This window comes from Pseudoliparis swirei, chromosome 17, assembly GCF_029220125.1.
Source record: "Pseudoliparis swirei isolate HS2019 ecotype Mariana Trench chromosome 17, NWPU_hadal_v1, whole genome shotgun sequence".
Taxonomy (NCBI): domain Eukaryota; kingdom Metazoa; phylum Chordata; class Actinopteri; order Perciformes; family Liparidae; genus Pseudoliparis; species Pseudoliparis swirei.
The window spans coordinates 16,601,170-16,654,067 of NC_079404.1; the positions used below are offsets into that span (position 1 = coordinate 16,601,170).

The 52,898-nt window shown below is 42.6% G+C and overlaps 1 protein-coding gene and 1 long non-coding RNA gene across 11 annotated transcripts; one reads left to right on the top strand and one right to left on the bottom strand.

Moving 5' to 3' along the window:
- Positions 1-398: 398 nt before the first annotated feature.
- Positions 399-15,448, bottom strand: LOC130206771 (uncharacterized). Its single transcript, XR_008834176.1, has 3 exons — positions 15,411-15,448; positions 1,958-2,120; positions 399-680 (listed from the first exon to the last, which is right to left on the bottom strand). It is a non-coding gene; the product is annotated as an uncharacterized LOC130206771 (long non-coding RNA).
- On the top strand, positions 3,251-50,562 carry camk2g2 (calcium/calmodulin-dependent protein kinase (CaM kinase) II gamma 2). 10 transcript variants are annotated; one of them, XM_056434876.1, is made up of 21 exons: positions 3,252-3,447; positions 5,268-5,362; positions 21,646-21,705; positions 23,734-23,788; positions 24,321-24,386; positions 26,946-27,018; positions 30,452-30,554; positions 31,172-31,255; positions 31,386-31,480; positions 33,116-33,238; positions 36,498-36,581; positions 36,669-36,711; positions 37,766-37,825; positions 39,493-39,533; positions 42,905-42,985; positions 45,729-45,773; positions 46,671-46,725; positions 47,824-47,899; positions 48,160-48,254; positions 48,671-48,938; positions 49,843-50,562. In XM_056434876.1, the coding sequence occupies exons 1-20, from the start codon at positions 3,383-3,385 to the stop codon at positions 48,901-48,903; spliced, it is 1,632 nt and encodes a 543-aa protein (XP_056290851.1). In that variant the 5' UTR covers positions 3,252-3,382; the 3' UTR covers positions 48,904-48,938; positions 49,843-50,562. The 10 variants fall into 10 exon arrangements, with proteins under 10 accessions (XP_056290859.1, XP_056290851.1, XP_056290852.1 ...); XM_056434877.1 differs by having other exon boundaries at positions 46,671-46,716; XM_056434884.1 differs by lacking the exon at positions 42,905-42,985 and having other exon boundaries at positions 3,251-3,447; positions 46,671-46,716.
- The last annotated feature ends 2,336 nt before the right edge of the window (positions 50,563-52,898 follow it).

The following is a 52,898-nucleotide window of genomic DNA, read 5'->3' on the forward strand; positions in this document are numbered from 1 at the left end:
TACCTCACCGGACTGTGTGCAGCGGTAATCATCCACAAACACACACACTAAAACATGGTGCCAAGAGGATATATTACAGTTTTTGCCTATTGCTTACACACGTTTTGCTAAATTTGGCTCATCGTGTCAAAACTCTACACACAAGCAAAGAAGACACCACACTGGGAAATAAACCATTCACATCTATGTCAAATTGAAACTCTGCTTTCAAAACCTAACAATCCTTTGTCAAAATGTCACTCTGATGACAAAATGATGCCCACTTGCATCATATGAATACACATTCAGATCAGCAGCAACACACTAGTCTACTTTATATCAAAAACTGCAGTCTTTTGTTTTCAATGTTTTTATTCAGTTCCATAGAGGGCATATTTTCACAACAACCAAAAAAATGAAATACTGAATTCAAAATCATTACATTAGTATATTTTACAGTACAGTACATTTTGTTAAATCAAAAATAAAACAAACAATACACTACTGTAAACACAGAAAAACACAATTGTGCGCAAGTGGGCTTATGGATCCTGCCGTCTGTTGGGGTCTGGCCACAGGATCTCATCAACATCACAAGCAATGTCTTCTCTCACTTAGCATCGGCGGAAATATCCCCTTGTGTGGCGAATCCATCCCTGGATTGACCTCACCTCGATGTCTCCGCAGGTCTGTTCCATTGCCTGCAGAAGAGGCATACGGGCATGTGGTTGGCGGTCATATACGCGCCATCTCCAAACGGAAAATAATTCCTCTATAGGATTTAGAAATGGCGAGTAAGGGGGCAAGTACAGAACTTCAAATTGATCATGGTTGGTGAACCAGTTCTGGACCAGAGCAGCCCGATGGAAACTAACATTATCCCAGACAACAACAAACCTGGGCTGCTCTGGTCCATCCTGTACAACTGCATCATGAAGTGCATCTAAATGTGATTATGTGTTGCGCATTGTAGGGACCCAGTTTGGCATGATGGTGCAGTAGCCCTCGAAGACTCATGGCAGCACACAATGTGATGTTTCCCCCGCGCTGCCGCGGGACGTGCAAAATTGCCCTTTGGCCAATTATATTACATCCCCGTTGTCTGTTTTTGCTAAGGTTGAATCCAGCCTCATCAATGTAAATACATTCATGCGGCTGGGCAGCTCCATCCATGTCCAAGATTCTCTGTAACAAAATGTTTTGTAGCTGGCTGATTGGTGTTCAGTTTTGTAAGTAAGTGTTTTCAGGTGTGTGTCTATGTCTTTTCAATTTACCAATGTGTGTTGTATTTTGAAGAGAGGTGTTTTCCCAATGGTACCTTGAGATTTCATTTTTGAACTAAGTGTCTTATGTATGAAAGAGTGTGTAGTGTCTAGGAGCAAGTGTGTTGCAGAAAGGAGCAAGTGTGTTACATAATTGCAACTAAAGTGCAAAGCAGCGCTTTTGTTTAAGGTATGGTTACACTTTGTTTCAGGTATAGTAAGAACAACTTCAAGTTATGTTACTTTGGTTTAAGCATGTGTCTATAGTGTTCAAGCAACGGACAAAAACTGTAATAACCTTCATGAGATATTCATGAAAGCTCAGACAAACCTTTACAGTGCAGCAGGCCATTACGTAACGCCTATAATTCCCTGTCCCTTATACAATGATGCTCCAGTTTACAGTTTAAATCCCTAAAACTGCGTTTGAGTCTGATCGAAGCCTCGACTATAGATCTCTACTGGCTGCTCTAGCTTATAAACTGAGGTAATCAGAGACCTTTAAACACTGATTTATGTCTCTCTTTTGGATACATTTTAGGTGTATACATTTCTTTCTTGGTAAAATTATGTTTTTTGTATATTACTTTGGGAAAGATGCACTGGTCCTGATTAAATTAGGGCGGAAATTATTAAAATATTGCGGCATCACATCTCTACATGGCTTGGTCTTCGAAGGATGCTGCTCTTTCCAGCCGCTCTGGCGTCAGCTTTACCTTTGCGCAGATAGGTCGAAGATGGGAAGGGAGAGACGGTGAAACTGAACTTGGATCTGTTGCTCCTGGTACACCAGCAAAGATCTCGCGTGGCTTACATCCCACCTCTCCTGCTGTTGCCAGATAGGAGAAGGCAGAGAGAGGTCTCACTCTGCCTTTGTTTCTGGTTTCGGGAAGACAAGGCAAGTGAGCACAAGAAGTTAGGTTTAAAAACAGCCTCAAAATTCACCTACAAAAAAAATAATATTTTATAAAATATAAAATATATATATAAAAATATATATATTTGTTTACAAGTGATTGTATTTGGATAATGAATACAGCAGCAAACAAGCTATTGGCTATGTGATGACATTGGGGGTACATGTTTACTTTGGCAGATAATGAAGTTGCTCTTGTCTGTACGAGTTGTAATCCACCTTCTCTGCTTTGTTTACATAGCAGCTCAGCCTTTTAGTGCACGCCATCATTCAGCTTATGGACACCATTCAGCACTGCACTCGGGGTGACAATGCCGTCCCGACTATCATTGTTGTGTATATATACTATATAGCAAACACCATCCTTAGGTAAACACTGTAAGAACTGGTGCTTTCATTTGCACTGATAGCTGCAAGCAGCCGGCTCCACTGTCGCCATGTTGAGAGCCATCTGGAGGCAACACATGCTCAGAATTTGGAATTTATCACGTTATCAACTATGCCATTTTTAGGTTCTTTTAGAAATAAGGACACAATTCAAGCCACATCTCTTTGTTCAGTTACCTAATTAATAAGACTTCATCTCAGCATGGCTGATAGGAGACTCTTTTATCTAGTGGCGAGGGTCTAGGGATGCAGACGTTGGTCGGTCCATTACGTCCAGACATTCATGTTCCCTTTAGGATGAAATGTAAATACCCATGGGGATCCCTTCACTCCCTCTTGTGTCCCCATGGTCAACATTTATATTTGTCCAATACTTACTGGTTTACGACCAAATACCCTTCAAGGGCCCTGAAGGGTTTTTTCTAGTGTTGACTCCAGAAAACACGTTTGTTGATTTAGTAACTTTAAAAAAACAAAACCCTTTTCAAGGAAAAAAATAAACAAAGGATTACATTGAAAATTTTAGAACCACAAAATATTACATTAGGTCAAGCATAGTATTAGATAGCTAACGCCTACTTTTACAAACCAAATCCATTTCCATTTCTTTTCTCTTTTTTAAACAGAGTGGCTCATGATCCTAATCGAGGATCTTTGTTTCTACTGCTTGTCTGCTCTCTCTCTCTCCTCTCTCCCCTCCCACTCCCTGCTCCTCTCTCAGAGCTCGAGTCTCTCTTCCCCCTTTCTGCCTTCACGAGTTCTCCTCTCGAAACCTGCGCGAGGCGGCCACTGAAGCGCGAGGCTGTCTCCCCCCCTCTCCCCCTACCCTTCAGTCAACATGGCTACTATTGTAATCTCGACCAGATTCACAGACGAATATCAGCTGTACGAGGAACTCGGAAAGTAAGCGACCACCGCCGCCGCTGCTCTTGTTGCATTCATTGTGTGTGTGTGTGTGTGTGTGTGCACGTTTTTCTCTGCTGCTGCCATTGTGCGCGTTTACTTCAGTGTTGACAAGGCAGGAGCGGGGCTGTCAAAAAACATGGAAGGGTCGGAGAACCACCTCCGCAACCACGCGCTGTACGCCGTGTGTACACGACACAGGCTCGTGGACGTGTGAACGAGGCGTATCGCAGCCCCGCGGCTCCTCCTGTACCCCAAAAAGGTGTTCAAGCATCGGCGTAGAGGACCAACTTGTTTGTGAATTTAACCGCAGGTAGAGCACGCGCCGAAAACTCGTTTGCACGCGCGCCCCGTCGGCTGGCGGCGGCATCCTCGCGCTCCTCTTTAATCATTTAGCTGGGGTTTTCTTTGGTGTGTGTGTGCATTTTTAAGCAGATTGCAGGGCTGCTGTTTATGTCAAGCCACCATATAAAAAAAGAGACTGTGGTCGATACACCACACGTTATATGTGCTGCGCGCGGGATTACATCATGAAAGGACCCAAATGTTGCAGTGTGTGTATATTACGGCTACAAGCGCCACTTTGTAACATCTAATCTGTGCGCGTGCGGTATTAACTGGTTTTTGAATTAACTGGTTTAGGTACGCGTGCATGAGGCAGATGTGCCGTAGGAGTGGCCTCGAGTTGCCTCTCAGGACCCGTCTGACTAACTAGGAAATGCACATTTCCATCGCTTAGCCTCTCTGTCACGTTCTTTTTATGTAACGCTAATGTTCTAAAGACTAAACACGGATGACTTTGCTGTAAAATGTGATATCTGTTCGGGAGGCTGTAGTTGAGACGCCGAGGACACGGAGCGAGGACAAAGTAGGTGACTCTGCTGGTGCCTGTTCAATATACGACTAACTTCAATAAATACTTGACAAAATGCTCTTGTTGTCAGTCTGATATTTATGTTATACGTCGTTATCTGACGTCAAGTCGATGTGAGACCAGTTTACTCTTAATACAGTGTGTAATGAAGCATGTAGCCCGTTGTTTACACCCAGCTCGCCCACCGCTGTCAGCTGGGAAACTGTGATCGACTCAGATTAAGTTGTGATACCACAACAAGACTTTGTGCTGTCTTCACATCTCTTATGTTTTATATTCGAGACTACGGATCAACATATATCCTCGTAACTATACTCTACCCTGTGCAGCACTCACTGTCCAGATTAAACATGACTGTTACCTGTTGTTTTGTTACGATAAGGACACACATAACTACACACAGGAGTGAGCGTGTCTTTTGACACATGACGGGGGAGCAGCTTGCTCCAGCCTTCATTTAGGATTTCGACGGCATTAACGAAACGTTTTCCACCTCCACCTTCTCTTACAGCCGACAGCGTGACTTTAGGGGAGGGATATATATATTCAGCCAGGCTGAAAAGACTCGGATCAACGTGGATTCTACCTTTTTTCATTGGCTTCTTCCTCCTGCACTCACGTGTCTCCCTTCCTGTGAGCTCATGACCCCGGGGTCCTTCCACAATGAAACAACCCCTCTCTCACCTCCCTGCACTAGTAGCCAGGACCTCTCCTCTCATCTCATGCAGAGCTTATCAGACTGTATTAATTATGCATGTGACTTCTTTACCCCCCTCTCTTCAGGTATGTGTGACTCATGCGGTGCCCTCGGTGTGGTACAAGTTCACACACTTTCCCCCTGCAACACACACACACACACACACACACACACACACACGTGTGATGGAGAGTGTTATATGTGAGAAGTGGTTTCACAGATTTTTTTACATTTTCCTTCCTGCTCCAGGGGTGCCTTCTCTATCGTCCGCCGCTGCGTCAAGAAGTCCACCGGCCAGGAGTATGCTGCTAAAATCATCAACACAAAAAAGCTCTCGGCCAGAGGTAAGTACAGCGGACATCCGTGGCGTTGCTCAAATTGCTTCTCCGTAATTTGCTTCCTGAAGAGCAGCGATCCCCGGGGGTCTGTCCTCTGTGGTCCCCCCCCCCCCCCCTGAGAGATTCCTGAAGAGCTGGAGGCTTTTTGGCCGAGCTGGGCTTAAGTGGTGCTGTGAGCTTCACTGGGCTTCAGCAGCTGTTTCTCATCAGCTTGACCTTACCCTAAAGTATCCTCAACTTTTTTTACAGCAGCACGTCGGAAGATATCGAATAAAGTTCTCGTTTTAATCGATGTTGGCTGCGATAACGCTGCACTGTGCACGTTCCATACAACCAAGACCTCCCACTGCGAGCCTTTTTATGCGAGGGTGTAAATATTCATTGCCGATATAGAAAACCTTTAGAGATGTTATATTACTTTAAAAACAAGTCAAACTGGGCCACAAACACCATCAGCCGGATGATCAAACCGGCTTCTGACAAAAACCCCACCCACCCCCTGGTTAGTCAAATATACTGAGTGACTTCCTGGTCCAACTTTGACCTACTTTAACATACTTGTAATTTCACACACTTTCCCTGAGCGCCCTTTGTATTCGACTCACATATGTGTGGCTCAAATGTGATGATGAAACGCATCCAAAACTACAATGTGTGTGTCAGTGTCAGTTTTAACTCATGTTGAAATATCACCACCTGCGCTACAGTATTTGTGGCAGATTTGTTGTCATTGGCCAGCCTGTTGCTCTCCCTTGTTTGTGTGTGTGTGTGTGTGTGTGTGTGTGTGCCGTGTTCTCTGCAGCTCGGGGAGGGCACATTGGCTGGCGGGGAGTTCAGCGATTACGGCTGGGTCATGTGGCGCCACGTGCATGCGCACAGTCGCTCAAGCAGATACTCACACACGTGGTCTGTCACTTCCACTAACGTTCAAACGCAGACACGCATCGCTAAGAACACACGACGATTGGTCAATCCATTTGTCTGTCAATATTTTGGGAAAAAAACAACAAATGAACACTCAGTAAATTACAAAGGACCTCCCACCTCACGGGAGAGGCTCTATAGCAGCCTGTCAGTCAGAGAACCAGAGAACACGGCACCAGGACAACTGAGCCTCATTGAATAGAGCTGAGATTGTTCTGGAATGTTTGATGTATAACACGTGAATATGTCATATGCAAACGCCTTTAAAAGGTGAATTTAATTTTTTTTGTAAAATGTATAAAATGCCCCCAGCCTCCAGAGGGTGAACGTGACACATGTGAATGTCAGTCAGTCACCAAGGCCACTGGTTCTGCTGCTGTTCAGTGTTAAGGATGACAGGACCAATGGGGTCTCAATATACTTCTTTTTTTGTACTAATCTGATGTTTCACTGAAGAAACAATTTATCATCCACAATATTAAATACCTCGCTGGCACTTTATAGGTAGGAGCCTCTTTGAAAACACAGCTCTGTGTGAAGTTTGGTCTTTAAAAAGAATGAACTTTTAACTTTTAACTTTTAATCGTGATTAATGAATTTCAAAATGTGCGATTAATTAGTTAAATTTTTTTTAATCGATTGACAGCCCTAATAGTTAAGCCAGTTAGCTTATTTTAGCATGAAGACTGCAGAGCACCTCTAAAGTTCACTTGTGTTATATATTCTATGTGAAGTCCCAATTACCCGTTTCACTGGGGGTCAATCCTCGGCCAGTCATAGTAACTTCCTGGAGTCTCTGCTGGTTGTTTGACTAGAAACAATCAGACCCGTAAAACGATGAAACTGCTGCTGTAATACTTAGTATTTACTAGTGACTTTAGCGTCGGTGTACAGAAGTAGACTGTGACGCGTATTGTTGGCTCGAGGCGTCAGTGATGGCTCGATAAAAGTCGTGGGAAGCAGAAGTTGAGTGTGCTCATAAATTGATGGTACATTTACTTTAGTGGTGGAGGTCTCTCGCATGCACTGATGAAAAGGGGAAAATGGAAGGAGACAATTAATTTTTTTACGAGCCAGGACTTCTGTACATCTTATGCGGAGCCTGGAATTCAGTTTGCACAAAGATAAAGTACCAGAAGTCAGTGGTTAGATAAAAAAATGACAATGAAAGGAAGTTTAGAGGGTATTTTCATATCTCTTATCTGGCAGGATGTCTGTGACAGTAGCTCATCTCACTGTGTGAAAAACAAACCTCGTATATCTACACGTATATTAGCAAGTCAGCATTTTCTTTTGCCCAGTCAGCCTTCATCTGCAGCTTTTCATTCAAGAGGGCTCGCTGTCATCATTGCCTCTTTACGTCTTCTGCTTTTAAACCATCTGTTGCTGATGTTGCTGTAAATATTTATGTATTTGATGAATAAATACTTTTTTGCTGAAAAGAGCTGCCTGCTGTGGAGGGAAACAACACAGAACCAGGGCCTGCGTTGACGGAGGCGTGTTGCTACAGGTGGAGTAAGACCGTAAAACACAAGCTAGGGAAGCCGGTTATACTCACATCATTATGGGGTAACGCAGCGCAGTTGTTTGGGAGGATATGAACTGCGTTATTTCTCTGGAAATGGATAACAACCCCATACCCTGTAGTTGTGTTTTACTCTCCGAAATAGCTTCTAGGAATGTGTTCTTGCACATTTGATTGGCTAATACAATACCTCTCCAGATGTTGCTGCTTTGCATTGCTGCAATTAACCAGTCACCTAGACATCTGAACAGGGCTGCCTCACTTCCCTGACATCTTATTAGAATTCATTTTAGGTGTCCTCTGTACGATTTTCCTGGAGAAATTTAAATGGTATATTTGGCTGCAACTCAGGGCTCCAGACTAACTTTTTTAACTAGGAGCACAGTGGCCCCTAACTTAAAATGTTAGGGGTGCAAGCAGAAAATGTAGGGGCGCACACAGGGTTTTCCTGGGTCAAAAATGTTTTGCGCGCTGCGCGCACACCATCTATTCATACAATCTAGGTGTTGAGTGAGAGATCAGCAGCTGACCGCTCTGCCGTGATGCGCGCACACATCCGCGCACACGGGTGAGCACACTCCTCACTAGCACCCCCTCCCCCCGTTAACAACTCTTCTCGGCTCGCCCAAATTTTCTCTATGCAGGAAAAACCCTGCGCACAGTAGAAATCCACTTGCAAAGTTTTCCCATCATTTCTACTGTATTACTGATAAATAATTTGACAATATACAATCTTATGCCTTTTTGCAATCATGAACTGCAAAACATTCACAACAGAGAACTCTTCAGAAGTTACTGTATTGAGTTTAAACATATTTTAAGAGAAAACATACCTTGAGCATGTGCATGTTGCACTTCGATGTGGCCAATCAAAACATTTATTGGTTTCTAGAGATGCACCGATCAGGTTTTTGGTGCCGATCACCGATCACTGAAATCAGTATCTGCCGATCACCGATAATACCGATCACGGTGTCGATTGACGCATTCTATTTATTGTGGAGCATTATTGCTATGAGGACTATGAGGAAATACATATATAAAGCAACTCAAACATTAAAGAAATTACAGATTTCTTTAAACATTTCGGACTTTTACTTTGAAAAATGTCCTAATTGATACATTACAATTGTTTGATTGCTATTGTAGGGGATTTCAGATATGTATGGCACACATCTGCATTATTCATTTCCTGGAACTCTTGGGGAAATCTATATACAGGACTTTTCTTAACATACAAAAGTCTGACTAATTTTTATAAACTCTTCCTTGGTCCAGTAAAAATGTTCTAATGTTAGCATATGTTAAGCTAAATCTCAGAAACGATCTCTAAAGATACAAAATCAGTTCATTGTTTACTTTTTTATATGTTCGTGTATGATTTGTCGACATCTTATTTTGAAAAACGGATGTTGTTTCACGTGGTTCTTTACGCTAACTTTGTAAAACCGGATGTTGTCACTTAAATCCTTCCGCTAACTTTATCAAAACCCTCGCGCGCTCCCGATCGAATGTGTTTACCGTGAGCATCAGTCTCTAGGGGCAGACATGTGAGAGTCGGCTGAGTTGACTCAGATATTCAACTCGGGGGACGGGGACGCCGCTCGGTGGTGAGGATCCCCTCGTGGACCTCTCACTCTGCGGCCCTCGCCCTCGTTGCGTCTCCGTTGCGGTGCGCCTCTTTTCACACATTAGCCCCCCCCCCCCCGCTCTCACACACAGGCCAGCCTTCTTCTTCGGTTTTTGTCTCCTTTCTTCTTCTTCTGGAGTTAATGTCGGTTAGCAAACCAGTCATTCAGGCATTACCGCTAACTATAGTGGGCTGAAGTGTAGAACAAGTTTGTCAGCAACAAAAATATTTAATAACAAAACCAAAAAAAATCAGCTAATTTACTGGTCGCGCATGCGCGAGTTGATGAAAAATTTACTCGCACTGTGTCTAATTTTAGGCGCAAAATGCGACCATTTGGTCGCAGTCTGGAGCCCTGCAACTAATTATGATTTTCTTATTGGTTAATCTGCCAATTCTTTAATCACTTAAGCGCACAATTGTTTTGACTTTAGAAAGAAAGAAAAACATTTACACAATTTTATTGATCTACGTGGGGTGATTGTTCTCTGCATTTGACCCATCCTTGGTTTACTTAACGTCTTGCTCAAGGACACTTCGACATGGGGAGAGTGGGGATCGAACCGAGTACCTTGTGGTTACGGGACGACCGCTCTCCCCGAGATCCTAAAACAAAATTAAAATGTTCATGAAATTTTCCCACATCCCATGATGACTTTTTTTCGTCCAACTAACAATTGAAAACCCACAAATATAAATTATTGTATTACAAAAGACAAACCTGCAAACACACTTATCTCATCGACTAATTTCTTTAAATATACTTGCATACATTTGACTTTTGGAGACGTTTTCATTCTCAACCACTGAAATGTCAAAGTCCTCATGCTTCCAGCTTCTCAAGTGTGAATATGTGCCGCTTTCCTCAGCAGTTAATTGAATATCAGTTAATTGAAATCAGGCACAGTATCGAATGTAGGTCACCCGCCCCGAGCCCCAATACACATTCAGTGGAGTCATTCGGTCACGTAGTGAAAAGAAGAAAGTAGACTTGAAGTGTAAGAATAAGCTTCAGGTGCTTCGTGAAAGGCGAGCTGCTGCGGGGGCCAGTGTGCACAGCTGGATTGGTTGAACTGGGAGTGAAGGGGGGGGGGGGGGGAAACCACGACAAACGTTTTCTCTGTCGAATCGCTTTGAACACCCGAGGGAAAACAGTGGATCGGTGCGATCCATCTCGACGGTGTTATTTTTACCGACGACTACGTGTGGCGTACTGGGTGGAGCTGTGATGGGAGTGTATTTTTAGTCCCACTGCTATTAGGTAAGGCCTTGTGATGTCAGGGGAGGAGAGAGGCTGGCGGCACTCGTCCCGCTGTTGAATAATTGAGGCGCGTTGGCTGCTCTGCTCTCCCTGAACACGGACGAGAGCTGAGGAGTGGACCCTCAAAGTCCTCGTCTGTGCGTCCTCTCTTTGTCTCATTTTCTCTCATGCGTCTCCCTCAGCCACACTTCCTAACCGACTTTCGTCTCTTTATCTCTTTCGCCACTTCTTCCTCCCTCTTTCCAGTCATTTTCGCTCCCCTCTCTGCAATGCTGCCATGCAGGCAGACGTGTGTGTGTGTGTGTGTGTGTGTGTGTGTTCAAGCCTTTGGTTGGTTTGAAGTGGGCCCGCTGGAGGCTGATTGGCGGAGGGCAGATAAGCGTAGCGGAGCAGCGCGGTGAATGTTTCATGGGACCGACTGTGAATATTTGATAAGAGAGAGGGAGAGAGGAGTCGGACATGGAAAGAGAAAGATGTCGATATGGAAAGGGAGAGTGAGACGGTCAGGGTTATACACTCCAAAATCGCGCTTAAATTGTGTTAGTCTTCCCACAGCATGCAAACCTTACTCTTTTCTTATCAAAGCCTTGAAACAACACTGTGTGTGTGTGTGTGTGTGTGTGTGTGTGTGTGCGTGCGCGCATTGTGGTTCAACATGTTTTTCCGTGACTCTCCTCCTGTCACATTAATCTCGCCCTCCTTTTCGCTCTTATCTGCTCATTGTTATCCCCCCTGTCCAAAGCATAATGGCATCATACATAAAAAATGTCATTTTCCATTGACTTGTTGTGCTTATTGTTACTTTTGAGGGGATTCATCTGTCACTTGAAAGTGAACCTACAAGTCTGAATGACTGCAGTGAAACGGTATGGAATGCAAATAAAGATAATAATGTTAAAGGTACACAACACACACCGCGGGGGCAATCAAATCTCCTGTGATTATTTCATGCCTGGAGCTGTTGTGTGGAGTGGATTTAGTCTGCGTCAAGGTTAAAAGGTGTAATGAAGTTTGCCGTCGGCACCAAACACCCGATATACTTGATGAAGTATTATAAAGAAGAAAAACAAAGAGAAAATGCTGATTCCAGATGCCGTGCCAAACAATTTCTACATGTTTGGATTTGCTGCTCTTCTTTTTTTTTTTTGTGTCACGCGCAATAATAAATGTCTGAAGCTCGAATGAAAAACATTACATGGACTGATTTGTGCTGATGTTCACACTTTAATGTTCTATTGTATTCAGGCTCCAACACTTTTAACAAACCTCTCTTTGCCCACCTCCATGTGTTTCGCCGTCACCAGTTTCTTCGGTTGTGTGCTACTGCACGGCGAACTTATTTAAGATGGGTGCAGTTTTATTTATTTTATACAATGGTGGCAAACGCTGTAAAAAGTGTGTTTGTGTATCCACCTTTTTTTAAAGTGTCTGCTTTATGGAAAAACATTTTTTGCAGAGCACACACAACATCCCATCAGGCTTTCAGACTTAGCCATGCTGGGTGACAGCCACTTGCTCTGTGCTTCCTGTGAGGTCTGTCACATCTGAAAAAAAGAACAAAAACAGAAAGAAGCGGTTGTCGAGCTATCGGGAGTTTGAATGAAGAGAGGAAACTCCCACGTGGGCTCCAAAAGCTCTTAGCTGACACCTAGACTCGCCAAAAACATAGCAAAATATTAAGAAAAGAGGAAATACAGGCAGAGAGCAGGTCCCCTGAAGAAACACACGCCAACACACACTTCATAAGTGATGATTGAGAGGGATTATTATTCTCTCAGGCTATACCTAATTAGTTAAAGTGTTGCATATAAAACTTTTTTTTAACGTGTCATTCACCCGTTGCCGCCATACTTGAGTCCCGTACTCGGCGTGCATCAAACAGTTGATAGAAGAAGCTATAAGAAGAAACTTGTCTTGGCACAGGGCCACTGTTTTCTCAAGAGGAGGATGTTTGAATAGCCGAGCTTATTGTTGTCGTTTGTGTGTGGCGCCCTGACCGTTATGCCGGTCACTAGTTTCACCTTAACAATCGACACCTGCCTTGGGGCTCTTAGCCAAAGTGAAATGGTTTGATATTTCCCGCTGAAAGCCAGCAGCAGCTTGTAGTATCCCGATGCGTTTGCTCAATGGAGCGCGCGGCTACACCGTTGGGTTGAAGCGTGTTCTCCTGTTGGCACGGCGCCAACACCGACTGTTTGTGTCTGCCTCCAAGATTGAAATCAAATCAGCCTTTCTTCATAAAAGTCTTCTCACAGTAATCCTATTAAGGGCCTGCTGCCTTGACACTTTGGTGGCGTTGTGGGGGACGCATGTTTTGTGAATTAAAAGCACACCCTTCACTTGAACGCCAGTGGATTATTTTTACAAGATAACGAGGGATTACCCTTTCCAATGATCCAGAACTTGGAGCTTTTTAGATTGAATAACAGTAACTTGCATCGTATTTTTCTCCTTAATTGGCTAAATAGTTGGTATCTATTTAATTAATCCAGTACTTGCCATATAATGAATATATATTTATGTGTATGTATATATATATATATATCTCCCCCGCCCTTTGCAGGTAGATTAAATATATTTAAACATGGCCTCAACAGCGCAGCAATAATTCTGAATGGAAAATTAAAGAAATGTTTGGTAATTGTTTAAATCACTGTCAAGTGACGATGATGATATCCTGTATATGGAAGCAGACAAATCCATTTCAACCTATGCACCAATAAAAAAATTAAATAAAACACGCTCGTAGAGTTTGATAACGCAGCTCAACAGTTGTTCCACTGGCTCCAAAATCAATATCCAACATTGCGGCTGCTAATAATGGGAGAGCAGGACTGGAACATTTTTTAAATACTCTAATTATTTGCTTTTGATAAGGATTAACTCACAAAGGCTGCGCACTGCTCAGCTGTATGACGTGATCTACGCCGCATTACTGGTTGCATTAAATCTGGGTTGGACTCTGGATGTGTGTTCATGTGTCTCTTCGTGAGGACAACAGAGGCCATGATACCTTCTCTTCGGGAATAACCATGAGATTAGTGTGAGTGTGTTTGAACGACTGGTCATTGTGCGGGTGGAAGCACGTCTCCCTGGAACAGCCGCTCATTAGTGATTAGTTATGACTAAGCGAGGATCAAGGCTGCACTCTGACACTTCAAGGCTGGGAACCCGCATATTGTTATTTATGTACTGGAATAAAGGTGCCAGTATTTGCCTCCGGCTCTATTCTTAGGAATAGTTTTGGGTGTCATCATTGCACACATTTCTCAGGCTTTTTGAGCCAATAGCAGCCAGCTTGTCTCAACTGGGAAACGAGCGAGCGTCATTAGAAACGCTGCTGCCGTACCTTCAATTCTCCAGTAAAAAAAAAAAGCCGTTGTTGAAAAATGGTCAGCACAAGCGAATAACGGTTGGTTATTAATAAAAGCCAAATGACGAGAACATCGAGGGATGGTGGAAATTGTTATGGAAAAGCCTGGGAGCCGTGGGGAGTAGGACTCAAAAGCAGACTTTGAGACGAGGTAGTAGGATTCGAAAAACAAAGGTCTTTACTCGCAAAACATTTGAGATGAACTGACCCAGAACAAGGGGTTTACACAAACTAAATACACAGGGTAACGAGGCACAGGTGGAAACAATGAGGGCGGGTTCTGCAATCACACAGGAGGAAACAATCAGGAACAGGCATCGGATGTAAGCTTCATTGCATCGCTCAATCAAACCCATGCCCACTGAAGACACGCAGAACGTAATGCACAACGGAGAACTCTCTGGGGAACAACCGAAGGCGACCGATACCTTTCAGACACCAACAGACCCAATGCACGGATGTTTTTTATCATCCTACACTTGAGAACGGAATAGCATGAAAGAACACTGTCCGTCAAAGTCCCGCTCTCAAAATCACGAGTTCAACTCTTTGCGACGTAAACGCGCAACGAAGCGAAATGTGAGACGACTGGGAGCCGCCACGAGGTCGGAAACAATTTCTACTTGGACGACGATATTTTGCAGACGGAGCTTTTGAGAAGAGAATTCAGCGGTTATTTTCCAGAGCTGTGTGAAACTGTTGTAAAGCCGCATTAAAAGTAATGAAGGCGGTTTGAATTCTGCATCCCTGTATGCTTCAGCTACATTTCTAAACACTGTCGCCAGGTGAGGAAATGCTGCAGCTGGCTGCCTCTTATGGGTAACCCTCTGAGCACAAGGGATATTGGGGATCAGTAGAGAGAGAGAGAGAGATGGCAGCTCCTCAGCTGGCTACCATGCTGATGTTAGTATATTTCTCGAAGCACCTCTGTGCCGTAATACAGTCTCACAGAGCTGCTAGCATGGCTGTAAACCCTTTTTTGGTTTTTCTCCTTTCTGTTTCTTGACTCAGGGGTGGGAAAGGTGCGGGATCCTGAGCATCGTGGTGCTGTAAATAGTTGAAAGATGGAGAATAAAGGAAGTATCGTCATTCTACCGTGCTGCTGTTTAATGCCGTGAGCCGCAAGTGTCATATTTCAGGATTTCGCCACCTTTCTCGCTCCCCGTGTCATCGGCTTCTCCTCGCCGTATTTCCCAACTCTACGCCGCCGGCTTTGAGTCGGCGACACGAGCCTCGGCGATGGCCCACTGACAGCAGACTGACCTCTCGCAGCGACGGCCCGTCTGACTTGCTGATGGAGAAAGCTGGCGGGGGCGGAGGTGATCGGTGTCAGAAACTCACCTCCATCTGTCAGTCTTTCTCCGGGTCTACGTCTTCACTTTCTGTCTCATCGTGTCGCTGCCTCACTGCTTGGTGACGCGGGGCCAGGTCAGTGTGACTCAGGGCTGTAAGCCGGAGGAGGATTGGATCTATTTATAGTCTTGTCTGCTCTCTGGGCCACACTGACCCAAAGTCGGTTTTTCTGTTTCTGACAGTGTCATTCATTTATCTCCGACAAGTTCCTTTTATCCTGTTGTACCTTCAAATAGAAAGACATTGCCCTGTGTTTAACCAGCTATACCTCTAATTATCTTGTCGATCAATCAAGATGCGCACACACAAGAAGAAGAAAAACAAGAAGATGAATGTATAAAGTATACATTTCTAAACATTAAAACAGGTGACCACAGTTTCTGTGACTTGTAAACAATAATACTGGAGTGCAATGTTGGAAATATCCTGGATTACATATAATATATGCAGGCAGAAGTTAATTGCTGAACACACACTTCAATACGTGTTCTTGGTTAAAACCTACATTTCCCGAACAGACACTGATCCACAATTCATGTACAATGTAAAGGAATGTGCCAGATCCAATCACAAGATACTTGAGCTCAGAGTAAGAGACATGAACAATAAGGAGAAATGTATTTTAGTGCTTTAATGCATCAGTCAAGCAAACATGACGAACACGTGTTGGTTCTAGCTTTTATAATGTGATAATGTGCTGCTTTCATAGTGTTATATGATTGTAGATGGAGTATCTTTTGGGTTTTGAACTTTTTTGGTCTTTGGCAAGAGATTTCACCGTTGTCACTTTTAGCTCTGAAGAAGTTGTGATCGGCTTTTTGCCGATAACCGTCTTTCATACGGTCGCAGCTCCATAAGCCACATCAGATTTAATTCATCATCCTTATCATTAAAAACGTTGCAGCTTTGGTCAAAAACACGTGTTCGTTTCTGGAAAGGACTGAGAGCCTCCAATAGTGTTCTGTGTATTTGGGTTGTGTGTTGCTTTGAGAGTGTGTGTCTGTCTGTCTGTCGGTAGGAAACAGAGCTGAGAGAAACGCTTTTAGTATTCATTGACCTGTCTGGAAAGTCACGAAAGACTTCAAATGGAATCACTCGGTTATCTAATGGCTTTGCTTGAAAGAACAACGTGTGCAACAACAGCAACAAATACACTTAACAAGCACAAAGATGCACTCTTATCCACTATACTTCTTGAAGTGTGAAAATGTGACACAGGAAATAAACACTATCTGTTGGCTGATTCTTTTTTTCTCTGTAAATATTTATTGTTTTACTTTAAACTTTAAACACAAACGTTGTTACAGATATTGTCCTGTAATCTAGAGGATGGAGTTCATGTTTTATGATGCATCTTGGAACTGCCGGAGGAGTGACTTCAGTAACGTGGGCAACATATCGTGACAGTATTGTTGGGTCACAGTTGCATGCGACGACTTTTTTTTGGAACGAAAGCAGCTGCCCATAAACCAGCGAGTCCTCGTGCTAATATCCTGCTCCGCTTATGCTGCAGGTTGCCAGGTCGGCTCAGCAGATGGAGAGCGATGCGTGCCAACCGTGGTCTTTTGTTGACTCTGCTTGTTCTCCGACAGCCCCCCCGAGGAGAGGGCACTCTGACGCGGTGCAGACCCACACCCTGACTAACCTGCGGTCTGCTGCTACTCCTGAAACCCGCTGCCAAGTTATTGCGTCTTTTACATGTTAGTTTTTTTTTTTTTTTGTGGAGAAAACTACTGGTGACAGGAAGTTTGGTGCAACAGGAAGAACAGGAAGAACGGGAAGTACACTCGCTGACACCGGCATGAACGCCAAATTCAGCGAAGACATCTGCAGCAGAGCACGACACGACCCCGGCCGTGGTTCAACTCGTCTTCTCAAGGCAACTTTTGTGATGGGATGCGCTAGATTAGAAGCCAGCTGCGTCCGCGTGTGTGCCCACTTCAATGCGACCTGTCTGATCAGATGGCGATCGGATGTGTTTCGTGGTCAAAGAAGTGGATTAAAATGTTTAATTTCCTATAAATTCCTTCTCGCAGTATAAGTAGACTTGTTTTTATTGAGTAATAGCAGCTAACTAAGTCCCCCTATTTCTGTGGTAAACAAAGGTTCCTATTAATTCTTCACAATCAAAGTCCGCCTTATTTAAAGGCTTTTATTTTGAAGCAGTAAAACTGGCAAATGTCAGCAGATGTCAGCTCTGCTTCACCTGCGGTTTTACGCCTCTCTTCCCTCGGCTCTCCTCGTGGGGGTGAGATGATGGAGACCTACTTTTTTATATATTGTGTCCACTTGTTGTCCGCACCTCACTGAGATCCACATTTAAAGTGAGCATGTCGAACATGGCATGTGGTCCGGCCGATTGGATCCCAATGTGAGCTACATCCGACACGTACTACGCCCTGCAGCGATCAGGTGACACAAGTCACATTGAAAAGACAAGTGTGACCCCGGCTCATGACCGCCTGTCAGAGAAGTGACAACGTCAGAGATGTTTTGTGTTTGTGTGTTTACTCTGTGCTCAGACTGTGTAAAAGGTTATCTGTGTCCATCCCTCAATCAGAATCTGCTTTGTTGGGCAGGTATGAGTATAAATACCACACATTTGACTATTTGGTCATTTTTGTTTCCTTGTCCATACCCATAAATAGAAATACAGCTTAAAATAAGGACAATCTAACACATTAAGCTATTACGTGCATACCAATAGGTTTAACTATATGATAACTATAGATATGAAAAGTATACATTTATAAACAATAAAACAGGCGACAATAGTTTCTGTAATGAGTGCAATGTTGCAGAGTGGAAATCTGCTGTAATACATATAATATATGCAGGCAGATGTTAATTGCTCTACATGGGTGGAGGAGTTATGGATCATTGAAATTAGGGCTGAGAGACTTCATCCATCCCCTCCCCCCCTGCTGCAGTCAGTTCGGAGCGTCTAGAGATGATGGATAAATGAATGTTGTGCCACGCCGTCGCTCATCAATCACTCCAATTGTGTGAGGTGCTGTGTGTTGTGCTTTACGGAGCAGACAATATGGTGTCGCATCTCCATGGAAAGCTGTAAAAGGGGTGGGTGGGTGTGTGTGTGTGGGGATGATGAAGGCAGGCTTTGCGTTTGGCTCTTTCACGATCGACTTAAAATCCTACGAAGATTTGAAAAGTTAACGAGCAGCCTGCACACCAGTTCTTCCTCTTAGGAGGATTAGGCTATTTCAAATAATTCTGTCTAAAAATTATTAAAAGCCGCAAAAACCATAATTACAAAATGATTTCAAAGTTGACTAATAATCAGGCATTTTGGTCTTAGTCGACTTGCCGGCTCAGAGGGAGCAGCACTAGTTTCCTGTAGTTGATCGATATCAGTTAAGGGCCGTTATTGCCCCTCTGTTTATCTAATATGTTGCATGTGATGTTTAGGTTTGATTATCATCTTCCCCTTTGTACTGGTTTTATAGAAAAACATATTTTTTGTATAATGAGGAGTAGCTAGTTTTAACAGTGGTACCTTCTGTGTTTGACCCTGATCATCTTCTGCTAATCGTCAGTCAATTTCTCTTGTTTCTATTCTTTTGTAGACTGCAGTTTGTTCCGTTTGAAGCTTGTGCTTCTTCTCTCGTCTTTCTCCTGCAACTCCTCAGACGTTTCTAGTGTCTCTAAGCGGCACGCTGCCAAGACTGCTATCACGAGCATAATGAAGCCGTCATCTCAAGCCAGCGCTGAGAAATAATACTATTTTTCCAGGCTGAGCCAACTTCTAATAATACAGGCAGATAAAAAATAGCTCATTGTGTCTCTGGGAAGAAGGTTGTGGAATGTCTGCAGAGAGCCTTTAATTCCTCGTCCTCGGAACACACTGGTCAGAATAAAGCCTGTGTGTATGTGGATGTGGTCGAACTCAAACGCATGGACATTGAACTGAACAGAATAGGCCTCCACAGAGCCATGCAGGATACAAGCTGCATCTGATTTGCTCGGCATTGTGGGTCAAACTTCTGATGGCGTGTCGATAACTCGCTGTCTTGTCGGTGGTGAAAGATTTAATAGGAAAACAATGTGCTAAACTTTATTCCGACAATCATTTATGAGCTAATCGACGACATCTCTCATTGACCGAGTCTCTCGCTGCTTTTAAAAAAACACCCCTGAAGTTCCATCCAACATAAATTCGGATTTAGGAAACGCATAACATTAGCTATAATGCTTGTCATGTTCGCTTTCCACGTGGACTATACCATGAACAAATGGGAGTACATTATTATGTCTGTTGTATCGCTCTGCCTCACAATAGCCAGGTTCCATGTGACATACATAAGTGTAATTTAATTGAATGCTTTGGATACAATAGTTCACATTTTCCGCTGCCTCTACAGGCCCCTCGCTGTGAAGGAAGGAAGTGTTTCCTCTTTGATTTTCCTGCCAGTGTTTTTGCAGTTAGTTTCCGGGTAAAAACAAACCGAAGCTTTCTCTAACCTCTGGGCTACCTCCACCCTTTTAGTATACCCGTGTGATTATTAGATCCCGTGTCTCGACCGCTATTTGCATTCAACTTTGTTCTGCACTTTATCTTGCCAGCTCTCCCAATCAATCAAACTGTAGCTTGTTGACTCACCAGCGTTGAACTCGGTTCACCTCACATACTTTCTCCTGACGAGTTTAAACAAGACACCTCTTGTTTCCATAAAGATCAGATGGTGACTGAAACGCCGGTAAATCGGGACACTCAGGTATTTCTTTACTGCTTTCCATGATTGATGACAATTACATGCGTCACCTCTGAGTCACTTCTACATGTGGCGTCTATATATTCTGACTTTTTAGAAAAGAGTGAATTGATTTAAAGAAGCAAATAATCAGGTGATTACTATGTATTGAAAATAATCTCTACACGGGGAATAGGACACACTTTTGTTATCACCACCATGATAATGATTTGGGAAACATGGGGAACCTGCGCCTACCCCACCTGGCAAATCGGTTACAGTTTTAAACATGGCATCATATTTGTGAAATGAAACAAAAATACTTTGTTAGGTTTGGGTTAGATTTGTTCCGTAACTTTGATTACAATACTAGATAATCTGATAATCTCCATCCTCCCTTCAGCCGTACCACTCATAGCCAGTTCTCCATTAAACACAGAGCTTCTTTACCTTTATACTCATTGTTATGGCTCCTCATCTTCACTCAGTAGCTTTAAACATAGATCATAAGGACATCACATAATAACATTTTAAAAAATCCCTACGATACATGAACAGCGGTACCCTGGGTGAAAGTTTGTTTGCATCCCCGACCTCCTTCCTGTGCAGCTTTACTACGTCACATGACTTCCTCCCTTGCTACTAAAATAATTAATACGGCCACTACATGTCCGAACAGTGTCGCACGACCGGCCGTGATCCAGCCGACCTAAAGATGATTCTGAGCCTGTTGGGGTATCTACAACAGGAAATGTCATCCATTATATCTATATCTACTGTATCTGTCCTACAATCTGGCTGTCCTGAACATGCAGTTACACACACACACACACACACACACACAAGGACATCCGGAACCATTATCTGGACGCTGATTGTATTAAGGGTGGACCTATAAGACTAATTCCATTAAGTGCATAGAGCTTGTGTTAGAGGTTGTGTGTGGGGTATAGAACCGCCTGCCTGTCCAGTTTATGAGTTAACGGTCACTGTTTTGGCCTTTTCAGCGTGTCTCTCTCCCCTTGTTGACGTCCTGTCTCTGCTGTCCCCTCCAGCTCAAATTGATTTGATGTTGGTTGCAAAGTGGCAGGTTTAGAGGGAAGCTATTGTTCTGAATGGAGTAGGAGGAGCAGAAGAGGTTGGAGAGATGGGGAATAATGTGTGTGTTTATGTGCCGCACAGTTAAAATAAAATGTTTAATCAATTCACAAAGTCGCTGGTGTTTCTGAAGCCCTTGCAAACAAGATATCAAGTTTAATGGTTGCAAAAGCACCTGATTTATTATTTATTAGCTCTGTGTCTTTTGAAAGATTATGAAGAATAATCTGTTTTGCTTTGATGCCAAAGTGCGACTGAACATCATGAGCTGCAGTCAGATTATGTGGATGTTATGCAGTCCTTGTGGTCGTTTCTTTTCCCGTGCGCTTTGGTCACTGACGACAAAGTGTTTTGCTTTTCTTCCTGATACTGACATCGTGTCCTCACTGGTTCCTCTCTATCTTCTCTGTCCTCAGATCACCAGAAACTGGACCGGGAGGCACGGATCTGTCGTCTGCTAAAACATCCAAACATAGGTGAGTTGTAGGACTCGCTGTTATTCATAACATCGGATGTTAAAAAGTATTAATACTACTTCATGAAACCAAATATGAAGAAAAGTATTGACCCTTTAATTAGATGAAGTCAACATTCCCTTTGTTAGACAGCAGAGAGGTCTAAGTCCATGTTTCTCTTATTATCCTAACGGACTAATCATGGAGGTTTAGCGCTGCATACAAAATGCTGTCAACACCACCCGTATAAATACAATATTATAATAATAATACCCGTGCTTTATATATGTTTTTACGGCTGCGGCAATTTTCTGTAGCGGTCTTCATAAAGTATCTAAAAAAATGTTAGGAATGTTTTTTGAGCGTTTAAAGAAAGCCTGTCGCTCACAGTTCATGAAGGCAATCCAGGTGTTGCATAACCATCAACGTCTGGTCATAACTCTGGAAACTCCAACATTATACTCATATTTATAGATTCAGTGGGCCGTAACCTTTTCCAGGCTATTATTATAATTATTATAATGTGTCCATTATGAATTAACATGCATCCATGTGCAATAAATCATGGAAGAAAAGACGCCATTCACACCTCCAGAACTTGTCTGAGAATCATCATATTTTTAATTGACTTCAGAATCAACATAATGGGATGATTTCTGTCTGTACGTCCACGGGAACATTTCTAATAGCTAATTCAGCTAATTTAATGGGGGCAATTATGTCAAATGTTGCTGTGGTAATAAATTGTCAAGTAGGCAAAAAGCCTTTGCGTCTCATACATCAGAACTGTATACACCAAGTGTATCGAACACTTAAGTTTCATGACATATTTTACTCCTAAAATATAATTTTGTTTAAAACCCGGACAAAAGGCCCTTGAATAGGGAAATAATCTTTTTGGTAGAACGAAGTGTATTTCTACTGCAGTGTGGCGCTGTGTGTTATTGAGCTATACTTGCACGCACACACACACACACGCACACGCACACACACACATGCAGGATATGATAATGGCATAAGAGGTATGGTTTCATTCAATCCCTCTTTCTTCTTCGTCCCACCTGATTCCTGCTTCGTCATCGTCCTATTCTGCCTTTCTTCTCCTCCTTCAGCTGCTCTTTTCTTATCCTATTCTCAAGGGGAGGGCATGTCAAGCGCTCTTTTCTCTAAATGTAAGACGTCTGGAGCAAGAAGAGGGTAATATCCGACATTTCCAGGCCTAGTTTAAAGCACCTGAGTGCCTTCACCTAGGATTTTAATCTACCTTTTGAGGTGAATCGAGAGCTTCCGGTTGGAAACAGCGAATGGTAAAAGTCATCTTTGTTGGCGACAGCAGAAAAAGTAAGCTTCTCCCCTCTGTGTACGTCGATGTTTGCTGCCTGCTTTTGGGATTCTGAAATTACCAGTATCACATTCATTAAAGATGTTTAATTATGGCAACAATTTCAAGTCAACTTTATCATCAAAAAGCTGATTCCCGGTTGCCAACAAGCCAGGTGGCACTCTGGCTTTATAAACCTGCTGTCGAGCCGTGGAGGGGATCATGTAGGGATCAGGGAAAGGAGCGTTCATCACTTGACCTTCTCTGTTTGTTATGATTTGTGAACATACCATAATAACTTTGCGCTGAAATGTGGTTCCTGTGCTTTGCTCCCAGCGGCCGGGGATCAATGATGCATTGATCGTCTGCCACATCAACAATAAGTAATCATTAAATGCAGGTTTTTCCTCAATAAAAAGCCAGAAAAAGGACATCGGCTATTTGCAGCAGTAAAAGATGTAATCAACAAATGGTTAAACTAGATTAACAACATCAACCACTTGAATTAAATTAGACTAAACATTAGACTATATTACAAAAACTCTAAACCTTCATCAAGTCAAACAGGTAAACATTTACAAAAAAAAGTAATCACCTTCCTGTAACGGATTACTGGGCGATATAAACCGCTCACTCGCAGACACCCAGAGAAGATTCACTCCAGGTGATGGTCGTCTGAAAACTAACGGACACTTTTCTAATTGAAGTCTCTCTTTCGCCCTCGCTAGTACGACTCCATGACAGCATCTCAGAGGAAGGCTTCCACTACCTTGTCTTTGACCTGTGAGTACACACACACACACACACACACATACACAGACACACACACACACACACACACATATCCCCGTATGGGCATCAGACTGAGGACTGAGTAAAATCACATTGGAAGTGAGGACCACCCTTTCTGCTGTTGACGTTTTGAATAGATACAGCCACCCTGCTGCACATGTATATTTGTAAAGTGTATTTCACCCATTAAAATGTGATTTAACTGGATGAGATTGTGTTGGGCAGATTTTAGGATATAATTGTCAGGTTAAAACAACATTTCAGGTCAAACTCCAGTTTATTGCCATTTAGTGAAAGAGTCCATCAGTTTTGTATTTGAGGTATGAATAAATAAAGACATGCAGTTCTTGTAGAGACTGGTATTATCAGTCAAGTGGCCTCTTAAAGCACCAGTAAGAGCACATGTTACACATTTACACCGTACATGATGGATCTATGAGGACGTGTCTCAACGAACAAACACATAAATCAATATCCTTCCTCAAAATGAGAAGAGAAACATCCAAGTCTTGTTTGTCTGCAGCATCACTGGAGGAGAGCTGTTTGAGGACATTGTCGCCCGAGAGTATTACAGCGAGGCGGATGCCAGGTACAGTCCGCCATCATGCTCACATGTCATGTGTCACGTCTTTCCTGCTTTCTAAGGTTTCGTGGCTGCGTCAGGCGGTCAGTCGTTGGGTGCAAGCACAATTTTTTTTTTTCCCCCATTTGAATCCGTGTTGTACTTTTAGTAGAAGAAGCAAAGCTCGTGGTGTCTGACACTTCTCTGAGGTTTATTTTTAACAGTGTGTAAATTTAATTCCATTAATTCCATCCCTACGTTTTTTTTAAACATTATTTTTGGCCTGTTGTCAGAACTCATCGCCTGCGTGGATTGTGCAGACTAAACTATCTAATGCTCCGGCACATTTCGGTCACACAGTTAGTTTGAGTTGAACACCAAAATACAATTGCATGAAAAATAACTCCCGACATGATCCAACAAAAACATCGTTAACGGAAAACGCATTTAATAAATCCGATAACATGTTCGAGCATCTTCAGCCAAGAATGCAATATACTTTTTTTTTTTGTCCCTGCCTGTTGATAGTAAAATGAGATCTTTGTGGATCATGTTCACTCAGGAATCTGAGGGTGTAATGATGCATAATTACAGGGGCGAGTGCCAGTCAGGTGGTGTACGGCTTCATCTTCCTCGTCCAATGAGCAGCCGGTACTGACGTCAGGCAGAACTTTGTAAATGTTATCAGAGGGTTTACTTTATGTATACAGGTGGCTGATGCTTCATCATACTTTACATTACATTAGTCCTGCTGGTCTCTTACTGACACCTGTTCTGATGAAACCCTGGCCAAGTACATGGTCTCAATGGAGACACCTTAAGAGAAAATAGAAGAGAAGTCAGTGTCTAATAGGCTCCATGCACACGGGTGAACACAGTAGAAGCACGAGCCCACCTCCGTCTCAACATGACGACTTCCTCCAGTTTCTTCACTTGATTTTAAAACCTTCCAAAAACACAACTTGTGATCGACCGCCACAGAAAGAAGTCATGTGTATATTACACCATCAAAAGCCAGTTTAAGTGGCTCGGCTGAGAAGATGTTACCTTGGTGATTGTTATGATGATAAGGGCTGGGCCTGTAACAGGATCTTCTCTCCCAATATAGTTAATTTAATATCTCTATATATAGTTTTCTTGTAAATCGCTAATCTAATTTCCACAAGGGAAAGTAAAAGTTTGTATACTCGTGTATGAATTGATTATTTGTATGGACTATTCTCTCATTTTATTAAGAACTTTAGTGCAAAAGATTAGATTTGGTATGGAGTTGGTATGTGCTTTTTATTGTTACTCTATATAATCCAACATCGGGGGCGCTTGTTTTCTGTCTCTCCACTCTGAGGACACCACTCTGTCTCTGTGCACTCTCCTGACCCCGACGTCAACTCGAATCATGTCAAGTTCAATTTAATATAAAATAAATAATGGTGTTAACTGCGCATCAGAGCAGCACAATTGCTGATATGTAAGCTTAGGATGAGCTTACATAAGAGGCCGCTCCCCACCCACTGCCTCAACACCACACACACACACACGCTCACTTCCTGTCCCAATTCCCATCCTTCCACACGTCCATTCACAGAAAAATGCACCAAACATTTCTCCCACATACACTTCAGATCTCGAGTGGTGTCAGTGAGACGTTTGGCACATTGCAGGTCGCAAGTCTTACAGGCCTCTCGCAAGCTCATGCACGAGTCAAAAATATACAAGCTGTTTTTATTCATTGAGCGTGTCGCAATGAGCGAGAGGATATGATCTCATGTTGCAAGTCGCAGCTGGCATGTTGAACATTTGGTGAAACGGGCACCTGGTTGCAGGGATTTGGTCCCATTCAGCCCCAACAGCATCAGGGTTGGGTTTAGGTAGAACAGAAGTAGTAATGAGAAGTGTTGTTCAACCAGGTTTTCGAATCAGTGGAAATAGATAAGATTCACAACGGCCATACGAGCAGGCTGATTGAACAGGCTCCCAAAATAGAAAATAAATAATGGTTTAAATTGGGAAAAAAATCTGCATATTTTCAGTCAATTGTACTTTGCCGTTCACATGAAAAGTGGATGTGGAGAAAAAAAATGGAAGAAAAAGCTAGAAGTTCAAAACCGGGTTACTCTCTCACCTCCACACGCCCGGCCAAGAGAAGCGTGAGGTGGGTGCGAGTGTCGGATTGTCTTGTTTGGGAAAGTTACAGAAATGGTCGGACACAGCACCGGCAGTTGTTGATTTGTCATCTTTATTTGTCTTTTCTCATCTATTCCTTCTTTCCCGGGGCTGCGTCGACATGTCTCTCCCTTTCCACTACGTCGTTCCTGTGTTTTTGACCTTGCTGGGAAAAGTTGAACAGTTGAAAAGTCTCTTTTTTTCTTTTACCTTTTCATTTGTATAACAATCTCATAAAAATAAAACGCATTCACTCTTCAAAAAAATTTACACAAAGGACCAATAATGAGTTCAAATATCTGAAAGAGCTCACTCAACTCTTCTTCTTCTTCTTCTTCTTCTTCTTCTCCAGCTGTTATGGATAAACGGATGTGTCTCGCCTCTGTTTCTAATCCGTCTCTCTGCCCCTCCCCCCCTTCACAGCCACTGCATCAATCAGATCCTGGAGAGCATCAGTCACATCCACCAGCATGACATTGTGCACAGGGACCTCAAGGTGCGTTATCACATAGAAACAACATCTTGTGAATAAAGGCATTTGTGTTGATTCACAACAGGTCTAATCACACACACACACACACAGACACGTCACAGCGTGACGTTAAGAACACCTCGGCGTCATCCATTGCTCTCTTCACCTGATTTCTCTATTCCCATCTTCCTCTCTGTCTGTGCCCCCCCTCTATCCCCCACTTCAACTCTCATCCCTTCTCACCTATCCCCTCCTCCTCCTCCTCCTCCTCCTCCTGCTCTGCTGAGTAGTGACGAAAGCAGACCAGCTGCTATTAATAGCGGGGTCGGTAGATGAGATGACGGCCGCTGAGCCCGTTCCCCCTGAACAGGAAGCAGCAGCGCTGTGACCTCCTCGGCTGCGTGATTTCCTTTTAATGTTAAGTGGCGAGTGAGGGCGGCGACGCCTTGAAACGCTGCGATAATTGCACCAGATTTCTCTTGATGCCGGTTCAGAGTCCTTTTAACTTTTATAGTGTACTTAACAATCCGATCTATTACTTTTATGTGGCAAAATGAAACCATTATTCCAGGGTAAGTAAGACGCACATAATTGGAAAATAAACAAGTAGGTTGTTTTTGTGTGGTGAGGTAAATGGGCCTATATTGCTTTTGGTTTTTTTAGCATGTATGTGGATCTGGGTATCAGATGAACTTGCAGAGGGCAGAGTTTCAGAAGGATATAAGGGGAGAGGAAATCAATTAATTATGGGTACATTAATTGTTAATGTCCAACTCTCTCCAAGTATTCAAACTCCATTTATTGGAACAGGCTGATGCAGAATATATATCAAAAATCAGACCGGAATAATTTGAAAGCTGTAATAACTTGTGAACTCTGTTTTGTGTCTCACCGCTCATCATCAACCTGTTTTAGAGCAAAAAAAGCTTTTTTAAATCCTCGTGCCACTGCCCGTCCAGCACCAAATAGCCATGTTAGTGACTAGCTGGTGAACATGGCGAGGCAGCAGAGATACAATTATGGCTAATATTTCTCTGTATCTGCTGGTTGTGTAAAAAGGCAAGTATTTGCTAATGTATGAGCCCCCGAAACTTTATAAATAATTTTATGTCAATGTTGTGTTTATGGAGAGAGAAGAACAAATCAATTGTTGTTGCTTCAGGCTTTCATTTCTCCGAGAAGGATTCTTAGTTAAAAAACAAACCCTCCAATTATCCCACGGCTAAAAAGAAAGCCATATTCAGATCTTTACATTTTTTTCGTTGGGCTAAATCTGCCAAAAGTGACGTCTGCATTATTGGAGCCATAACATTACGAAAAAGGCTGGCAATGTTTCCCGTGGTGACCTCACACGTGTACACATCATATTTCTGCCTCCCCTGTCATCTTGGGTGGGCCACTCGCTCGGGGGGGGGAACAAGAATTGGAGGGAAAGAATTGAGCTCTGTTGGCTGGTGGCAGTCTGAGTTGCCATGGTAACTGTAGGGTGAGGTCACCCGGCTGCTGCAGTGCCAGCGTAGGGACTCATTATGCCACCTCCCATCTATCTGTCTCTCGCTCTTTTCTTTTCTTCTGTTGCTTTCACTCCAGCTCTCTGTCCCTGTGCCTCCCCCCCCCACCACCACCACCACCCCTTTTCTCTGTTTTTTTCCTATTGTTCCAGCTCTGCCCCGATAGAGGGGAGGGATGATAGCAGGGAGGGATGAAAACATCGATAACTAGATGAAGAGAGATGAAAAGAAACAGACCATGAGCACAAAGACCGTATCACACATCCGTCCATTTGTCAGCATTTGAGGCGATGAGGACAGCAACGGCTTTTCCCCTACAGACTCACACAGCACAGACTGAGGTTTTTACCTGGAGGTTTTCACCTGGAGAGTTATGTTATCTCAATTATGCCTGCATTGGGATGGGAAGTAACTATTCCAATTAGGGAGGAAAAAAAAACTCACTGGGTCCATGGTCGAGGGAAGCAATAGGGGGGGATACTTTCAATGAGACACTCACAAGGAGACAGCCAAGGCCACTACTTTTCAGTAGACCTTCTCACTAGGCTATTTACTTACAATGTTGGAAGTAATTAATACCAGAGAAGAAGCTGGCAAGCACTCGCTCGGTCACCGGATCCTGTTTATAAGAAGTGGAGCTCGTCGTTGTGGCATCACCTGTTGGTTTTGTGGACTGCCGTAGCGACCTTACACGCTTTATGGTCTATTTTACTCTAATTGGGACCATCATTTATTCGATGAACATCATGTTGTTTTGAGAAGACTTAAAAAAGTCGAGACAATAATCCCATGTTTACAATGTTTACTAAGGTAATACATTAGGTGAGAAGTAGGTCATTTTTCCTCATAGACTTCGATACAATCACTTATTTTTGCAACCGGAGGAGTCGCCCCCTTCTGGCTATTTGAAAGAATGCAAGTTTCCGTATTGGCGTCACTCTTCAGAACCGGAGGTTTGCCGCCTGCTCGGTAGTCTCCCAAGACGGAGCTGCTGTAAAGGCTCTGCTTTTTCTCATTTCTTCTGTACTGAGGAAGGTGGAGTTTGGGTGACCTTTACATCTTGCTGAGAGACGATCGATCGTAATTTGAGCCAGACCATCTCTAGATTTTGAATGCTGAAAATGACGGCAGGGGAAATGAAAAGAAATGAAAAAAGAAAACACAAAAGCTTTCAGGAACATCGATCCCATCTCAGAAGGTCGCTTGACATACATTTTACCATCTTGATTTACCATTCATCATACAGCAGTTCCCCCTCTTTATTTAATAATATATTAATGCATGTGATAACATTGAAAGTCTGTATGGTTGGGGGTGGACAGGGGGAACAGAAAATGGCTGTGTGGGTCAACCCCAGGACCCCTTTGCTTCGAGGTCAACCCTATATCGGGGAGCAAACGGGGAAATCAGCTGTGTGCAGCTTTATCATTGACCCGTTAAATTACACTTGACCTGCCGCATTTCCTCAATTTCCTCTTCCCCTCACCGCAAGTGACACAACATATAAAGAGTGTCAAATGAGGAAGCAGCTAAGAAACCACAGTGAACATGTCCTTTGCATGACCGGGTGATCAGAAGGACAGTGTCAGAAACGCGGAGTCAATTACAGAGACGGCTGACTGAAAAGGTCTTTGAGACACTTCCTGAAGGAGGGTACATGCATATCTCGTTTTCCTCTAATATAATTATTATGTTTGCTCATAACTTTGCTAAAACTGATTTCCCTAAGCAAAACACAGCTTGTCCAATGACAAAATGTAACAGCCTGTTCTTATTAAATGACTTGTCTTTCTGAATTTCACTGAATATTGAAGACCCTATGTTTTTTTTGTTTTTGTGTTGTCCTTTCTGTTTTGTCTGCATGTTTGACATTTTACAGACTTATTGACAAAAAAAAGAGTGAAAATATTTCTCCCCAAATAACTCTCCATCTCTGTGTGTCGCAGCCGGAGAACCTGCTGCTGGCCAGTAAGATGAAGGGAGCCGCGGTGAAGCTCGCAGACTTCGGCCTCGCCATCGAGGTGCAGGTGGAGCAACAGGCATGGTTTGGTAAGAAATAACACCAACAGCTGGAGGTTGTAGCCGTAATGTTTGCTTAGGCAAGAAACTCTCCATCACTGCTGGAGAATTAAGTGTGAAGATGGTGGCAAGATACAGTTTGTTTTAGTACAGTATGATAATAACATGCTCTGTCTGCGTTAATGCACAAGAGACATAAATCAATAAGACTGTAGATTCAACTAAATAATCAGAATTTGTCTCGAGGGAAAAACAAGTTCCTGTGTTGGGGACGGTCTTTTAAAATTGTTGCTTTTTAAACAACTATGTGGTGTTTGTAGTTTATCTATATTACGGTATCATTAGTTTTACATTCAAAACAGCAATATATATATAAGATAGTACTGCATTTTATTTTGTTTAAACGTTAACGGATACATCAAGAGGAATATTAGGAATGTTGAGATAATTTCATTGTGCTCATTTGTTTTTCCAAAACACACATACACAGATATTTAAGCTTTTTATAACACTTTAAACAAAGATCACAAAGGGTTATGAACCCATGGTCTTGCTCAAATCGTGCAGTTATCAGAAAGAATGCTGTACACACTTATCGCGTTGCATTTTCATAGGACTATTTCATTTTATTTGTATTTTTTTGGCAGGTTTTGCAGGAACTCCGGGTTATCTGTCCCCCGAGGTGTTGAGAAAGGACCCGTACGGCAAGCCGGTGGACATATGGGCATGTGGTCAGTCTACGCTCTGCTGCTGCACTCATATGCTCACTAATGTGCATTTGTAATAAAATATAATGTTTTATATCCAGGATGTTCAGATAGATGTGCTGTGTGTGTGTGTGTGTGTGTGTGTGTGCGTCAGGTGTGATCCTGTACATCTTGCTGGTGGGGTACCCTCCCTTCTGGGATGAGGACCAACACAAACTCTACCAACAAATCAAGGCCGGTGCATATGATGTGAGTGCTTCTCTCTCAGGACATGCGATGACCACACGATGATGTAGTGTTGTGGAAATGCACTTTATACTCTCTTTGTCATGGCGACAGGTAAATATAGAGATGATTTTGCATTAACTGGAGTAAAAAAAGGCTCTGGTTTCCTCCGCTACCAAGATGAAGAGGAATTGAGAATTTACAGTAATCATTTCATCCACTAATAATACAACAAATATTGATTACTGCAGCTGTAATACATGCCCTTCTTTAATGGAGTTCGTATTTGCGGGTCGGCTGATTGAGTGTGTGATTTGTCAATGAATCCATGGAGTTGAGAGCTAAGGTTCGTCGAGTCTGCTAGAGAGCTCCATCTGTGTTCATTAAACTTGAATTCTCATACATAATTTTCATCATAATTCATGTGGATGCTAAAACAAGTGCAAAGCCCCGAGATGAGCCCTACACAGGACACCTTCAGTTCAAGTTTCATCAAAAAACGCGCTATTTCTGTCCCGTGCGTCATATAACAATTTAATTTTAGTTTTTAATTGCTCGCTATATGTTATTGCATGATTTTCATCCTGCTGTCGTAAAAAGTGATGCACTATGAGAGAGTGATGGGCTTATACAGGACTGTCTCAGAAAATTAGAATATTGTGATGAAGTTCTTTATTTTCTGTAATGCAATTCAAAAAACAAAAATGTCATGCATTCTGGATTCATTACAAATCAACTGAAATATTGCAAGCCTTTTATTCTTTTAATATTGCTGATTATGGCTTACAGCTTAAGAAAACTCAAATATCCTATCTCTAAATATTAGAATATCATGAAAAAGTATACTAGTAGGGTATTAAACAAATCACTTGAATTGTCTAATTAACTCGAAACACCTGCAAGGGTTTCCTGAGCCTTGACAAACACTCAGCTGTTATAAATCTTTTTTTTACTTGGTCTGAGGAAATATTAAAATTTTATGAGATAGGATTTTAGAGTTTTCTTAAGCTGTAAAAAATAATCAGCAATATTAAAAGAATAAAAGGCTTGCAATATTTCAGTTGATTTGTAATGAATCCAGAATGCATGACATTTTTGTTTATTTAATTGCATTACAGAAAATAAAGAACTTTATCACAATATTCTAATTTTCTGAGACAGTCCTGTATATCAGATCTTGTCATAGTCCTCTGGGAGATGGGAATTTATTACCCGTATTAATTTCGATAATTGGAAGCAACCACGTCTAATGAATGTGCATAATATGAGCAGCGTTGATATGAAGTGACTGTGACAAGCACTCGCAATAATGTTGAATAATGTGCTCTTCTTCAGTGTCATCACTGTCATGCAGATGGCTTGAATCTGGCTTTTCTTTCTATTCGTCAGTGATTGACAACTGATACCTCCATGTTTGAAGTATATTGCTTTGCTTTTTTGTAGTAAACATGTTTTCTGTCACTTTGTGCTGCTTGAATGGAGCGATGAGGGCGGCAGCTGTACATGGCTTTGAAAACTCCACCTGTATCAGCTTAGGCGTCACAAAATGAAATTAGGTTAGGCCGGTCGTCAAGCCAGGAGGATGAAATGTTCAATGAAAGCATAAGAACGGTGATATGCACTCGTAACACGGCTTCCTGTTTGATCTCTCTCTTTCAGTTTCCTTCTCCAGAGTGGGACACGGTGACCCCTGAGGCCAAAAATCTGATTAATCAGATGTTAACGATTAACCCCGCCAAAAGGATCACTGCTGACCAGGCCATCAAGCACCCCTGGGTCTGCGTAAGTCCAAAGAAATATTTTTCCAGCGTGTCAAAAAAAAAATGGTGCCGATGTTTCTGCGTCACATTTTATAATATCTACCTTACTAGGTGGTCGCAGAGTTACATTGTGAAACATGTTGAGCATTTTTCATTTTTTGCATCGCTTTACAAAACAAAAAAACTCACATGTGATTGGGCGGTGATGAAATCATGAACCGTCCACGCGGAGGCCTGCGTCACACAAAAAAGAACGTAATACCGCGATCACAGAAATGTGTGGTTCTGATTGGTTGAACAAATGAACATGAGAAATATAGATATTTAGTGGGAGAGGCTAGTGGATGTACTTTCTCACACATGATTAACATTTCAACGTATTCGTTTAACGATTTGCTCAAAATCGGGAAGTGGGTTTCTCAAAGATATGGTAATTGTCGTAAAAACTTTTATTTTATGACCAATCATTTTAACTCTTTCAACATTTTTGTTTTTGATACAGCTGGTGTGTTTTTCTTAATACTGCAATGCCCATGAACCTCGACTGCCTAGAAGAAAACCACACACACACAGGAGCAAATTAAAACTGCCAAATGCAGCTTAACGTCTCAGCAGTTTTTCGGTTTACAGGCTTTTATCTTTGACTTCTTCAAAGAGCAAAAGGATTTTCAAAAGCAGTTCTTTAATTTTTCTTTTAATGATTTAAGTGAGTGAGTTTCATGCCTTTTCTAAAGCTTTAGATACGCTCAACTCTGGGTCACGTAACTCTTCAGGTATCCATCGGTCGTACCAGCTACAGTGAAGTGTGATTACTAACAACATTTTAAAAATGGATGAATTAAAGTAGATATTCTCAATATAGGCACAATAATATACAACTGGAAAGGAATATAATGGACGTGTCTAAATAAAAAGGATGCATGACTTACGTGTAGGGATGGGTATCGTTTGGGTTTTTTCCGATACCGGTGCTAAACCGGTATTTTTAAAACGATACCGGTGCCTAAACGGTGCCTGAACCGATACTTTTTTTTTTAAACGCACAATGAGGACATTAACACTTAAGCCCCATTGCACCACCTGTGGTGCATATTTGATATTGTGTTCTAAACTGTCTATAATATTATAATAAACATGAGCAAATATATTGATGTTGTACATCAAATTAAAGAAGACAACTGGGGCTACAAGTATCAGTGAGCCATTTAAACACAACTCAAACACCAACTGAAATAAAAATACAAATATCATAATTTTGTCAGGTGTCGGCCCACTCAGAACGTTTCCGTAGCTAGCGACATGTAGCTTTGTGCAATAATAAAAGAAGAGATATTCGAAAGCAAGAGGACTTCACACAGATTCTAAATATCTTTACAGAATCCTTCTGCACCAAAGTGTCACGGAGATATAAGCCAAAGAACACAGAAATATGAATCGCTTCATAGCTTTACATTCAGCAAATTCAACATACTTTTGTTCTTGAGAAGAAGAAAAAACGTTTCTCTCCCCTGCATTCCAGCTGGCATGGCTTTAGTGTGTGTATAGGTCCCTTTAAAAACCAGGCGGACTTTTGGGGAAGCGTCATAGTCAGCTGTCAGGAAGTTCAATTTCAGCGAATCGGATTTCACATTTCAAATATGGCGACGCCTTTCTGTCTCCTATTGGCTCACAGTGCTGTCAATCTTGTCTTTCTTGGTACCAATCGATTCTATTGGCTCTAAGTATTCCAATGACGTGTCGTTCTTTAAAATCCGGAGATATCTGGCGCGCAACAGCTGCGCTGTGACAGATCCAAAAACCGGCTTTACGCACAGCACGCACGCGCACAGCACCACTTTGTTTGATCGTTTTTTAAATCTTTGATTTACTGTTTTAAAGCCACATAATGATGTATTTGCATGTATTGAACACCACAAGTAAAAGTGAAAGTGAAATAAATGGTTTGGTACATGAGAAAAGTCAAATGGCACAGATGGTGCTTCAATGTGCCCAAATGCAAATTTTAGAGACCTTGCCTAAATTCTCTTTTTTTTAAAGTCTCCAACTATTGTTCTGCTTTATTTTTTCTGAGTCAAACTTTGCAGAGAGTCTGTTCACAAGTTGTATTATTATCTGGGTGATTTTAGGCCTTTGCTGTGCATCCATCCAGGATATATTCATCCTGAAAGTGCTTTTTTTTCTAATCGAACCTGAAACTTCTATGAAAATAGAAGATTCATCTTTATTTACTCTTAACCAGTAACATATATGCTAATATTTACACATCTGAACAAAAGCTCACATGTGTTCCCTTTATTATAACACCAACATTATTCAAATAGCTTGTGTGGTTGCAGAGCTACACCCTTTTTAGTTTGGGTATGTCATTTCGAGCAGAAACCTAAAAAAAACGGGTGGGGGTCAAGAGGTTAAAAACCTCTTCGGCCATATTCCCTGTAGAAGCCGTTATCATGGAGCACTGACAAACAACGGATATCAGACTGTTAACATACACAAGACATGTTCTCCATTATATGATGTGATATGTACTGTCGTGCAGACTTTATAGGGTTAATCCTGTCACTGTGTTGATGGGCAAAGAGAACAACCAATCAGAGGGACTGAAGATGACACGTGACAAATAAAGTTTTGCTTCTGACAGCGAGAGTTCCACTGAAACAAAGTGACGCCCCACGGTCTTTATTCCTCCGTCATTATATTCCCGGTAACACCGGGTATACAGCCGGGACCGCTGGACATCAACACATCTGCTAGCAGACTGTCACGCTAGTAGCTAACGCTAGCTACGAGCTAGCTTAAACATGGTTATAATGGCTAATTTATTATTTCTTGGGCTACTTTTATGAATGCAAGACTTGCAATCAACGTTCCGGTACTAATCTGAGTTCCGGCTGCTCGTCATCATCGGTCTCCACGTGTTCAGGGGGACCGGTGACGGTCTCCCCGTCGCGCCCAGCCTGACTGGTGTGCTCCACACGGCGCAGCCTCCGCTGTCAAACTTAAATATGACAGGCTATCGTAACCTGCTGACAGGGCGGAGTCACCAGAGAAGTTCATAACAATAGTTTTTTTCAATTTCAATCGGCTCAGGCACCGGAAAGAAGCACCGAAATGTGCGTTGCGTTTCGGTCCGGGTAATACCGGTTGTATTGGAACCGGTACCACATTGGCACCGGTTTCCGGAACCCAACCCTACTCATGTGTGAGTGAAAGCGGTGCGTTTCCGTCCTACACTGACATGGTGATACGTTGAGGTTAATCTACCACGTCCTCTCAAACAGCAACGCTCCACTGTGGCCTCCATGATGCACCGCCAAGAGACCGTGGAGTGTCTGCGCAAGTTCAACGCCAGGCGGAAACTTAAAGTGAGTGTACACACACACACACACACACACACACACACACAGAGACACACCTAACATCATTGTGCTGATGTGTTTGTGTCTCTCTAGGGAGCTATCCTCACAACAATGCTGGTATCAAGGAACTTTTCAGGTGAGCATTCGGAAGTGATGATAATGAAAATCAAGAGACTTTTTCTATTCAATTAAATTCTGTTTATTTTGTATAGCCCATTCTCACAAATTACATATTTTGGAAAGCCCATTCTCACAAATTACAAATTTGAGGGCAAATCAGAGGGCTTTACAATCTGTACACATAGACATCCCTGTCCCAGGACCTCACATCAGATCAGGAAAAACTCCCAAATAACCCTTCAGGGGGAAAAAAGGAAGAAAAAAATAAGGGAGATGACGACGATGTTGATGAGCCCGTAGACTTCAGGTCCCAGTGCTGTTGGTGGTATATATTTTAATAAAGCCATACAAAGAAAAACCTAGATTTAGAGAAGTTGAGCCGTTTTCTATTTAACAATAATAATAGTGATGCGTACGCTTTAAAGGTAACGGCTTTTGCCTGATCTGAGATCTCACCGAAATGTTACATGTCGCTGTTCTTCTTCTCCTGTTCCCTTTACCGCATATCTTTTATTCTTGTTTACTGTTGCTCCTCGGCTCTGTCTGCAGTTTTGATTTCACACTTCAGGGGTTTGGCTCAGATTTCCTCCTTGTAAGCAGTTTGATGATCGAAACACACTCTTCACTTTTGATCAATCGCCTAATTGGTCGGCTAGACGACGGCCTCACGCTCGAATGCATTAATGCATTTGGCCCCGGTGTGTGTATGTTTTCATGTCGGTGAAGCAGCTCCTGTGGATCACAGCCAACTACTTTCCACCGGTTGAGATTGATCTCGACTGAAGAAAGCAGGCGAGCCAGACCTCTAAAAGGCTTTATACACAACTGCAGGCATGTTTACCAACGAGTGTCAAAGGAAAAAAGAGAATATTTCCCCATCTGATCCTGTCTATAAAGGAGTCGGGTATCAGAGAAAATCTGGTCTTCAGTGTCCTCGTATGATCTAAACACCTTCTCTCAAAGTGAATCAAACTTTGAGGAATCCAGAAACGATACAAACGGCTGTCGGGCTTTTAGCGAGGCTCTCGTCACACCTGTGCCGCCGCATTGAATCCCTCTCTGTCCAATAGTGGGACGGCAGCATACCAGCCCTGCCGCTACCACCAGCACGGCCCCAATGGCACAGGAAGGTACGTCTGCTTGAGGGGGGGGGGGGTGTTGGAGTCGGGCACTGCCAACTTTGTACTCTTGGCATGTGGCCTGGGCTGCTTGAACCCCCCCCCACCCCCCACACACACACCTGCTGCCTGCACACTGATGAACCACCTCTGAATGGTCGTCATTGCACTGAGGCATCTTAACACGGGCGCGCACACACACACACACACACACACATTTGTAAATGGACACAACAAGCCAAGCTCAGCTCTTGACCTTGCAGCACCGCTGCGTGTCTCGATGCTTTAATAAACGGGCGGCACCCCCTCATGGACCGGCTATTTAATTTCCTGTGTGGAACTCAACAGCCATTTAACTGACACTCAGCATGCCCCTCTGACATCGCTCCAAGTACCGCAGCTGTCACCCGGCAAAGCTCGGTTTACACGTAATCTGCATGGACACAACTTGTGGTCGGCGGTCGCTGCATATCTTTCGCTCTGCAGCATAAACATTTTCAAAGTTTTGTAACGCGTCCATTTTTTTGACCGCACTTTGAACTGGTTTGGACCCCCCCAGCACGCGGCCTGCAACCGTCCCTCCCTCCGCATGGCTCGGGCACTAACAGCCAGCCGAGCATGCTCATGAGCGTACAGCGCTGAATGCCGTCCTGCATGGGAAGCACAGTGTCCTTTGTTATCTCTTCTTCTTCTTCTTCGTCTCCTCTCTCCTGCCTGCTCCGTTATCTTTGTGTGAAGAGACCTTTTCCATGTCGCGCTGCATTTTTTCTTCAATATTGACTGCGTGCAATATTTAGTTTGATACTTTCTGAAACCGACTATATTATATATATAACTGCGTTGTGGACCATTTAACTCGGATAAGTATGAAATAATTAGAATATAAAAAGTTTTTTACAAATTAGATCAACCTTTTATATACAGTAAACAATTGAGATGTCCTCTTGTTGAGAAATATTTCCAAAAAGTTTTTTTTTTTTTTCTGAAGAAATTGACGAAGTCTTTGGCTGGGCTTTACAAAAAAAGATGAAGTGTGAAGTTTCAATGAAATATTCCCATTAGTTTGGTGGCACAGCCACTTCTCATTGGTCGATGCTATGCTCCGTTATTCCTCTTACAGTACAGGCCAGTTTGAATCGGGCGTATTGAACCCTTGGTGCGTGTCAGTCACATGACGGGACGAGCTGCTTGCTTAAAGGTCGTTAATTCAGGAATTAGGGTTTGATCGACAACTGGATGCTACTCCGATAAATTGTGAATTGTGGATTCACCTTGATGCTTGATTACTATTGTTTAATTCCAAGTTACTTAAAAGTGAAGAACTTGGTTTTCAGTTTGCAGAGATGAAGTCCTGAGCTTAGAGGTTTCGGCTCAGTTCGACAACTGTTGTGGATGCTGCATGTTTCTCAGCCACTTCATCGCATGAACCCACCAGCGCTGTGGAAAACGATGGAAAGAATGCCCTTGAACACGCAGTGGAAAGCTGTTTGTGCCTGCAGACGTCTTCGGTTTTCAGTTCAGATGTTAAAATGCAGATATTAAATACATTACTGTTTTCATGCCTCCTCCATTGCCCTCCTTCCTACTTTATAAATGGAAGGTAAGGGAGGATCATTGGAACACGACTAACAGAAACAAATGTTGACCGGTCCTTACCGTCTCGTCTCTGTTTCTTTCAGCATGCAAAACCTTACTAAACAAAAAGTCTGACGGTGTGAAGGTAAGTTCTCTGACCCGAGAGGGTTTTATTGACTCCTACCATGTACCTTTTGATTATTATGAGCATTATGTTCTTTTTAGTTGGATTACCTTTGTGCTCTTTTTGCTCCATTGTTTAAGATTGTTGTGGTTTAGGGGAAAGGGCTGGTAAGAATAAAGGTAATACAAATACAAAAAAACTAAAAAGACCAACAGGCTTTTAAAATGTTTGTTCTCTACCGCCAGGTTGTGCTCCGAGCCACCGTCACGGCTCTGTGCTCGCTTTGTTTTAATGCACGGTCAGCGTCAGTGCATGCAGTGAAGCGCCACGATCAACAAGGGCCAAAATAAGATGACATACAGTAACTTAAAACATAACTAAATCCCCAAAACATCCTACAAATAAAAACTGCACGCTCAATGATTTAAATCCTTACGATCTCATTTCAATATGAACGTCCTCTCGTTTTTTTCTTCCTGCTGAAACCCTCGTAGTATCCCCCCCGTCTCATCTTTGTTCCTGTGTAAGCTCGTGCAGCTGTTTTCTTTATATCTCTCTTTGTGGGATCAATCTGGCAGCTTCACTTCTTTTAATATCTGACCAGTTTCCTTGTTTCCCGATGAACCCTTTATTTTTTTCCTCCTCCTTTCCATTGCCGTCTGTCAGAAAAGGAAGTCCAGCTCGAGTGTGTGTTTGATGGTGAGGTCGGCGCTGTCGTTTTTCATTCCTTTCTCATTCTTTGTCTCTCTTCTTTGTTCTTCCGAGGCTTTATTCCCCCCCCCCCCTCTCTCCTCTGTTTCATCGGCTTTTCTCCCGTTGGGCAGAGACGTGTGAGGCTTTTGGTCTTGTTGGATTTCTGTTGGATTTCCTCGATCCATCCAACATCCCACCAAAGCGCCACCAAAACCATTGCAACTCATGACAAAACACACACACTTTCTGTTTTCCTCTTTCTAAAGTCCAAGATCAGGCATTTTGGTTTCCCAACATCCCTGACCATCACAGGACTGAGGGACATTTTAGTCATTGTAAACATTGATATACAATCATTTCCCCTTTTTTCAATTCTTGTATCTTCATTCATAATTTTTGATTGAGAACTTTTGTTTTTTCCCGCTACTTGTAAATACAATGGCTACCTTAGTGACCTGCATATAATCAACAAAAGTACTGACAGTTCACGGCTGATATACAGATTAAGTGGTGGAGATAAAATAAAATAATTTCACTATTTCCTTCAGTAATTTGATCTATTTCTAAATACACTTCTATTTTAATGTATTTATCAAAATAAAATGGATGCTTGTACTGCAGTACGATTTTGTATCTGATACAATTCAGTTTCACTACTGTTACCAAAATTATACTTATTTAGATAACTTCAGATAAAAAAAGCCAAACCTTTTAAATTTAAAATTGTGTCTAGCCATACAGGAACTCTCAAAGTAAAATGTAGTCTAACATTTATATAATTATGCTATGGTGACATTTCAGATGGTAAGAAACATCTTGAGGTTTGATACTCAATTAATTCTGAATCGATTAGTTCTGGTTGAACAACATTTTTAAAAATCGCTTTTCACACAAAAGCAGTTTTGATTAACACTTTGCTTTGTTTCAACCGCACTGACATAATATGGACTACCGGTAGTTAGTATGAATGTGTGTCAGTGGAAAAGTCAAAGTGTGTGTCATTAAATACCATACAAGATTGCACGTTAAATCAAGACCCGTAGACGTCCTGAAGTCTTATTTGTTGCTTCTTAATGCTGACGTTCACTCCATACGTGTACTCCTTGAAGAAGCCGTAGTTTGCCGAGTCGGTCTCAGTGTTGCACATCAGATTTTCTGCCAGATGTTCCTGGTTGTCCAGGGAGATGGGCCAAGATGCTTCTTAGTCACACGGGGGTATTTGTTAGAGACCTCCCAGGGCTCTGCTCTTAACCTTTCATTTACCATTCGTCCATCTCTTGACTCTCTTGTTGGAATACTGATTTGCCTTCAAGAAGCTTTTCTCTCTTCCTCCCCTGCAGTTAGCCTGAAGCCGAAGAGAAGAGTTCAGCTACAAGTTTATGATTAATCGACTAGATTTCTCACACATCCCATTTTTAATCCGTAGCTACATTCTACACCTCTGATGTGCAGCTGAACCTCGACTCCGGCTTGAAGGATCCAACGAAACAAGACCAATTATATTTTTTTGAGTGAGCAAGAAATAGAATAATACATGTGTACTTCACACCAAAAACACTAGATCACTATGATAAAAATAACACCAACCACTTTCACAGGCGTGACCAGTAAACTGACCTTTTTGAGGTCACTTTTGTTTTTTGTTTCTCATAAAAAATTGCACAAATGACAAATATTAACACAATACCTTTCTTAAACACATTGTAAAGGCATCTCAATACCTTCAAAATGACTTACAAATCATAGCTTTCATTAAATCCATTAATTTCCCAGGAGTGCAGCCAATGAACTCCCGTTTTAGTTTAATTTAAAACATACGTTGCATAAACTCTGGCGAAGCAGAGAGGACATGTTCATTCCGTAAAACAGAGACCGGCTGTGTGTGGGTTGAGGCGAGCGTAGCACTCGTAGTCCTACTAAAGTAGTTGTGTATGCTTTATTATTGTCCTCAAGCTGAATTGAGCCCGAGCCCAGAGAGTGAATCAACACCACACCACCATCAAGGCCTTCCACTGCACGCACCAACCTGAACTGGGAGCCATTGTTCTAAACTCATTTTCTGACTGTTATGCATATTTTGGCTGTGCTTCTGCCAGAAATTGGTCCTTCCGCGTGTTTTTTACATTTAAAGTTGTGATTTTTTTCCTCCTTTTTAATCCCAGCGTATGTCGATTCACGCCAGAAAAACACTTAAAATCAAATCTGAAGAGATGCTCATTGTTTAAAAAAAAAATGCATGTGCTGACTAACTGTTGTGTATTTGTACTCTTGTTTTATTTAATGTTGTGAAATGTCTGCAAAGGTTGTAGACGGTAAATGCAGGAACACTCCTTCAATACACAGCTTTATATGAGAAATATATAACTGACAGTTAAATATGTCGGTACACGCATATCGTGGTTTTAGCAGAACACTAATCTGTTTCTACGAGTTCCTGATGATCAGAAGGAGATATTATTTTGAAACTACATGCACAAAATATAGAAAATACAACAACAACAACTGCCATTTTTTCCAAATAAATCCATTTAGCATTGAACATCATACTGTGCAGTTTTAAATTCTAAACACACAATATGTGTCATATTTCTGTTGGCCGTGACATGGCTCTACCCACCTTGGATTCCCATAGGCTGGCTCATGGCCGAGGCCCAGTGGGAGCAGTGGGAGTCATTGTGTGTTGTGCTTCTTTGCCCCAGTCGCAGGGGAACAACAGTAAAAACAGTGTAGTCAGCAGCAGCAGCACCAAAGACAGCAACATGTCATCTTCAGCACCAATGGTACCTCATCTCTATTTGCTTTCTCTCACATTGCTTTTCTTCACGGCATCATTTCATTGTTTACATCTTCAACGTTCAGTTCGGTCTCCTCCATCTTTCTGTGTCACACCCACATGTCCAGGGACATCTTTGTTCCTCCTGTGTCCTCTCTCTCTCTCGGCCTCATGCTCTGCCTCTTTGCTTAAGTTTTGAACTCAAACTGTGATGTCGGACGTGGATTTGATGACTTTGAAATTGAACGACTTGTTTGTGGCTTAGTGTCTCTCCCGGCTTGTGTTTTACCCAGAACTCCAGGGGACACACTCGGTGTGTGTGTGTGTATATATTTACACCGACAGGTAGATGAATTCCTTTCATTTTGCGGTGCAACAGCAGGCACTTCTATCATGTTCTGATCAGCCGTTATTTGCTGACTCCTCGCCTTTTTAGAAGAACGGGTTGATGTCAATGTCTTGGAAAGCGGAGCTCAAAACAAGATTGAAAAAAAATGTGTTACAAATTGCTCTTCAGTAGATTGTAAATGACAAGGACTTCTGGGTAAAACAGGAAGTGGACGGGTAAAAGAGACATTATGATTGTGTGAGGATGCAGCCCCTGTGTTCATATATGTAATGGGATTCAGCCATATATAGTATATTTATATATATTTGCTAGTTTTTTATAATCTATATAACTGTGGTCAGATTCTAAAATAGTAACTGAACTTTAATGAAGCACCGACTAGTGAGATGAGGTTTGGCTTTGATTAAGTTGAGACTTTCTAGACATCCGTTTTGCTGCCATGTTTGAAACCTGGGAAAGCCGTGTTCAATTTATTTATTTATTCTTTATATATATATATTTTCGACTATATATGTATTTAATATATATATATATAATGCCTCGCCTTTGTACTCTAATATATATATATTAGTTTTTTGCATAGAGAATATTTGGGCGCGCCTACGCCGTTTTCCCGAGCGCTATGACAATCCTGAGAGCGCCTAAGGCAAAAAAGTCCCGCGAATGAAAAAAAAAAAAAACTGTGTTCATCATCATGTCATGAATATGAATCTGTTCTCAATACAGTATGGTTCAAGGCCGAACCCTCGTTCTGTTTTGATCAATAGTAATCGAGAGTTAATCGTGTCAATAAGTCTGTCTTCTCTACAAAACTGTGACTGTGAGGCGGACAGAGCGAACAGCTGACACTCACCAGCCGGACGATGCGAATACCTGGACTATAGATGCACCTATCTGATCGGCGATCGGCCAATATTCAAACGGCGTATCAAACTTGGCCGATCAGAGACGTAACATCTCGAGAACTTATCACGACGTTTAATCGCCGCACCGCACCGAGAGACAATGCGCCCGCGGCCCGCAGAGCAGAGGAGAGACGAGGGATCCTCACCACCGAGCGGCGTCCCCGTCCCCCGAGTTGATCTCTGGTCAACCCAGCCGACTCTCACATGTTCTGCCCTATAGACTGATGCTCGCTAAACGCATTCGATCAGGAGAGCGCGCGAGGGTTTTGATAACGCGGAAGGATTTATTATGGACAACATCCGGTTTTGCAAGAAAGAAATAAGATGTCGACAAATCATACACGAACATATAAAGTAAACAATGAACTGATTTTGTATCTTTAGAGATCGTTTCTGAGATTTAGCTTAAATTATGCTAACATGAAAACATTTTACTGTACCAAGGAAGAGTTTATAAAATAATCAGACTTTTGTATGTTAAAAAGTCCTGTATATAGATTTCCAAGAGTTCCAGGAAATGAATAATGCAGATGTGTTACATACATATCTGAAATATAGCAATCAAACAATTTTAATGTATTAATTTGGAAATTTTTCAAAGTAAAGTCCTAAAGTTTAAAGAAATCTGTAATTTCTAATGTTTGAGGTGCTTTATATATATTATGAGATAGTAAGTCATAATTATGAGATACTATCTCATAATTATGACTTATATTATATATAATTATTATCACAGTTGTCTTGTGGCACTAAAAAACATTTTTTTTAGAAATATACTGTATATATATGCATATATATATATATAATATTATTTATGTATATGCAAACCATTTAAAAAATATATATATATATACAATATTTTATATATACAATATTTTATATATATAAATAATATTTTATATATATTTATAGTTCAAAACTTGAATTCTGAGGCGAGACATTAAGCTAAAGTATTGGTAAAAGTATGTCCAGTCTAGATTCCCGATCATCCATAAGTCATCAGAGGGGCTGTATGTTCCGAGGTTGTCGTTCCTGGATTGTTTTGTCCAGTGTTGATACTGTGTGTTTGTGTATGAAAGAATATGTGCTATTTGGAGCTTTGTCCTGAGTGTTTCTGTGGCGAGGATGAGGAGGCGCAAACACACATTCCTTTACTGCATTGTTCATGTCGAAGGGAACGCAGCATAACATCTGCACTCTCTCACACACACACACACACACACACACCTACATGCACAGAAACCCTCCTCCTTTCGGACCCTCCTAAATGACCCTGTAGGTCACATTCCTAAAGACAGACCGACACAGAGCATCGTGACATGGACAGTCATTTGTATTTAATCCCCATGAATGCTCCTCGGCGTCTTGCGTTGTGGTTCTGGTGTGCGCACATGCATCCGTTTTGTGTTTGTGGTCACTGAGTCCCTCGGTAGTCCCCGGTGCACCCTCACTCTGTCCCCTCCCTGCATGGTAAAGTGTGTCCTGCCTCCCCCCAGGAAGCCCAGACAACTGTTGTACACAACCCAGCTGACGGCACCAAGGTAAGGCTTCCTTCTCCGGCCACCGACACCCGCGAGTCACTCGCGAAGGATTTTCTCTAATTGGACGTCTTGCACTCTGAACTTCAGCAAAGGGAATCTGTCCCGCAGTCGCTAACTTAGTTACTAGATGACCGTTGTAATACATATGTGGCCTTAGCTGTGGATGAAGCACCACTTCTACCCCACACACTCGTCAGTGAGCGTAGAAGGGAGACGCTGAACTTTAATAGCCACACATTATTTATCAAATTGAAACCATAGAAGCACGAAACATGAGCACGCCTTGAGGTGAGGCGCTTCGACTATGAAGCAAATTGGGGTACCGTGAAATATTCTGATTAAACACTGTATAAAGTGTAGTTTATCTGGTGGTGTCCTTCAGATGCACACAGTTAATTTGTAATTCATATGAAAGAGAAAATCCTACGTGCGTCGTGTTTAACAGCAACACATACACACTGACAAGTAAATAGAGGCCTTATTAATACGTGGCTCCTCCTCCATGCTGCGTGGGCCCTCATGTTGGTTTAGTCACTCGACATTTAAACGCCACACAATTATGTAACACAATTATCGTTCCATTGGCACGATTGGCACATAGTTCCACGAGCACTCACACACTCCGCCCTGTCACGATTAGGCCCAGCATTACACACACACACACACGTTGCTGCTCGTGTGTGTGCTTGCCCTCGCTGCTGGTCTGTGCTCCTGGGAGGGGCGTGTCCATCTGTCCGTCCGGTTGTCTTTTTTGTGTCCACGTGGTCAAGGTGTCCAAAGCTTCCAATCCCCGTCTCACGTTGTCAATAAAATAATTATTTGTCTTTCTGTTTCTCCTCTTCCTCCCCCCTCATCATCCATCTTTCTCTCTCTTTCCGCCTCCTCTCTGGCTCACAGGGCTCCACCGAGAGCTGTAACAACACAGAAGAGGAGGAGATGAACGGTAGGAGAGGTACTTATCCAACTTTCACCTACTCCGCATGTCTCTTTTTTTATTTTTCTCACTGTATATTGCGTCACGCTGTTGAACTCCAGACAAGAGAAAGATTTCAGAACATGTCTTCACTTTGTGTTTGAGGTAATGCCTTGCCACTGGGCAGAGGGCAACCGTCAACTCCGCCGTAGCCAAGGTAGCGGAGGCTTTAGAGATCCAGTGAGATCAGTGGTGGAAATATGACGGACGGTAACGACCGATGTGACGCGTGACCCCCGCTCTGCATGCGTTGGGGCCGATGACGGGGACACGCTGTTCAAACTCCTCCTCCTCCTGTGCTGCCATCTACTGGCACCCAGGCCCCACTACAAGCTGCTGTTCAGCCTCTCCTGCCTGCAGCCGGTCCCCTGCACGAGGTGCTGGTGGCCCTCAGAGCGCCTGTCTTGGTCCTGAACCGGAGTCCGCTGTGGCGCCCCCTGCAGGCTTGAGCCGCAGCCCAGTCGGCGCCGGGCGGGTTGTGCAGCGCTGGTCCAAAAGGCTCCTGGAGTCGTGTTCATGACTTCATACCGTCTGTTTGTAACCGTCTGCCTGGCGGCCGGAGGTCTGAGGGTTCATGAACACACCGTTACATGCCGGTGTGGAGGATTCACTAGCCGTCTTATTCTGGCTCCACAGCTGCATGTTGAGTGTGTGTGTGTGTGTGTGTGTGCATGCAGTTTGTGTGTTTCCAGTGTGATGTATGCACATGAATGCAACCGCTGGGTCCAAATGTCAGCGATGATTTTGGTTGGTGGCCAAAGGAGCTCAGAAACGTGAAGAACAACTTCCCTCGTGTGTTTCTGGGTGAGACCGTGAGAGCTCCGGGTGTCAGTGCCCACGTCCTCTTGATGTCGGGTCTCATATGGACGGTGGGCACCGTGGTGGGTTTCGTCCAGGGCAACTTCAAATGTCACGGTCATCATTACCAGAGGCAGCAGCGCCCGCGTGATGACATCATTGGGAACGTCAGAGGTTTCAAGGAAGTCCAGGCGCAGCACGAGGAGCGACATGTTTAACTTCCAGGTGATTTCTGACAGTCTTACCTCTTCTCCTCCTCCTCCTCCTCTCTGTGTCCAGCCCGTAAACAGGAGATAATAAAGATGACGGAGCAGCTGATTGAAGCCATCAACAATGGGGATTTCGTGGCGTACACGTAAGTTTTGCGTATGCAATTCAAACACGTCATCTTCAAACCAGCGCCTTAGACTTCTTTGCCTTTTTTTTGAAGGAATTGTCACTTTCAAAAGCAACAAAAACCTCTTAATTGATTTACCTGTAAAATAAAAACATGACTAGACAATGAAGGGTTGGGATGAACACACCTGTAAAAGGCTGTGATGTAATCTGCTCTGCAGCATCAGGTCTGAATCTTTCTGTTTAAATCCCTCCCTGCTCGTGTTGGTCCTCCGGCAGGAGGATCTGTGACCCCGGCCTGACCTCTTTTGAGCCGGCGGCTCTCGGAAACCTGGTGGAGGGCATGGACTTCCACAAGTTCTACTTCGACAACCGTGAGTTGCTCAGTGCTTTGATGTTTTATTTCTAGAGTCTGAATTAAAACGTATTAATGAGGCTGTGATTTCACAGGCGGGTTTTCTACATGATGCAATTCTCACCGAACGGCATCGTGTGTCCCCTTCAGACCTCAGAGCTATTAATACAATGTCACTCCGCACATCTGAAAAGCTTTTTTTCTTTATTTTTTAATATTCTAAATTGTGACTTCACACTTAATCCAAATAAAGACGAAAATAATGTGTTTTACCCTTTGAGGGCAACTTGCAACAAACTAATATGTTTTTATTATTAATAAGGTATTAAGTTTACTCGTATAGAAGACCAACGAAAAAGCTCAACAGTTTCACATGTGAGAAGCGGGAGCGACTGCATGTGGCTAATGCATGGCGGCTCGTCTCCGTCCCCTTAGTGCTGAGTAAAAACAGCAAGCCGGTGCACACCACCATCCTGAACCCCCACGTGCACCTGATCGGGGACGAGGCCGCCTGCATCGCCTACATCCGCCTGACGCAGTACATGGACGGCCAAGGCCGGCCGCGCTCCTGCCAGTCGGAGGAGACGCGGGTGTGGCACCGCCGGGATGCCAAATGGCTCAACGTGCACTTCCATTGCTCAGGAGCACCGGCTGCACCCCTGCAGTGAGCGGAGGAGACCCCCTCCCCGTCCCCCAGGCCCAGGTAGGGCCACAGCTCCTGAGCGCACACATGAAACCCAATGTCTTTTCCACCCGGCGTACTCGTTTGACCTTTTACAAACATACAGGAGAAGACTTTTATAACATATTTATGACTGACATTTTTTTTCTGAAAGTGTATTTAGATATTTTTCTTTTTTTCATGGTATACTATTCTTTAACTTTTTTATGACACCTAATTTATGTAATTGTTTACGAATAAAAAATGTTATGGCTTACTGTACTATACCTTTTTTAAATTAGATTTGTATGGCACTCTTATTGTCACTCATCACAAACTATACTCTGACTACTTCATCATATTTATTATGACGTACTATAGTGGGTTATTTTATGACATTTTATGGGCATATAATGTCTTTTTAAATTAAATTTTTTATGGCACACCTTACTGTAACCTTTCATGACTTTCTTTTCCATCCGGCGTACTCGTTTGAATTTTTACAAACGTTTTTCATGACATACCGCATAAGACCATTATAACACATTTATGACTGACATTTTCTTCTGTAACTGTATTTAGATTTTTTTTCATGGTATACTATTCTTTTACTTTTTTATGACCTCTTATTTATGTCATTGTTTTGAATCACATTTTTTTATGACATACTGTACTATGACTTTTTTAATAGATTTGTATGGAAAACTTTATATTGTCACTCATCACAAACTATACTCCGACTCCATCATATTTATTATGACGTCCTATACAGTGGGTGTTTTATGACATTTTCATGGCCTACTATTATGACCTTTCTATTGCATATATCTTTTCATATTACATTTCCACGGCACACGTTGCTGTAAAACCTCTCATGACATGCCCATGGCCTTTTATATGACAGTATCGGTCGTGTCTCTAACCTTTTGCCCTCTTCCTTCTGCAGCTTTGCCTGAACTCTAAAGCTGTTTGGAGCGTTTCTCTTCGTGGTCGGATCGGTGCCTGGATCCCGACCAGCAAGAGGCTGCTTGGAAAGTTGTAAAAAACCCATAAGTGGTGGGAAAATACTTTATAAAGAAGAAAATAAAATAAAAAGAATGAGCGATCCAGTCCAAGCCCCTAGCTGTGTGCCGCTGGGGCTGATGGTGCATGCTTCTACCGGGTGGTGCTGCCCATGGCCTTTATTCTGTCTGCTATCAGGAAAAGTATTACAAGTGTTCTATTAACAGAAAAAACAAGTACACGTAGTCTATAGAAGGGGCAGCAAGTATAATATTGGAAAAATACTATTTTGTATGTTTTTGTTTCTAGAGAGCAGCAGAACGTCTCCTACTAGTATCACGTGTGTTTTACAGATCACAGGTATGTGGGTTTGCTTTTATGGGAACTGGAGCGACTCATATCAACGTAATATCAGAATTTAAATCCACTTTAAGTGTTCGGTTTAAGCGTCTGTGCACAAAGTTTGAAAGGGGTTCTTGAGAAAGGGTCAATCTTAATTTTAAAAAATGGGCAATTTAGTTAATAGAAATGTGTATAAACAGATATTTATATAGGAGAAAAGGGATCTACTTCCAGGGGGAAGGGAGGGGCTTAAGCATGTTTTCTTTTTTTGCCTTGGTCTCATATATTCACACACCATGCATGCAGGCACACACACGCACCCCCCCCCTGTGCGCCAGCCTTTAGGGTGGAGCCTCTCTTGGGCTTTAGACGCCACCGTGTCCAGCTCGCCCTGAAGTTGCAGAAGGCCTCCGTCCGTCTGCCCTGCAGTGATGGAGTTGACCACTGAGAGGCGCCGTCCATCGAAGTCTGAAGCGGCTCACATCGCTGAACTACCTAAGGACACACGTTTTAAAAAAAACTTTTACTTGTTATTTGTGTATTTTTGACGTGAAACTATCTAATGGCCAGTACTGTTTTTGCACGGACACTTCCCGACTCGATGCCGTTACGTTTTCCGAAACCGTTCTGCAACTTCAGGTGACGCTCGCCAACATTCTTCCCCTCCAGCACACCTCCGCCACTCTACTCCCCTCATCCTTCTGGCTTAAAGCCCTGTGACTGTCCCAAGTAGCAACTCGCTGTGTAATGATGTCACCCGACTGCCCGTGTGTGTGTGTGCTGTATTTGTGTGAAGTCCTGGAATTATGAAACAAAAAGCATGTTAAAAAGGGAATGCAACTGAGGGATTGGATAACTTTTTTTTTAAGGGCATGTTGAAGGGGGGGGGGGGCTGTGGGACCTTTGCTGATGGCAATCAATGGATTTTGTCCTTTTTGTCTCTGTTGTAAATGTTATGGTTGTTTTGTGTTTTGATGTTATTTTTATAGTCGTTTTAGCCAGAACTGTTAATAAAAGGAAAAAAAAGTGGGTTGAGTTGAATGGAGGGGGAGACTGCCACACCCCTTTTTATACTGTCCCCATCCCCCCCACTACACACACACGCAGAATGCTGTCATATTGAGACAATACCACTTCTTACACACCTGTGGCTAATTCTATAGAAACTCAGACCACCGTATGACCACATGTTATATGCTCCTTCAAAGATGACAACACATGTGTGTCGATGGTTGACCGGCACTGTTTTCATTTCACCGTGTGGCAGAAACCTTGTGACTTCGTTGAGGACGCTCAAAGCGTCGAGTAGATTTGAAACAATAAAACGTTGTGAATCATCCGTGAGACCCGTCCTCTTGTGTGACCCGGCCGTGACGTATCTGACCTGCCATGAAAACACAGAACTGAAAATATGGGATTCATTTTTTGTTGTCTGGATGGATTTCTAGTCGAGCTGCTTGTGGCCCAGTTGTCGATGCCGCCGACCCAACAGATGTTCTGTGTGTTTCCTCATGAGGGAGTTTGAATAGAAAAGTGAGACGCAGTGAAACTTGACATGGCCGTCTCAGAGGGGGAACTGATCCAAGTTTGCCCAAGTATTTGGACAGTTGGAACAAGTTGAAATTGGCTTTTTCTTTGTTTTCTTTAATCAATTTGAAGCAGGAATCGATCTTCACAGCAGACACTTTGACAAAGAGCCCAGCTGTAAACAACTTTACTCACCTCATTCATCCCAGGGCGGGAACCACTGTTGTATTACGCTGTAGTCCAATTGTGAAATGTAATAAGTACCTTTATGTAACTTAATGCTTTTGACTTGACCAATGACGAGACACTCGAGTTATCAATTTCAATTTGTGAACCTGAAACTAATACGATGAAGTTTTTCATTTTCCAAATGAAATTCTAACCAAAAAAGCTTATAAATGGGTTTTATATTTCAGTGAGATGCATTCAGAAGAAATATCAATGTTAAATTAAATGTCAATATTATACTGCATTGCATTTAAATGACGTGGCCTGTCGTTGCTAATCGATTAACATGACAGGGTAGCGACTCGCGTCTCACTGATGTCAAAAAAGTACGTGACCAAAAAGCTTCATATGCATTTTTGTAACTCCATAGTTGAAATACTTTGGCAAATATATAATATCTATATATATTTATATATTGGATTGACCCGACTGACCTGAGGGGAAGAAGAAAATGTTGAAAAGGGACAATTTAAAGACCAATCTTAAACACCAACACTATATATGCAGTTCTACAAATGAAGGAAATATGCATGTCTACTTCCTGGTAATTGTCTGTTTTTTTGATAATGAAATGGAAATGTCTGCATCCTCGAGGTTATGAAACGGCTCGGTCCGAGATATTGAAATCAAGCGATGTGATCGTGCAGTAAATAACAGATTAGAGAAAAGCCTTCGCTTGTGTGTCAGTACGTTGATTACATTGTAGCCTTCTACTGAAAAGGGACTACGTGTTTCTATAATCAGTTTTATTTGGATGCTGGATTTGTTTGCATGATCATACAGTTAATAAACATACATTAAAAACTACCAGGTGTTTGTATGGTTGTTCCTCATAGCTTTATTAGGAAATGAAAGAGTATTTAATAAATACAGCATTTCAATACTGGTGTCCGTTTCTCATGT

What these genes read in the sequence shown, in the direction of transcription:
- camk2g2 (XM_056434876.1), top strand. Translation starts at nt 3,383, where the DNA reads ATGGCTACTATTGTAATCTCGACCAGATTCACAGACGAATATCAGCTG. An exon ending in GGAGCAACAGGCATGGTTTG is followed by an intron (nt 30,555 to 31,171) that starts GTAAGAAATAAC and finishes TTTTTTTGGCAG; the next exon opens with GTTTTGCAGGAACTCCGGGT. An exon ending in GGCCCCAATGGCACAGGAAG is followed by an intron (nt 37,826 to 39,492) that starts GTACGTCTGCTT and finishes TGTTTCTTTCAG; the next exon opens with CATGCAAAACCTTACTAAAC.